Below are 72,089 nucleotides of genomic sequence, written 5' to 3'. Positions count from 1 at the left end.
TTTAAGTGATCCTAAATAAATACACTTACAAACTTAAAAAATGGCATAGTATATAGTAGACAAAAAATTAATATTACATACAGTATGACTAATTTTTGTTCAAAATTACCTATATATGCATACATACAAATACAGATTACAAACAAATATTAACAAAATATTACCAAATGTTCACTATGGTTATATCTGAATAAGGACATTATGGGTGATTTTTGTTCCTTTCTTTCCTTCATTGTCTGACTTGCTTGCAAGGAACATGCATTATGCGTCGACTTTTAAAAAATGAGTGAAAGCATCACAACGACACGATGAGCTCATGCGCCCAGCACCTCTCACCCTAGCTGGCATAATACACAGCTGCTCCTCAAATCTTTCCACTTCTGACTTCACGATTTTTCAATATAACTCTGAAAATGTCTTATAATGCAGGTCAAGTGGTATCCATCCTCTCCAACTTCAGTGGCGTCCCATTAGCTGTCAAAGGCAGTCCAGCTTGTCCATAGGTCATTCTAGCTTACCCATGATCTTTATTCAAGTGTGTTTCTCATTTTAACTCTTGGATCCATCCTTCTGCACCCTGGTGTCCTAAACCCATCAGAACACAGAATAGTTATAATGCTGGATGCCTTTCCTACTTTCTTGTGTTTTGTTTTAACTTTTCAATTATATTCACTCTTCAATGACTGCTGAGAAATTACTAGTTATGTCACGCCTTCTATGTACATCTCCAGAATCAATGTCCCCTTCCATTTCACCTGCGCTGCACGTTGGTTAAACTCCCAAGTACCACTTATTTTTAATCTTTCTTGTTCATCATTTACAGGTTTGCTTCCACTGGGGAATGAAGGCTCCTGGAACAGTCACCTTCCAGTCATTCTTGGATCTTTCCTAAGTTCCAGCTCAGTACACATTACACTCACTCAGTAAAAACGTATTATTGTGACACAAGAGCCTGAAATGTTGATAATACAAATAACAATGCACTTCTTGAAATCTACAGGTGTGGAGAGATTGTATCACCCCTACATTTCTGGTGGTAAAGTAAAATCATTTGGCCCCTCTGGAAGAGAGTTGGCAGTTTCATATAAACCAAAACATGCAACTATCTTATTATGATCCAGCAATTGCAGCTGGGGGCATTTAACCCAGAGAAACGAAAACTTAAGTTCACACAAAATCTATATTAACCAGATTTTCTATTGTCTCTGTGAGATGTTTTGACATCTGGGGCCTTTCTGACTAGGGATGGACTACCCATCCCAAGCTTGGAGAATGGTTTGTAGCTTGCTAGAGATAGCAAAGCAGTCTCCCAGGAGGCTCGCCTTTCATATGCCAATGACTCAATCCAAAACCCAAATCCCCCAATCGCCAGCCTGCTTTAAGGCTGCTTTTATACTTCTGACACGCTATTTTCTGCCCTAATTACCCTAAGGCCAGGCATCAGGTGGCCTCTGCACCCTGGACCCCATTGAATTTTCTCAAAGTAGTCAGTCCTAACCTGGTTTGCCTACTTCAACAATGTTGCCCATCCCTTCCCTTGAAAATTACGATAAAGGCCTTCCTGCAGTTTCCCTGCTCTCCCTCTCTGCCTGCAACTGACCTGAGTGTTCTCTGGGGTGACCCTGCGTGGCCTTCATGGTGCAGTCTCCTCCTCTTGGGAACTGTGAGTGATAAGCTCTCTTTTCAATGCCGATGTCTCCTGACCTGTTTGGCCTCATCATCTCTGAATTAAACAAAATCCTGGGCACGCTTTAAAGCAAATTCGTACTTGAATGTTCAGAGCAGCTTTATTCGTAATAACTCAAAACTGGAAGTAACCCAGATACCTTTCAACAAGTGACTGGTTAAACAAACTGGACTGTGTCCATACCTTGAAATATTAGTCATTGATAAAAAGGAAAGAAGTATTGATATACACAATGACTTGGATAAATTTCCAGGTAATTATGCTCAGCAAAAAAGCCAATCCCAAAGGTTAAGTACTTTATGATTTTATTTCTATAACATTCTTGAAAGAATAAAATTATTTAAAAAAAGAACAAATTATAGTTCCCAGGGGTCAGGGCCTGGAAGGGAGGCAGGAGGGAGGTGAATGCGGACATAAATTCAGCAAGAGGGATCCTCCTGGTAATGAAACTGGTCTGTATCTGAACTGTATCAATATCAAGATCCTAGCTGTGATATTGAAATAGGGTGATATTGCGGTATTGAGAAATGTTACCATTGAGGGAAAATGGCCAAAGGGTACACAATTATATGTGAATTTATAATTATCCCAAAATTAAAATTTTAATATAAAACTATGTTACAGTATAAAACTTATATTTAATATAACACTGTAGTATTACATTTAGGAGCTAAGAGAAGAGATATGCTCAACACTATCAAGAAATAGACCATAAATGTGACCTATTACTATCTTGATCATCTACCCTTAGTCATCAACCTGACAGGTAAATTTTGCTCCTCACTATAACACAAATTTCTAGACCAAATGATAGGTATGCAATTAAAATATACACACACATATGCACACAACTGCTGCTTATCATCAGTCATCACAGGGCAGGAGATAGAAATTATCCACAAATCATGTCATAACATCTGATATTGAGGAGAATGTAACAATTAAATAAAAGCGACTAAAAGTATCAAAGTGATTATTTTTTATATATTTACTTCAGAAAAATCATTGATAATGAGATTAATATATCCAACCAAAGATTTTAATTGCAAAGGGATGTAATTACCATACCTGTATAATCAAGAGAACAAGTAAGGCCATAATGCAAAAGGAGTTACAAATAATGATTAGAGGCAAAATTGCGTACAAGGAGACTGTGTTTGTACTTCCAATACACCATCAAAGTCAAGCTCATGGCAAAATGAGTGCTTCTAGGTAGCAAACAAAATGAATCCAAATAAACATCAGATGATTAAAAATATGAAAGAGCAACTAAAGATAGTTGCAGGACGTAGAGATAAGGCCACCCAGCAGTCCTATCAAATGGAAGCCTGACGTATGTGAAGGGCAACAAGAATGGGAAGCCGACAAGGACCTGACTTTTGAAATAGAAAGGATGAAGGCCTTGTGGGCCAGTGAATTGCCTCTGAATGAGACAGAAACGGGGAAGTAGGTAGAGGGGAAATACCAGAAAGTAAGTTCAGTAACAGCTGTTCCAGTTGTTCCCACCCCTCTTCTGGGAGGGGGATTTCCCTGTTACTCTGGTACTCAGCCTCCGACGCACACCGCCGTAAGAAGTTTCCACCCCCTTCCAGATATTACCTACAGAGACATGCACCTGCACTGAGCATGAGAAAAGGGAAATTTGTGAACATTTGGGGCAGAAAATAGGTTTCTTGTTAGAAATTCAGCTGGTTCACTTGGCTGATGAGACTGCTGGGGTGTGTAATGCTGACTAAGGAACCCTTCCTACATTCTGTTGTGCCAATCTTAGATTCAGTCAGAGAAAAATAGCAAAAGGCCTCAAGAGTTATTTTGCAGTGGGTCTTGGTTACTGTAAGGGAGGTTTTTACCCTCTTGGGAAGATTTTCTGAAGAAAGTCAAATTCCCATGGTGTATTAGCCAATGGAGGGTTGTTATCACAAAGTACCACAAGCTGGGTGTCTTAAACAACAGAAACGTATTGTCTCGTGGTGTGGGAACTGGAAGTCCAAAATGAACATATTGGGGGTTAGAACTTTAGTGAATTTGGGGGGCATAACACATGGACAAACAGAAGCAAGGTGTTGACAATTATTTAGGCACTTTCTGTCCTACACTGGGTTTACAATGTTGATGAAGATGATCTACTAGAAAATAATAAATGATCCAAAAATTGGGGAGGGAAGGGGCTCAAGTCTTTTAACTCCATTGGAAACAGGCATCCAGGTTACTGTCCTACTAGACCCTGGAAGTAAAAGCCATCCAGATTCAGCTAATGGGGTTTGGGCAGGATTCACAGTGGGGAAAAGAAGCTAAAGTAGCTTTGTGAGTGGGGCCTTTTAAACATTTTAACACACCGTTGGTTCTTTTGCTTCTATATTTGAATGTAGAGGAATTAATGTTATGTGTCTTATTATCCCGTACGTTCCAGAAGGAAGCTTCCACTTCAGAAGAGTGATGTGTAGAGAAGTACTAGCATGACATATGCATTGCTTTCTAACCCACCATTCATGGCAAGGCACTCCTCCAGAGGTATCTAAACTCTCCTGCCTTTTGCCACCAGTAAGTAGGCCAGGATTTAGCGCAAGTGACTCTACACAAAGCTTTCGTTAAGAGAATGGCCCATTAGTTAGAGAATCAAAGTTGCTGTCACAAAAGCCCTGACTTCCACCAGCAGGTGGGAGAAGAGGGGCAAAGAAGGAGAGGGAGGCCAGAAGTAACAAAACAGTATTTGAGGGCACGTTCAATTTCTCTGGGAGTCAAAGGAAAAGTGCTCTTTCTTTAAACCTCCACCATCCAAAAAAAAAAAAAAAAAGCCTAGACCCTATTGCTTTCTTTGGCTATTGGAGACAGTGCCTGCCTCATCTGGGCATTCTCTTTGGGCTTTCATGTCAGCTAGCCTACAAATCAATATTTTCTAAAGAAGGGCTCCATGAAAGAAGCTCTGCGGGAAGCTGCCCAGCAAGCTGTGGCACACTTTTCACCTTTGGGACCCCCACAGCCTGACAACCCCATGAGCAAAATGTCTGTGTGACCGATGAATTCACCAGCTGGACAGCAGCCTATACCTGAAGGTTTCTCCCTGACATGGCCACCACAGACTCCTTTTGTGAAGCAGCAATTGGCCTGCTTCTGGGCTTTTCTGGACAACTGGCATCTGAACTTCTGACAAATGGAGGCTGTATGACCCCAGCCTCATAGTCCCATTTTGTGTGTGTGTGGAGGAGGGTGGACTCAGACTCAGTAACAAACAAGGTGGGAAAGACCCAACAACTTCCTGGCCAAATGGAAAGGGTACCAGCAATATTGTGGCTTTACATGAAAAAGTGGCAGCTATCTTTGGGGGAACAATTTTTTCTAAAATCTTCAGCCTGCTGACTCATGGTTCAGCTAAGCTAAAAGTTGACGGCACCCACTGGCTATTCTGACTCTTCAGCCTCAGTACTAGCTATGGAGAGTTACACATAGAAGTGAGCAGAAGGGATTATGGGCAGAACCCAAGGTCATTCTCAGAATTCTAGACAATTGCCCCCTTGAGGAAAGTGATTATAATTTTACTGACTCTTGTTTTCTTGCCAGTAACCTAACTAGTTCATTTGCCACTTGGAAAATTAAGACTGGCAGGTTAAAGATACCATATTGGGAGTGCTGAGGACTGTGGAAATTAATCACAGCTTCTGATCAAGTACCTGGGCCACTCAAGTAAACACTTGTTCGCTGATGAGACTGACGGGAATCAAGCTGCTGGTCTCGCCTGTACCACTCCAGCTGCTACAACCTGAACATCATCAGACCGGACATGGATAGACAGCCCTCACCACAGACCGTGCCCACATGGAAGGGCTCTGTGTTTCTGATTCAGAGGCTGCCACTGCGAGCCTGAAGGGACACCTTCCAAAATTGACCCATTTGCCTGGGGGTTAGGGAGTCCACATTACATGAATATTGTCCTTGTCTGCTCCTGGTAGGTTGACCATCTGAGACATTTGACTATGTTTCAAGGCTATCAGTGGTGCTGTACTACAGTTAACACTTTGGCTCAATCTGTTGCTTGTCTTTCATACTCATAATGACATTTTTAGATGAGCAGAGGTATTTACATTTGATGAAGTCCATTTTATTAATGTTTCATGATTAGAACTTTTTGTGTATTGTTTATTCAACAGTTTTTGATCACAACATATCAATTTTGTTCTCAACCTGGTTCTCAATTTAGTTGAACCATATTAATTAGGTCCCATATATTAATTTATTTAATTTTCACAATAAATAAATAGGATAGATATCTCCATTTTCTAGATGAGGAAAATAAAAAAAGGAGGGTTAAGTAACTTTCTTATAAGGTCATACAATTAATTATTGACAGAGTGAGATTCAAACACAAGAAGTCTGGTTCTAAAGTCTGTGCTTAATGACCATGCTTACTGCACATTCCATCAAACACTGAGGTATAAATTTATATATCTCCCTTCCTAGGGTGTCCATCCTGCAGCCCTTGGGCCACATGCACCCCAGGAAAGCTATGTATGAAGCCCAACACAAAATCATAAATTTTCTTAAAACATTGTGAGATTTTTTGTGTGTGTGATTATGTGTCGCAATGTATTTAATGTGTGGCCCAAGACAACTCTTCTTCCTGTGTGGCCCAAAGACACTAAAAAGGTTGGACACCCCTGCTCCTCTTTGAAGGGAAAACTGCTTACTTGTCTTTGTAACACTTGTACCAAACGCAGTGCTTTGCGTATGGTAGATGTCAATAATATGGGGGAATGAATAGATAATGAAATGGACAAGTCTCTACCAAGGCTACCACCAAAGACTGCTGGATGGACATCGCAGGATCAATAGCCATGTTCTTTCAGCCTTGATTCATTTGCATAGTGCAGCTGCTGACCTTTGAACATACATCAAGTTTTTTAGAACTCTCCCCTTTCAGATCCTCCCTTTTTAATTAAAGAATTGAATATCATAATATAGATTCTCATGAGCAATATGTCACCTGCACACAGAGTTCTCTGACCTACATGGTTGCAGAAAACCCTATTGCAAAAGATTCTAGCTACTAAGAAAAAATTATCTCAAGGCAAAAAAAATGGTCTATATAAAAAATTACAAAAATTATATATTATTTTCCCAGTTCTACTGGAGAGCAATTTCTACATCTCAAAAATCTACTATTATATCCTTATATAACTATTGCAACCACATATGGCTATGTAGGTAGTCTTACATTTTTTATTTACATAATACTGTTTGTATATACATACATAGAATGCAGTCTGGACACAAAGGAATTACTTACTGGAATATTTGAAATGTTGTTATTATTATCAAATTCATTGTATGATTTGTAAGAACCTTACCATCTCCCTTTATAATTTAACAACATGATTATTTGAAAAAAAAAATGACCTTTTTCACTCTCGGTATTGATGCATGCTACATTAGCATACTAATTTAGGTGAGAGATTTTATGTGAGTTTCTCTAGACCAGTGACAATGCAGATGAGCTATGTTATATTTTTTGCTAGTTAGCATTTATAGAAACACAAACCTCAGTTACATATAGTCAAGGTATAACACTCTTTCTCGTATTTAAAACCCCTGAATGTATCACTTCTAATATGTGTCTTATAGTCAATGGCCATTGTGATTTATCAATTCTAACTCATGTCAGCTTTGGTGCAAAGAACATTTTGCAGATATTTTAGCTTTATTATGGAACTTAAATATCAATATGAGTGGGAGGTTGCTGAAGCCAGATCTGATTGCTTGGCAATCAAATAACTTCATTTGTTTTTAATAGTGCTTATAAAGGTATTTTATAACTATTTGATCTTATATGAAATAAAGCCCTATCCTAACTTTTTAATTTGTATTCAACTTTGACAAAACAATTTTTTAACCACATAGGTATCATGTAGGTACATATATATTTCTTACAACTAAGTAACTAGAAAAACACCTAAGAATTTTTTTTTAAATCTAAAGTATTCTTTTTCATCACATTTGAGCCTTTCACAGAAAAGGTGCCTTGAAAATTCCAGATGTTGCTATTATTTTTATAGCCATGTAAATTATTATTACAGTAGTAATATATCATATTAATTGCTCTCAATAGAGATAATAAGTAATTACAATAATAATAATAATAATTAATTGCTCTTCATAGAGTGAGTTGCATTGTGCAATATTCCTGAATGGGTATTGTTAGTTACATGATTTATTTTTCCCAGAATGTAATACAAAACATATTTTTTTACTAGAGTATCAGAATGTCCTGGAACTAAAAATTGTATATGCACAATATACTCCCAGCCAAATTTAGGGTGATATGAATGTCTCTGCTAAATAAGAAATGTACTTTTACTATGCTTTACCACACTTTCACCCAGAAGTCAGAATGATGATGATAATTAAAATGACCAGAAACATAAACTCCAGAGAGACATGTAGAATTCCAGGATTTCTAGGTAAAGAATCTGTGAGAGTCTCCAAATGAAGTCTTGCCTGTCGGGGGTTGGATTATGAGCCTGCACCCAGATCCATTGAGTTTGAATCTCTAGGGCTGGAGATTTATTTTTAAATACACTTTTTAGAGTCCAACCCCAGAGATTCTGGATGCAAGCTCATAATCTGTATTTTTTATAGGTATCTCAGAAGACACTGGTGAAGGATTTCCCATAACACACTTTGAAAAGTGTGATCTGGAAAGACTGAAGTATCAGACAGGTGGCCAAGGTAGACACTCTGACATGCAGAGTAAGCCTGAAACCTGGTTATCAGAGTCAGATCACAATATCAGGGTCTGGCTGGAAGTGATGTCCCTGAGGTTGGATTAAAACTCCATCTTTGCTCATTTCCAAAATCAAATTAGTCTTAAGAAGTGGGGGAGGGCTGAGGCGACAGGCAGGAGTGCAAGTGGGACCAGCCCAAGAGGTTGGAGGACAGGTAGCCCCTGCGCTCAGTGCTCCTCTCACTTCTACCTCCTGATGCTCTGCAGCCAAGCAGAGAATGGCTGCCCCCTCTCAAATCTTCCCCGACTTTGGATGTGGAGAGAAACCATTCTCTTTCTTCTCAGGCTTCCCGGGATAGGCCCTGACTCTAGGAAGACATTCTGAAAAAGTTTCAAGTGGAAACAGAAGAATGAGGAGGGCAGACCCACCTGGGGCTGGGACTGCTGGGATTCACCGATGAGTAACTCTGTGGGCTGGGTCAATGAGGTTGACTTCTGCTCTGCCAATGGCACATCTACGAGTAAAGTGACTTCCTGGCCTTCACTTAAGAACTGATTTTCAGGTTAGCTGACCATCAAGATTTAAGAGCATTAAAATCACTCCCCCAAAGATTCTCAGTCAGTAGGTCACAGGGAGAGTTTAAGAATCTCTGTTTTTAAAGTGTCCCCGTTATTTCTTATAGGCAGCTAGAATTGGGAACCACTGTACTAGAACATCAGAAAGTTAACATATGCCTGAACAAAGCCTTTGGTTTATCAAGAGTTTATAGCTTGAAAATTCTAATAATTAACCTATACTTATTAATTACTATGACCTTGAGTTTCTGAAATGCCTCTAATCATAATTCAAGTTAAGGTGTTTTAACTAGAGCCCATCACCTATCATTAAGTTAGTCTTTTGTGGCTGTTTCTATTTCTGTGGAAGACAAATAGAGAGGGACTATCATTTTATCATCACACAACAGTTTTCAGAAAGGGAAAGGGCAAGGTCTACTGAAGAATACAAGATCAAAAGGAAGGACCCCTGGTATGACTAAGGCCCAGGAGAAGGGTAATCTTCAGCAAAATGCCAAATTGCAAGGTGTAGATTTCATCTAATATTGTATATTCTCTTTGGGATAATGAAACATTCATTAGAAGGAGGAAAACGAGCAGTGGGATAGACAAGGTATAATTGTAATCGGCTGTGACCCTTGTTTCAGGAGACAGTGGCAAGGCTGATACCAGTAACGACCCCCAGGTTTATTTAGCATTTTTTCTCAATTAAGAGGAGATATTCAAGCAGAGAGAGAGAGACAGCCAGGAAATTAAATTTTGTTTTTCTGTCTAAAAGGTAGAAATGCTAAATGAGATAATTGTGAAAGCTAAAGACAGAAAAAGAAAATTTCACTTCAAAAGACAAAATAGATGTTAAAAATCTTACTTAGCTAAGATTTAAAGCAAAGTAGCATCAAACCATTTAAATTATGTTCACTTTTAGCACAAACTAGAAAGACCAATGATCCTTGGTAACAGTTGGAAAATTATGTAACAGTTGAGAGAAATTGTGGTATAGAAGGCTACTGTATGGGGCACAGAATCTCCCCTGGGAACCGCCTCATTTTCTTTCTGGAAACTACTAATTATCCCTTGTAAAAAATAATATAAACGGAGCCAATTTAAGATGGAGTCAGAGCTGTCATTCCAGAGGTCTTACCTTTCGTGTCTTATGCCTCAAATCTTTGGAATGTTAAAATAGTGCAAAATAAACTTTGGACTGGGCCTAAAACAATGGTGTGTTCCAAAGAACAGTTTACAAAGATAACAAGAAAGCAGATATTATAACTACTGGAGAGATGGCTACAGCACTGAAAATTTTAAAACATTATTAAAAATTAACATCGCTATGTTATGTTATCTGCACCAATAGAAATGCCTTCCTTCATTGATGTAATTGTTCCCCTTCCCTTTCTCATAAGTATCCCCTGCCTTTCTCACAAGCTTCCTGAATAACTGTAATATATCTATAATATATAAATATTTTAAAATCTCAAATGAATGCTTGTTACCCCCAACCCATTAAACCCATCTATATCTACATAGTTATATATGACTTTCCCTGGTTATATTTGATTGGCTCTGGGGTGGGCATTTTTTTTAATTTTATTTTATTTTATTTTTTTAATTTATTTTTTCAAATACATTTGTCTCTGCCTCCCCCCCACCACTTTCCCTTGCCCCCTCCCTCCTTCCCTCCCTCAGCTCCTCACCTTTGGTCCTGTCCATGAGTCCTTGCTATATGTTCCTTGACTTTCTTTTCCCCGCCCCCCGCTCCTTCCCTCTTGTCTCTGTTGATTTCTTTTCCTTTCAGTGTTGCTGGTCTTATTTTCCTTGCATCTTTGTATTGTTGGTTAGGTTCCACTTATAGGTGAGATCATATGGTATTTGTCTTTCGCCCCCTGGCTTATTTCGCTTAGCATAATGCTCTCCAGTTCCATCCATGCTGTCGCAAAGTTTAGTAGCTCTTTTTTTCTTTCTGCTGTGTAGTATTCCATTGTGTATATGTACCATCACTTTTTGATCCAATCATCTGCTGATGGGCATTTAGGTTGCTTCCAACATTTGGCTATTGTAAATTGTGCTGCTATGAACATTGGGGTGCATAGGTTCTTTTGTATTGGCATTTTGGTATTCTCAGGGTATAGTCCCAGCAGGGGAATCACTGGATCAAAAGACAATTCCATTTTCAGCTTTTTGAGGAAATTCCACACTGCTTTCCACAGTGGCTGCACCAGTCTGCATTCCCACCAACAGTGGACTAGGGTTCCCTTTTCTCCACAGCCTCGCCAGCACCTGTTGTTTGTGGATCTGTTTATGATGGCCATTCTGACCGAGTGAGGTCATACCTCATGGTGGTTTTGATCTGCATTTCTCTGATGGCTAGTGATGCTGAGCATCCTTTCAAATGCCTCTGGGCCCTCTGTACCTCCTCCTTGGAAAAGCGTCTGCTCAGGTCCTTTGCCCATTTTTTGATTGGATCGTTTGTCTTCTTGGAGTGGAGTCGAGTGAGTTCTTTATATATCTTGGAGATCAAACCTCCATCTGATGTATCATTAACGAATATATTTTCCCATACGGTTGGCTCCCTTTTCATTTTGCTGATGTTTTCTTTTGCTGTGCAGAAGCTTCTTATTTTGATGAGGTCCCACTTGTTTATTCTTTCCTTTATGTCCCTTGCATTAGGAGACATATCACTGACAAAATTGCTGTGTGGGATATCTGAGAGTTTCCTGCCAATGTTCTCCTCGAGGACTTTGATGGTGTTGCCACTTATATTTAAGTCTTTTATCCATCTTGAGTTTATTTTTGTGTACGGTGTCAGCTGATGATCCAATTTCAATTTTTTGCATGTAGCCGTCCAGCTCTCCCAACACCATTTGTTGAAGAGGCTATTATTGCCCCATTTTATGCTTCTGCCCCCTTTGTCAAATATTAGATGCCCATAGAGACCTGGGCTTATTTCTGGGCTTTCTATTCTGTTCCACTGGTCTATGGGTCTGTTCTTGTGCCAGTACCAGATTGTTTTGAGTATAGTGGCTTTGAAGTATAGTTTGATGTCCGGTATTGTGATCCCTCCTACTTTGTGTTTCTTTCTCAAAATTGCTGCGGCTATTCAGGGTCATTTATGGTTCCATATAAATTTTTGAAATGTCTGTTCTATTTCTGTGAAATATGTCATTGGTATCTTAATAGGGATTGCGTTGAATCTATAAATTGCTTTGGGTAGTATGGACATTTTGATGATACTAATTCTTCCTAATCCATGAGCACCGTCTATGCTTCCATTTATTTGTGTCTTCCTTAATTTCTTTCTTCAGTGTTGTATAGTTTTCTGTGTACAGGTCTTTTACCTCTTTGGTTAAATTTATTCCTAGGTACTTTATTTTTCTTCTTGCTATATCGAATGGTATTTTTTTTTCTGATTTCTTCTTCTTCTATTTCATTGCTGGTGTACAAAAACGCCTTTGATTTCTGAATGTTGACTTTGTATCCTGCTGTTTTGCCAAATTCACTTATTAGGTTGAGGAGTTTTTTGGTAGAGTCTACAGGGTTTTCTATGTACACTATCATGTCATCTGCAAACAATGATAGCTTTACTTCCTCCTTTCCTATTTGGATGCCTTTTATTTCTTGTTCTTGTCTGACCACTGTGGCTAGGACTTCCAATACGATGTTGAAAAGAAGCGGTGAAAGTGGACATCCTTGTCGTGTTCCCGATCTTAGTGGGAAAGCTTTCAGATTTTGCCTGTTGAGTATGATACTGGCTGTAGGTTTTTCATATATGGCCTTTATTACGTTGAGGAATGCCCCATTTATTCCCATTTTGCTGAGTGTTTTGATCATAAATGGGTGCTGTACCTTATCGAATGCTTTTTCTGCGTCTATCGAGATGATCATGTGGTTTTTGTCTTTTCTTTAATTTATGTGATGTATCACATTTACTGATTTGCGTATGTTGAACCATCCCTGCATGCCTGGGATGAATCCCACTTGATCATGGTGGATAATCTTTTGAATGTATTGCTGGATGCGGTTTGCCAATATTTTGTTGAGGATTTTGGCATCTATGTTCATCAGCGAAATTGGCCTGTAGTTTTTTCTTTGTAGGGTCTTTATCTGCTTTGGGGATCAGGGTGATGCTGGCCTCATAGAAAGAGTCTGGGAGTCTTCCCTCCTCTTGGATTCTTTGGAATAGTCTGAGAAGGACAGGGGTTAGCTCTTCCTTAAATGTTTTGTAAAATTCTCCTGTGAAACCATCCGGCCCAGGGCTTTTGTGTGTTGTGAGTTTCTTGATTACTGCTTCAATTTCTCCAGCTGTTATTGGTCTGTTCAAGCTTCCTGTTTCTTCCTCCTTCAGTGTTGGAAGACTATACTTTTCTAAAAGTTTGTCCATTTCATCAAGATTTTCAAATTTCTTGGCATATAATTGTTCATAGTAGTTTCTGACGATCCTTTGTATTTCTGTGGTATCAGTTGTTATTTCTCCTCTTTCGTGTCTGATATTATTAATTTGGGTCCTCTCCCTTTTTTTCTTGATGAGTCTGCTTAAAGGCTTGTCAATTTTATTTATCTTTTCAAAGAACCAGCTTCTGGATTGGTTGATCCTCTGAATTGTTCTTTTTGTCTCTATGTCATTCAGTTCTGCTCAAATCTTGACTATTTCCTTCCTTCTACTTGCTCTGGGATTTATTTGTTGTTGTTTCTCCAGTTCTTGAAGTTGTAGTGTTAGGTCTTTTATTTGAAATGTTTCTGTCTTTTTTTAGGTAGGCCTGTATTGCTATGAACTTCTCTCTCAGGACCGCCTTTGCTGTGTCCCATAGGTTTTGGACTGTTTGTTCATTTTCATTTGTTTCCAGAAATTTTTGATTTCTTCTCTTATCTCATTATTGACCCATTCATTGTTTAATAGTCTACTGTTCAGTCTCCATGAGTTTGCAACTTTTTGAAGTTTCTCTTTGAGGTTGATTTCGAGTTTCAAGCCCTTGTGGTCCAAGAAAAAATTTGGTATTATTTCAATTTTCCTGAATTTGCTGAGGCTTGCTTTGTGTCCTATCATGTGGTCTATCTTTGAAAAACTGCCATGAGCATTTGAAAAGAATGTGTATTTTTCTTCTTTGGGATGTAAGGTTCTATATATGTCAGCTAAGTCTCTTTGATTCAGTGTGTCATTCAGCGCCACAATATGTTTATTAATGTTTTGTTTGGAAGATCTGTCCATTTTTGACAATGGGGTGTTGAGATCCCCTATTTTCAGTGTGTTGCTGTCTATATCTTTTTTGAAGTCATCCAACAATTTCCTTATGTACTTGGGGGCTCCTATATTGGGAGCATATAAGTTTACAATGTTTATGTCTTCTTGATAGATTCTTGCTTTAAGTATTATAAAGTGCCCCTCTGGGTGTCTTTTTATGGCCTTTGTTTTGAAATCTACTTTGTCTGATACAAGTATGGCAACCCCGGCCTTTTTCTCATGCCCATTTGCTTGGAATATTTTTTTCCATCCCTTAACTTTCAATCTGTGTAGGTCTCTTGCTCTGAGGTGGGTCTCTTGTAGGCAGCATATGTATGGGTCATGTTTTCTTATCCATTCAGCTACCCTGTGTCTTTTGATTGGGGCATTGAGTCCATTCACATTGAGAGATATTACTGATAGAAACTTACTCATCTTTTCTCTTTGTACCTGTGGTCCTCTCTCTCTCATTCTTTTCCTTCGTCTGCTTAAACCAGTCCCCTTAGCATATCTTGGAGTGCTGGTTTGGTAGAGATGTATTCTTTTAGTCTTCTCTTGTCTGGGAAACTCCGTATTTCCCCTTCTATTTTAATTGAGAGCCTTGCTGGGTAGAGCAGCCTTGGCTGCAGGCCCTTGCTTTTCATGGCTTGGAATATTTGTTGCCTTTCCCTTCTGGCTTGTAGTGTTTCTGTTGAGAAGTCAGCTCCTAGGCGTATCGGGGCCCCCTTGTATGTTACTTTCTCCTTCTCCCTTGCTGCCTTGAGGATTCTCTCTTTGTCTTTGACATTTGCCATTTTAATGATGATGTGTCTTGGAGTGGACCTCTTTGAGTCCCTCTTGAGTGGGGTCCTCTGTGCCTCCTGGATCCATGAGAGCCTTTCTCTCCTCAAATTGGGGAAATTTTCCATCATTACTTCTTCGAGGAGGTTCTCTATCCCTTGCTCCTCTTCTTCTCATTCTGGTATCCCTATTATGCAGATATTATTGCGTTTCAGGTTGTCCTGCATTTCCCTAAATGCCTCTTCATTCTTTTTGAGTCGTTTTTCCATTTCTTGTTCTTTCTGGGAGCTTTTTTGTACCTTATCCTGCATCTCACTGATTCAATCCTCGGCTTCATCCAGCCTGCTTTGGATTCCTTCTACTGTGTTCTTCAATTCAGAAATGGTATTCTTCATATCCTCTTGTGTCTTCTTGATAGTTTCTATGTCCTTTTCTAGTTTTATATAGTTTGTTGGAAGATCCTGATAGTTTCTCTGCAGTTTCTCATAGTTATCTTTGAGCTGGCTGAGCTCATTGAGCTTCCTTAGAACCATTGTTTTGAATTCAGTATCTGATAGTTCCCTTGCCTCTATTTCATTTAGCTCTCTCTGTGGGGAGTCCTCTTTTCCACTCATTTGGGGGGAACTTCCTTTTCTTCCCATTTTTGTGAGAGTCTGTTTAGTAATTTACTTATATTTTTATTTATTTTTACTTCTGCTTCAGTTGGGCTGTCTAGATTTCCTGACTTTGTGCATTAAACTTCTGTGGTTGTAGGTGGGTCTTTTTATTTATTTATTTATTTATTTATTTATTTATTTATTTATTTATTTATTTATTTATTTTTCCCTTTACTTTTCTTTCTGGGCCTGCCTCTGATGATGTCAGTTGTTGACCCTATATGACCTTGGATTGTTTGTTTGAGCCTTCCTGGAGTCTACTGTCTGCGTCTGACTCCTGCTTGGGGCAGCTCTGTGACCCCTTCGGTCAGGGCTGGACTATTTTTGGGATCGCTCTGCACTCTCACGCTGGTTCTTTGATCAGACTCCTGGCCGGGCATGATACCCCACCCGCCTGGGCTCTCGCCTGCTTGCCCCAGCCCAGGGGGCTTATTCGCGACCTCGTGTACTTGTCTGGCCCCCCTGGCTGCGAGCTCCCCTGGCACTGGTCAGTTTAGGGTTTTCTATTGTGTGTTTTTCCCACTTTTGGCTCTTTGGGTGCGTTGCTTGCCCTCGCCAAATGGGGACTATGGAAATGGGAGGAAGTCAGCTCCAGGACTCTCCGGTTAATCCTGTCTCCGGTCTCTCCTCCAGGGACTCTGGGCAGCTCTGTGACCCCTTCGGCCCCAGATCTACTAATTCTGTGAGCCGCTCCACAATCGCGGCCGGGCGAGTCAATTTATGCCTGCCCTTGCCGCTCTGTGCACTCCCTCGCAGGCCAGACTAGTGCCAATCTGTGGGAGGCCCTGCCAGCCGGTGCAAGCTATCGCCAGCCCGCGCGGGTCACACACACATTTGCCAACTCTCGCCGGTCACTCGGCACAAGTGTGAGCACCCGTACTGGGTGGTCTTGGGGTGTCTATGTGTGCTTTTCGGCTTTTGGCTCTTTGGGGCTGTGGCCTCTTCCTGCACAATGGAGACTACGGCAAGGAGAAGGAGTCGGGACTCCCCAGTTCCTCCTCCTGTTCTTTTCCCAACACATCCATTTCTAGTCTCTCCTCAGTGGTGTCTGGGCAGTCCTGTGACCCCTTTGGCCAAGGATCCACCACCTGTGCAGACTGCGTTTCAATCTTGGGCAGTCTGGTTCGTGTGCGCCCCGCTTCTGCCTCTTTGGGGGCGTGTCTTTCCAGCCCTGGGATGGGCATTTGATCCAAGCCAAGCACGTCACTCTTCTCTGAGATTCTGACATCAGTCGAAGAGATCCCTGCTTATTTTAGAAGTGATGAATTTCTGGGAAATGAATACAGAAACCACTTTCTGTATGACAACTAAGAAATATCAAGGCTGCAACATAAGAAAGAAATAGATGTGAAAAGAGAAGCGGAGACAAGAGAAAAAGTGTTGGTAGCAATTGACAAGCCTGTACTTATTATTCTTCAGGCTTGGATGCTCTGTTCTAATTCATGCTAGTTTAAATCAGGCTTCTGTTAATGTAATTGAGAGATTTCTAAATAATATAGAGGGAGAATGACATAGAATTGGCTGGCCAGAAGGGACCAAAGTCAAAAGCCCAGAAAAGGAAGAGAAATTGGAAATTACTATTTTTGCACTCTAAGATGAAACTGACTGCTTAGGGATAAAATCAGCCTGTGAGTAAAGTTGTTACTAGAAAGCAAAATGGAATGATCAGGCTCAAGCCAGGATCCCAGATGTGAGGATTAGGGTGTCCAATAACTAAGAAGCTTGGTCACCCATGGATTAGCTTGTGGGAAAGGCTCAAGATAGAGATGTTGATTGAGTTCAGCAAAGTTCAGCGTCCACATCTGAACACCATTCTGAGACTTCTGGTGGGAACAGCAGAACAAGTGTTGTGTTCACCTCTTAGAAGATCTTGATTCCAGTAAATTAGAAAGTAGAGATTCCAATATGAGGCTTAGGTGCTAATCTTCACTCTAGCTGATATATTTTGGTTTATTTATCTATTTTAGATACTGTGAGGTTTTTCTATATACAAGTAAAGAATATTTGCTTGTGTTACATGTCTTAACCCCTTAATGATCTCCATTTTCTAAGATCAGGTTGTGTGTCTTTGAATACAGTGATACTAAACTTACAAGAATAATCAAAGTACAGCCCTCTGAGGATGGACCTTGAAAATTCAAGCTAGTCATTGATGACATGTCTCTGGAGGCATACGTAACACCTTGTCCAATTGACTATTGCCACATAAATGTGTCTGGTACTAAGCACCCCAAAATGTGGATTATGGCAAAATTTAATATGGACATAAATATAACGTTTGCTCCTATAGAATATTTTAATCACTCTGCTGATGTACTCAGAATAGCTAAAGAGATCAGTTGCATTAACGGATTATTTAGATTAATAAACTTAATCTTAGATAAATAAACCTTAGTCTGTTCATAGATATACACACCTCTGAGAGTTTAAGTGCAGTATGATCCACATAATAAAGTTTTGGACCAGGTCATTCCAAAGTGTCTAATACTGTGTACTTGACCACTCAGCTTATTAAGAATATATCCTAAGATGGTGAGATATGCTGTGTAAAGTTGTTATAGGATGAAAGAGTACTGAATTTGGAGGGGGAGAGTAGGGATAAATAGTCTGGTTTTTTAGTTTTATGAAATCCAGCGACTCAGCCTCTCTGAACTTCAATTTTTTTTAAAAAAATGAAATCATATTAATATTACCTTTCCTGAGACCTTAAAAGGGTGAGAGTTAGGAATCTAAATAACACTGGAGAAAGTTCTTGTGAAAAAGAGAAACAAATACAAATAAAAGAAACAGAAGAAGACTTGCCCTACCCCCACTCCCAAAAGGTCTCTATATTCCAAAACGGAAACTGTTGGAAAGTGAGAGTGGACTTAAAAAGTAAGGAATCCATAGATGGCTATAGAGGTAGTCAGATAGGGAAGTTTTTCTAAGGTGATTTTAGACGGGCCAGACAGCTCACCTGATAAGTACCAAAACAGGAAAAGAAGGCCTTGGCTTCTTACTTACTAATGCCCTAAGTCCCCGCGATGAAATCTATACCCATTTGTTAAAATGTATCACTAATGAAAGGATGACTTTTATTAGTCATTTATACTTAGATAAATTTAAAACTTTAGTTTAAATAAGTGAACACATGTTGAGTACCTACTGTGTGCATGAACATACACAGTAGAGCTACCAAGAAGAGTAAAACACAGTTTTTCCTTTCAAGGAGCTCACAGTCAAATGGGAGAATCAAATTCATGTGTGAAAATTTGCAGTATGCAATGTGGTCAGCTTCATAACAAAAGTGCAAACGTCAGTGAGAGCAAGCAGAGGGGCAGTGATTAGGAAAAGGCTTTTCTAAAAACAGGCTTTCTGGCCAAAGGTAAAGAATTGGTTGAAGAAATGGCATGAGGAGCTTAAATACCTCAGAAAGGAATCCATAAAATGTAATATAATCACAGAAAGGGAAAACAAAGAGTTTGAGGAGAAAACAAATACATTGCTTTGCCAATAGTAATAAGACTGGTAATTTGGGCATAAATTCTGAATATTTGGGTTATAACCCATTCAAGATTTTTTTTTTTTTGGTTCTGTTGTTGCCTAATCAGTTGCAAAATAAAATAATGGTAAAAGATGTTTCCAAAAGGAGAGTGGGGAAACTCTAAGTAACTCTATTTATGAAAGCGGGAAATTTTAGTTGGAATAAAAAAAGCCAACAGAAAATGAACACCCAGCTAGCCAGGAAGGGACTGCAGTCTAACCCCATCCAAATTTCTATGCGATGGAGGACCTCTGTGTCCTTCTAATGGTTTCTTAAGCCCAGATATCCTTTCGTTTGAAATTCTCCCAGGCACATTATTTTCCTGTCAGATCTTGGAAATAATAGTCAAATATTTAAAAATAATACGCTAATAAATACCTTTGTTTTATTTTTCTTGGTTACTTTGGAAGAATAACTATCATTTTTCCCCCCAGAATTACTTGTGGTTAATTTTAAAAGCAGGTAAAACTGTTGATGTATTTCCATTTGACAATTAGTCATATGTAAGCTTGTTGTTATTGCAAACTAGCTGAGAATTCATGGAACTTCTCCTTAGTGGTCCAAATGCAAGTGTCCTGATTTCGATTCTTTTTAAATAATTTCTTTGCTGAGTTGGCAGATTCTTATACCTCCTTGCCTTTCAATTTCATATATATGAGAAATTGAAATACACACACACACACACACACACACACACTCATATATATGGTTAAAAGAGGAAGGTCCTAGAGGATTTTCCTTGTTCTCTACTGCTTCAAGAAAATAGAATTTTAAAATAGCTATAGTTTGCCCAATGGAGAGAGCGATGAGTAATTTATGAACAGTTACAGCTCTTCTAAATATCCTAGCAGTATACTCATTATTTGCATTCAAATTAAAAAAAAAATTGCAGAGCAAATAGAACTTACATCCATCAGAGGTAAAACATTTCATTATATTTTATTATCCCTGAATCAATTCCTAAAGCAATGTGTGAATTAAAATGTTTTATCCAACATTTTCAAGAAAGCAATTTAAAATTACACAGCTTATAACAAATTGCCAGAAATATTGTAAGCAGTCATTAATTTACTCCAAACCAATTAAACTCTACATTAATACTCGCAATAATATACATGCACTTGTTCCTAATTTCCTTTTGTAATTAAGCCGGGTACAAGGCATTGCTTCACTTGACAAAGAATTTTAATCCTCTTGTTCGATCTTTCCCTTGTCTTCTTTGGCCCCTACTACCAAGTGGCAAAAGTCACTTTGTCCAGTATCATTCTTCTTTTTTCACTTAAAAGAGCAATTTCTTTTAAATACTCATATGCCATGAGTTACTGGATGTCCTGAAATTGCCTTGTATTTGGGAGACATTCCATCTTTAAATCCATGGGGAGAATCTTTCAGAAGGTTAATAGGAAATGCATAATAAATGTTCCAGAATTTAACATCAACAGTATGGGGGAAATGCATGCATATTGCACTAGTTCATAGTCAAGATCAGTTATATATTAGTCAAAATTCTCAAGGGAAACAAAACCAATAGATTGGATGATGCTCACCCAGACTCTCACAGACACACCCAGAAATAATGTTTAATCTGGGCACCGATGGCCAGTCAACTTGACATGTAAAGTTAACCATTACAAGTCTACCCCTTGTCAACTTGGCACCTATACACATCGTCTTAAACCATAGCTAATCTCCAAATAACGGCAATAAGGAGGTTATAATTCTGTCTAATATATCTGATACAACTGATCCTCATGTAACTGGCAATTCATTAACCTCTTCCCCCAAAGAGGAGGTAAAGTTCTTGAGTAATGTTTACTATTCTCCTTGATATCTTATGACTTAACTACTATGATGTAAAATTAGTAATATTTAATGTTATGATATACTAATACTTATGTAATACTTAAATGTTATGATATAAAGTCAATGCATGTTATGTTGCGTGTAACAGAGTAAGAGAAGAAAAAAATAGATATGTATATATGAAGGTCTATCCAGAAAAAGTCCAGCCATTGTTAATATAATGAGACAGGTTTTGCAAGGGCCTCTATGTAAACTGGTGGCCAAGGAGAGTGGACTGGAATGCACATGTGTGAATAATGATGACTTCATTGTACTAGTCAGTGGGGGCGGTAGACATTGTTTACTGAATGTGTATACTGTGTGGCTGTCACATTCAAAATGACTGAGCGAGTAGAGCAACGAGTCTGCATTAAATTTTTCATTAAGCTTAAACATTCCTCTGCAGAAACTATTTGGATGATTCAGAAGGCTTTCAGGGATGATGCAGTGAGTGCAGCACTAACAAAAGTTAACTTAAACTTAACTTAACTTAACTTAACAGTGTGGCATAAACTTAAAAGTGTGGCTTCAAAAATGGTTGAGAATCTGTTGAAAGTGGTCCATGTTCTGAAAAGCCTGCAATAAGTAGAACACCTGAGATTGTTGAATGTGTACAGGCTGCAATCAACAAATCAGAGAAATGTACACAATCCCAAGGTGCCTATTTTGAAGGAGACTGAGGTGTCATTGTCTTATGTACAATTTTCCTTGCATCTTGTATCTTCTTCAATAAACATGTGTATTTCACATAGTACATGGATGGATACTTTCTGGACAGACCTTGTATACATACAAACATGAGTATATTTATGGCAAAATAAGTAGAAATATTTATGAAAATTAGTCTTTGTTTCTGTAACTAATCACGTGATCATAGCTCATATTTATAAGTTCCTTCTTCCAGTGTCCACTCTGTATTCACTTTGCCTTCACAAAGAACCTCCACTGGTCATGGTTCTTTATGAAGTAGAGTTACTCAAACCTTCATTCCTAAGGGTCTGAGCCATTAGTAGTTCTATCTGGCCTGGGTTATTGTAGTTGTCCATTAACCTTAGTCATAAGGCATAGTACTACTGAGAGATACCCTAAAACTTCTCCTGTATTCCAGGCATACTTTTTCCTACTTCCAAGGTGGAGAAGCAGTCCAATTCCCCTTGATAGTCAGGATTAATCACCCCAGACAATACAGTGACTCTCTTCTTTGCCTTTGAATTCTGTCTTTAAATCCCTTCCTCTACATTGAACCAAGGCATGTGACTTTGCCTATTGATTCAGAACCATAAGAAGTCCTGAGTCCAGGTGGTAGTCTTAAATCACCCAAGTGATAGAGAAGCTTAAACAGAGGCTTGGACCTGCTGTAGAGCCTTATCTTGTTCTGAAACCCACTCAAAATTACTGGTTTTTCAGCTCACTTGATAAATGGGCTGGAGTACCACATCCAAGTAGGAATATGTTACCTCCAAAATTCAGAGGCCCGTTAAGCACTGCGCCTCCTTTTAGGCCAAGGAGGGGTCAGATGCAACAACTTATCGTTCACCTATAAGGGATTTCTCTACATGCCCCACACCAATGGATCCCTAAAAATTTCACCGGGGCAAAAAACCTGTAACTTTTAGTCTGATTTATTTCCCACCCTCTGACACACAAATGTCTTACAAATAAGCCTTGAGTAGTTGCTACTTGTTGCTCACTAGGTCCAATCAGCATAATGTTATAATGCAATGGACCAGAGTGGAAGGGAATGCTAGTTGGAAGCAAGATGCTCCTCATAGACTTTATGGATAGTGACGGAGAAAAGGCATTTCCCAGGTACCAGGGAAGTGTTACTTTGCTCAAACGTTGAACCACATCTGGTGTAGTAGCTGCAATAGGAATTACTACATGGTTAAATTTTCAGTAATCCACTGTAATTCTCCAAAATCCATCTGTTTTATGCACAGGCCAAATGGGAAAGTTGAATAGAAATGTGGTGGGACTCATCACCTCTGTATCCTTCAAGTCCTTGATTGTGACCCTAATTTCTGCCATATTCCTCCAGGAAAGTGATATTGCTTCTGATTTTCTATTTTTCTAGATAGGAGCAGTTCAAGTGGTTTCCACCTGGCCTTTCCCATCATAATAACCCTTATTTCATAGGCCAGGAGACCAATGTGGGAATTCTACCTGCTACTTAATAAGTTTATTTCAATTATACATTTTCGAACTGGCCAAGAAAATAACCACAGGGTGTGCTCAGGGACCCACTGGGCCCACTGAAACTCCATTTATTATCTGATCTCCAGAAGCTCCTACACTGACTGGTGGGCCCCAGTGACATTTTGGGTCTCACTAAACTAATGTCAGTTTAGAGCCTGTGTCCAACAGTCCCTGGAAGGTCTAATTATTTATTTTCCCATATGCAGTTAACCTGGTAATAAGCCATATATCCTTTTGGGGAAGGCTGGGAGAAAGATTAACAGTGTAAATTTTTGGTAGTATACCGGGGTCCTCCCATAAGGAGGTCCAGCTTCCCCATCATGCAGAGGGTTCTGGGTAGGTAAACTGACTCTGATTTTTTATACAGTTTGGACTTGTTCACTTGATCTAGAACTTTTCTGCTTATTCAGATCAAGTAAGAATTTAGTATACTTCCTGTATATTTCATCTCTAGGAACACCATGATCAATTAGCCAATGCCATAGGTCTGCTTGAGTCAGACTATTCTGACTGCTGCTTTGACTCTCTAGTCCTTTATAGTAACCATGCCAACATTTTCTTGGAAATTGGTGCAGCCACTTGGCCACTGCCACCCTGGGATCTAATTATCTCCATTGCATTTTTGTTTCTCAATTTAGTGACTTCAATTCCCACTGTGAAGTCTGGCCTACAAGAAGAGTGATCATAGAGTTTTTCAACGGTCCTGAGGCTCCCCCTCACAAGTTTATTTCTTAAATTATTGGTGAAGGGCATTTCTTCTGTGCACTTTCAGTGTGATAAGTAGGTCTTAAATGACAAATCCACTTTAACATCCCTAAGCCTTTGAATCCCTTTCTCTACATTAAATGGAGGCACGTCCAGCATTTTCAATTCACTCACAGTGGATCATTTTTTTATCTGTTTTAGTCAACCAATCAAAGAAACTATTAGAAGCCTTTCTAACAGCCTGAGCTACATACAACACTAAATGCGGATTTTTTGCTTAGTAAGCCCATAGTGATAAATTCAGCCCTGATCTAACTTTATATTCTTTCTACATTTATCTCACACCCTTAGTATCATTTACCAGAGATGTTCCTTGGGTTTCTGTGTCTGTAAATTAGAAAACACAAGTAGTTCTTGTGGAGTGTAAGACACCTAGTCATTGGACACACATTGTACTTCATCTTTGGGACCCGAGTCTAGTTATAGGTCTAGAAGCAAAGATGGGTGGTGGTGATTGGTCCTGAGGAGAATCGACATTGTCTTAAATAAAAACTACCTCAAGGAAGGCCATTAAAGTTTTCTTAGGCAATGTAGAGCCAATCCCTTCAGAGAAAAGTGGAGAGGCCAATACCACTAAAGGTGGGAATGCTACTGTTACTGGGGTTGGGGAAGACAATTCTACTGGGGGTGGGGAAACATCTTTCACGGGTAAAGAATACTCATCAGAATTTAGTGGTTCAATGTCCCCAGTTTTATTAGAGTCTTCACACAAGTCCCTATCCCAATGTATGATCCCATTCTTTCCCAAGAAATGCTCTCACTTGACCAGTGGGTGCTGTGAGAGCGCAACTTGCACTGTAATTCAGCAAGTGCTAGGATGAGGTTCTGCATTTGACTTGTGCAATTTCAGCCCTATAGCTAAAGGAGATAAGGGTCCTTTGGGGCACACATAGAAGCTCTTAGGTCATTTATGTAGCACACTTGAGCTGGGAATTTCAATCCCTGAGCTTATCTTTTTCTTTTGCCACTTTGTCAGCAATATTAAGAGCAATCACCCAATGTCATTATTTTTGTTAATCTTCAAATAATATTTGAAAGTAGAATATAAAGTATTAACTACCTCCTTGCTTCTTATGAGTAATTGATTAGGAGTATCCAATGCAGATATTTTGCATACCTCTATAAACAATTCACACTATAGATAGACTATCACTGCTCTCTTTACTATTGAAAATAGAGTCATTAGCATCTTTAAATCTAATTAGATTAAAGAAACAATTCCACAGTTTTGGCACCAAATTTATATTAGTCAGTGTTCAGAGACACAGAAGCTGTAGGAGATATGGATAGACAGATAGACAATAGATGATTGATAGATAGATAGATAGATAGATAGATAGATAGATAGATAGATAGATAGATAAGAAATTAGTTTATACAATTGTGGAGGCTGAGAATTTCTATGATATGCAATTTGGAAGCTAGAGACCCAAGAAAGCTGATGGTGTAATTCAGTCCAATTCCAAATGTCTGAAAACCATGGGAATCAATAGTATTAATCCCAGTTCAAGGGCCAGAGAAAATTTTCTGCCTCAGTATCTGAAGGGATGAAAAGGGATAAATTCTTCTGTTCTCCACCTTTTGCTCTTTTCAGGTGCTCAGTGGATTGAATGATGCCCACACACATTGAGAATAGAAACCCACCTTTACTGATTCCCTAACCCAAATACTAATCTTATCTAGATACATCCTCACAGCTCACAGTCACACCCACAAATAAGATTTAATCTGGGCACACTGTGATACACAAAATTATCACAAGTTAATATATCATTCTTAGCTCTATATTTTCAATTATATATAGAAATTGACCTCTAGTCCAGGATATTTAATATCTTTCTGAAATCCATTTGAATATGAAGATCATTGACCAATTACTGAAGAGTTATCATATTAATTATTAACTGCATATAGCCTACCAAAATATATTGGTCAAAAAGAGAAAAATTAAATTCCTATAAAAATCAATCAATTTGAGTAAAATTTCTCATTTTAAGAAAGTCTCAAGTATGCAGTAAAGAAGAATGGAAATAATAGCGCTGAGATCCTATACATTCTACCATTCTAGGCTCTTTAAATGGATTTGCTTGTTTAATTTTTACCAAAAAAACTTAGCGAATAAAAATATAGATATTCAGAGAAATTCCATATTTTGTCATTGTCACACAGCTTGTGGCAGAGTTGGAATTCAACCTTTGTTCTAATCTCAAGCCTGTGTTCTTTACATAATATAAACCTTCTACCTGGCAAAACAACTCTTTCCATTTGGGAAATGTTACTGTCATTTATATATAAACACCTCATGCACTGAATACAAACACTGCCTTCTGCTTATTTTTTTTTAATATGACTTTATGGCATAAATGTTTTTCCATGCATGTGTACAGGCTTTAAAATGCTAAATGTTAATATCTTTCTAATGTGTTTTCTTGCTAGTATAATATAATTTCTTTAAGCATTTCCCTAACATTGGGCATCTAAATTGTTTTTAATTGCACTTTTTATCATAGATAAGACACAAGTAACATATATCCATTCCCTTAGATTTTTTGCTTCTAGTAAGCTATTTCTTTAAAGAACAGCTTTAGTTGTGAAATTCATGAGAGCAGAGGGTAAAAACATCTGTATAGGTCTTTCAACACACTACCTCTTTTTCTTTGCAAACACATGCACTAATTTAAAATGAAATATTGCCACTTTTAAAAGGAGACGTCAACACTCACGTTCTACAACAGAAAGAACAACAAGCTTCAGGAATTTATTCCAGTCAAGGTGTTGCTGTGCATTGCCCTTGAGAAAGAAAGTGACAGACCTCCTCCCCTACCCTGAATTATGCCATATCCCAGAGGACTGAAATGGTCATTAATTTTTAATATCATCTCTTCTCAGTGAAGAATATAATGAATTTTCCTTAGATAATCTCATAGGATTGAAGTCCTAAAAATCCTGGGAAGGTTTCAGGGCTCATCTAGAGTGAGCCTATAAAATTTTAACCAGCTGCTGTATTCCTGGTAGAGAGTATGTACTGAAAATAAGGGTAATTGTTAAATTACTTATAACATCAATTAATACTGTAATCATAGCTCCTAATGTCTAAACAATGCTTTATGGTTTAGACAGTATTTTCTCATGTTTCATCATGGGAGAGTAGGTTACATTATGCTGGAGTTTGTAAGATACAGAGAACAATGTGTCAGGAACGAAGACTGTGTCTCTGTCCTTACTGAAGTTAACAGTCTTATTGGATTGAAAACATACCATCACATTCAAAGCTAAGTATATCCCAAAGAGGGTAATAAGTATCTAACAAGAAAATATGTCACAATTTTAAAGAAGGAAAGTTTAGTGATCAAGGTTTAATATTGCTGAGGTATGGAAACTCCTTTTCAGAAAAGTCGTATACGATGACTGTCCCAGGAAGTTAGGCCTTGGTTGCCTTCTCACCCCTCTCCTGCTTTTCTGTCATCATCTCAGTGTACCTGATCCAGGCTTTGGGAGCCTCCTGAGGGGTTTCCTTTGGGAAGGTCAGCCAAGTTCTAGAATCTCACACATCCTTGGACATCTCTAGACTTACACCCTTTTAGCAACTTGAGAGCAGAGATCTCTGCCCAAGGATTCTCTACCACTCTGTAGCAAAATATTTCTCCCACATCAAAACCATCCATACTTAAACATTTCACTCAAGTCAGAGTATGGAAAGTATCAAGAACGGACAGTGAAAGGAGATGTTCATCTACGCAGACAAAAGTGCATCCATTCATTCAACAAATACTGAGAACCTACAAGGTGTCTGGCACTGCATGTTTATAACACATTATTGAGATGAGAAGAAAAAAGTAGTAGTTGATTCTGAATATAAGATAAAAGAAATTCATATAATTTTTCTACAGTAAGAACAAAGAAAATCATTTATTCCAACATCCTTATTATGAATATCAAGTAAGCAACACCACTAAAAATGACTTACCCCTGGTCAGTAGGTGGTTAGTGTCAAAGCCAGATCTTCAACCTAGATTATCTTATTGTTGGACAGTATGTATTATCTAAGGGATCCACAAAGACACTTTTTATCACCTTTGCCTTATTGAAGTTTTTATCCTTCTTCTCTGAAAAAAAATGTGAAAAATGTCTCTCAATGCACAAGTAGTTTTATCTGTGTTCTTATTTGTGTGATATTCCAACATTGTAAGTTCTTTGCTATCATATTTATTCTTCAATGAAATGAACTTGAATAATGCGTAAGTATCTACAATGTGTCATGAACTATTACAATGGTTCAAATAATGGTAAACTATTAGAGCCATGTTAAGTCAGCTGCTGACCACATGTGGCTAATTGCTTTAAATTTAAATTACATAAAATTAATTATTCAGTTCCTCAATTGCACTAACTACATTTCACATGTCCAAAAGTCACAAGTTGCCAGTGGCTACCATATTGAAGAGCACAGATAATGAACATTTCCATCATTGCAAAAAGATCTGTTGCAAAGTATTATATCAAAGCAGTGAACCACTTCCCACCCAATCTTGTAAAGAATGAATTAACTTGCAAAATATGTATTTTTCAGCACATTTGGCCTTGAATAATAAGGTATTTACATAAAGATATGCAGGAAGAGAGATCTTACAGAGAAGCAGTACAAGAAAAATACAATCATCATGCCTTCTCCTTCTCCCCTACCGCAAAATTAAATGCTTAAATGGCATTCTTTAAATGCTTCAGATGCTTGAAACCTTTCTCTCCATATAACCAGTGTTTAAAAGGTGTTCCCTAAGTCCTGTGAAATGGTTCATATACAAATAGTAAGATTCGCTAGAGCACTCTTTCTCATGCACATATGGGGTCTGTCCATAAAGTATCCAGCCATGCACTATGAAAAGTAAAGACATTTATTGAAGAAGATATGAGAACCTTTGTACCTAGGACAATGACCTTTCAGTCCCCTTCAAAATAGACACCTTAGGACCTCATACAGTTTTCCCAGTTGCCATCAGCTGCCATCAGCTGCCCTGTCACATTTTCCTGAATCTTGTCAACAGTCTGAAATCTCTTCCCTTTCAAAGGTAATTTTAGTTTTGGGAAAAGTCAGAATCACAGGGTGCCAAATATGGGTTGTAGGGGGGCTGAGTCACCTAGGAGATATGATGTTTTGCCAAAAAACTCTGCATGAGATATGATGCATGAGCAGGCATGTTGTCAAGATAAAGCTGCCAATCACCAGTTGCCCTTAACTGGAGCCTTCTGAATCATCTGAATAGTTTCCATGAAGGAATGTTCAAGCTTAATGCAAAATTTGATGCAGATTTGTTGCTTTACTGGCTCAGTCATTTTGAATGTGACAGCCACAGAGTACACGTGCTCACTCAAGGCATCTACTGCCCCCACTGATTAGTACACTGAAGATGCCATTGTTCATCCATGTCCATTCCAGTCCACTCTCTTTGGCTGCCAGGTTACATCAATGTCACACAAACCATTCTCATTATATTAACAATGGCTGTTGGACTTTTTCTGGACAGACCTCATCTATTAAATATTAAACAAATAAACAGTGTGTACTAAAGAAAACACAAAAAAAATTGTTTTTAGAAAAAGAAGTCATATCCAAGTGGGTATTCAAGTGAAGAACCAGAAAAATAAAAGTACTTTGACTACAAATATTAAATTGGGCATATCCTTTTTTCAAAATTAGAGAATTTCAGAGAAAATCAAAGAAGTGTCAAATATTTTTATATAATAACATTTACAGCAATGAGAATTTAGAAAACCTAAATGGCCATCAATACAATACTAGCAAAATAAAATAATTACTTCTATAAAAAGTGATACTATAGTCATAAAAGAGAATGGTCAAAAAAAAAAAAAACACCCTGAAAATGCAGTCATCTCCCAAGTAGGAGCAGTATGATTTCATATAAGGAAAATAATAAGTGTGCTAATAGAAAGAAAGAAAGAAAGAAAGAAAGAAAGAAAGAAAGAAAGAAAGAAAGGGAGGAAGAAAGGAAGAAAGAGAGAGAGAGAGAAACAGGATAAATACTAAAGTATTAATATTGGTTACCCTAGTCAATAGTATTATAGCATATGCCATTCTTTCTCCTCTCTTTCTCTTTCTCTCTTATTCTCTCTCCTCACTTGTCTTTGCTATTTGGTTGGGGGTTTTTTTCCTACATTGAATAGGTACTATTGTTACAACAGAAACTATACATATACTTTTTAAATAAAAAAACAGAAAACATTTTCGCTCTCTGGATAGCATTATAGTAGAGTTCAAATAGCAAATATATGAATGTATAAGTGAATGAAAACATAGAAATACACAAACCTTCCCAATACACTTAAAATATAATTATATTTTTCTCATAGTTTTGGGATTCCTCTAGTAAATGAAATAGAGTTTACTTTTAAACTTATTACAACAAACATCTATAAGGAATTAAACTTTTTCTTAGTCACTAGCTTGGATTAATAGTACAAAAGGCCCAATGAAAAGAGCAAGGAGAGTTTAGGAACAAAAAGTAAAATGGAACAGAGGGTATATAGATTTATACTTTAGCAATACTTCCTGATGCTATAACGTTATTCCCAAAGTCTGAGTTTTAATTGATTTTTTTAAACCTTAAAAGGTGAAACAAATCAGTAATGATAAACAAAGCAGTTTATATTTCTATTAGTTTGGTTACCAGATTTTTGTATCTCTGTTTTTAACACTTACTGTGCAACTTGCAAGCAATCAGTTAATTTTCTAAAGGACACCTTTTTAAAGAAACTGAAAAATTGTAAATTTTTTCTCACTTTAAACCTTAATGAGATCAAGGTTCACATGTTACTACAAAATGGGGAGAAAAGAAAGAAAAATAGATGAAGGAACTGAAGGGAGGAAAAGTTCTAAACCATTTCAGTGAAGTAAAGATCAATTTCATTTTAATATAATTTTTAATGGTTGTTCAAACCCCTATAATGTACCCACACAAAAGGCTTCAGTTAATGTGTGTGTATTTTGAGCAGTTCCCCTCTTCCACCCTCCAGTTTAATTTCCGTCCTTCAAATGAGATGAATGGAGCGTGAAACAGGTCATATCTCAATGCTGACACATGGGTTGCAGATAGAACTCCCAGCCTGAAGAAGCAGCCAGTTTGGAGATTAAATCAAAGCAGCTCTGAATAGATGGGAGGTCAGCCAAGGCCAGCTTTGACATTTGATAGGACCTTGTGATCAATCAGGCCTTTCTTCACTCTTCCAGGCTTCCTTATAACAGTGGCCCTAAAAAACAGATGGGATATGTTACAAAGTGCAGGAGAAGTACCAGATTGTGAAAGGAGATAGGTGTCAATATTATCAAAGGGACAACAGTTATTTGAAGTAGCCAGCAAATCAGAAGGCCCGGCTTTGCTGGAATTGCTGTGCTAAACTTTGCTTTTCATGATGTGAAATCCAAGCCTCGAGAATGGGGAGATAATGTTTTAAGTTTCTTACTTCCTATGCATTAAACTGTATATTTTGAACAGTCCTGATACCATAAGATTAAATTTTAGTCAGCCTTTACTCTGTGAATAAGCTGTGTTTCCAGCACAGCCAAGCTTAATTTTTGCTCTATTTGTTTGTTTTTTTTTTTTATTTGTCTTTGGGGAACACACACACACACACACACACATACACACACACACACACAAAACCAAGACATGATAACCTTTGCAAGAAAGGAATCAAAGGGTATTTTTGCAGAGAACTCACTGGGCAGGGACCTGAGCAGGGTTTCAGGAAATCCCAGTCATGTCGCCAAGAGGGTCATGAAAAATGAATGGCCCCAGAACACCACTGTGACAGACTGTTTTAGTGAGTGGTAATGGGCCATCTCCAGGATGAAAGGCCATGTATTTATAACTGCGCAGGCTACTGGGTATCACATCATTCATTATGCCTGCTTGATTTAAGGGAGATGCCTTTTACCCGGGTGACATGGGAGCAAATTAATTCCAAGAATATCACAGCTCTCTTCCTTCCTCCACCTTCCTCTCCATCTTGCCCACCCTCATTCCAGACATATACACATGCTCTCATATTCACACAGCCACATTCTCTGAGTTTTTTCTGTCATAGAGCATTTCATATTTAGAGCTAACCTCTCCAAAATGTCTTACCCCAATCACATGGAGATGGGAAAGCTGGAATGTGGGAGCCTGGCTTAAGGAGGGCTTTGATAAGTAGGAATAGCACAGACTCACTCCATCGCCTGTCTTCCATGAAATGTTTGAATGGGAGCCAGAGAGCTGAGGTCAACTGGCTCATTTGCAAGATGAGTTTCTGCGAAGTTGGATTTTTGCATGACATGGACTCCATCTTCATAGAGGAGTTAGCATTTGAATTCCACTTTGTTCCTTGGTTGCAGTGGCCTGTCAGCAGTTAAATGTATAAAATCATTCAACTTAATCTGGACTATTTCTGATGAAAAATTAACCAATTGCACATAGTTCTAAGTTAATTTTCAACATTAATACTTTATAATGTCTTGAAATCCCAATAAGATAGAAACATAATACAGAAAAAAAAATTCAACCAGCAGATCAGATACTTTGGTAAAAATAATCTCAAGAATCTCATTGCTGTCACCAATTCACTTAATAGCAATGTACAAAATCCCATTTAAAAAGAGAGTATGTAAATCTATCAGAAGAGCTATCATGGGGTACGTTGTTTATATAATATATGATTTGGGCTCCTTAAAGTATTTTGAAAATATTATATTTCACACATGAATATGAAGGAAAAGATACATATAACATACTTGGATTTTAACTCAGTCAGTTCAGCGGCCACCGTCATATGGCTGTGAGACATCCATGGTTAGAGTAGAGCTTCTACAATGCTGCTCTCATGGTCTGTGTCACAGGTTTTTTTTGGCGAGACAGTACAGTTATGCTGATGATCCTTTCTAGAGAGGATTATAACACAACAAAGAGACATTTGGATCATGAAATGCATGTGTGTGTTTCTGTCTATGTAATCTATGCAAATTTGTGTCCTGATTCTGGCCCCCAAGAGCTCAGATGTTTCTGAGAACTTAGAGATTATTTACAAAGAGCATTTTTTTCCTGAATAATTTTATCATTGAAATGTGACACAAATCTTCCAAAATGGTAATTCTCTCTAGCAAACTAATCCTTCAAGAGGCTTTTATGTCTCAGGGAAAGCTTTGTGTAATCAAAGTCTCTACAAAATACGCGTTGGTTTGAGTCAGCCTCTGTAATTCCATTTAACTATTGCCAACTCCAGAAACAGCCACAATTTTCCTGTACTTTGTACATCAGATAAAGAATTCAGAAAGAATTGGCAGTTGGCAGTTGAGCTGTTGAAAGAGGAAGGAAATGGCTTTGCTGGTGTTTCCCAATTAATTTTCTTTTCAAGTGAAAGTTTGAAAAGAAAAAATTAGAAAACTGGAAATGACCTAAAAACTCTGGTCTGATAAGATAAAATTTGGCCTGACCATCACCCTGTGACTAAATGCATAGTCTCAGTATGAGACAGACAACTGAAAAAACATGGACTGCATTTCCCAACCATTATATTTTTAAATTATTCTGTAACTCAAAAGTGGGATATATAAAGTATTGAATTTTGAAGAAATTAAGTCTGCTGGAGAATTAGTGAGAGAAAAAAATCAAATAAAAATAAATATTTAGTTAAGAAGTTTCACCAGCATTCCATTTTTCAAAATTGCACTAATGCCAAATTTTTTAAATAGATCTGCTTTCTCAAATAGAACAAAGACACTTGTTAATATGATGGAATGCATTATATTTTATTTTTCAATTGTCTTTTAAAAATAACAAATAAATGAGTCAATGACATTTGTCAGAATGATCCTAGACCAAGTATAGTCACCCTTTTTCATCTCATGGCACACACAAACTAGTTATTAAAAAATAAATTTTTTGCCAATCTGACAAAAAATAGGTATAATTTTAATTCATTCACACAGGATGGCTATTGTTGTGTTGGCTGCTGTCATTGTTTTATAGGACAATCTAAGTAAGGGAAAAGAGGTCAGTGCCCCTGACTAAATAGTCAGGTATTACATATTTTAAAAATCTTGTGGCTCATGGGTTGAATATCACTATCCTAGATGTTCAGACATCTAGTAAATGCTCTGGCATATGACAGTTCACCATACAAGCTCCATTTACTTCCCTTACTGAGAGACAAAGAGACTGTAGTCTTGGTTACAGGCATAAGCAAGGAGTTTTTGTTCTATTCAGCCAAATGTCTCTGTAAACCCTGAGATTGATGCCTTAGGATCATATACTTCTGATCCTGAAAATCAATATAACTGGCTAGTTCAAATATCTTTCACATTCTGAACAGCATTCAAAATCCACTAAAGTTTTCCTAGGGGCAGAGGCTATAATCTGGTGACAGAGTTTATTTCAGCTTGGGCATTGACCCCTCTCTCAAAAACATCATGGGCTCAGAATTGGCAAAGAGGCCTGTTTGGATTCAAAACTCTCTCAGGCTGCATCCATGAGGGCATGGAAAGGCTTACCCTGGTTCTATTTTGTAAGTATTGGGCCATGAAGAGAATCCACTCATTACAGTTCATTAGCAATAGCCTGTTTATGCCAAGAAACACAGATCTTTCAAGCATGGAGTGATTAAGAGCTGAGGCAGTACATCAGGCAGGCATGGCTCAAATTTCAGATCCACCTCTTACCAATGTGTGACATTGGGCAAGTCTTTTTAAAGTAGGAATAGTAATGATATTTACTCCAAGTGGTTGGTATGAGAATTATCTAAAATGATTATATAAAAGCTATTTTCACACTTCCTCATACAGATAAAGCATGCCATAAAGGTTAACCACTGTTATATATTAATTCAACCCATTTTATCTTTGCGCATTCTAACCTAAGAGAATTTAAAGGACACAGGAAAACATCATGTCTCAATGCCCTTTTTAGCAATCATTTTATAATTAAAAGAAGTAACTAATCAGAAGATCAAGTGAGACAATGAAGAGGTAGGAGACCAAACTTGAGGTTGGCCCTCTTCAGAAGGGGATGAAAGAATTCATTGGCAATATCATCTTATTAAACAGGTTGGAATGGCCTCTTCATAAAGTATTGCATAATAATGATTAAAAATTTTAGCCTAGTCTATCTTCTAGAATATAAATGTATTTTTATCCATAAAAATTATCCTAAAACGTAGAGACTAGAAATTGCAAGGAATTGATTATCCAACAGTTTTTATAGATCAGGAATCCAGGAGCAGCTTGCCTGGCTAGTTTTGGCTCAGGTGTTCTTAAGAGCTACAGTCAGTTTTGTCTGGGGCTATACTCATCTCAAGGATTGACTGGGGAGGATCTGCTTCCAAGCTTATTCACATGGCTGCTGGCAGGCCTCAGAAGGTCCACTTTCAGGCTAACTCCCATGATACTCACCACAGGGCTGCCTCATGACATGGCAGCTGGCTTCCTCCAGAGTGAGCCATTCAAAAGAGAATGAGAGAGCCTCCCAGATGGAAGCCATAGTCTTTTATGGCCTAGTCGCAAAACAGACATCCTATTCCTTCTGCTGTACCCCACTTGTTAGAATTGGGTCAACAAGCCAAGGCCATACACAACAGGAAAGATTATATAAGAATGTGAATCTCAGGAGGCAAAGATCATTGGGGGTCACCTTAAAAACTAACCACAGTCCATCCTCTGGTTCTCAATATGTCACGTTCCTTTCAAATGCAAAATATATTCGCTGCCTCCAAAGACCTCAAAATTTGTATCCCACTACAATATCAGCTCAAAGTCTAGAATCTCATCATCTAAATCAGTGTGCATGAGCTTTCTCAAGCATAAACCCTGTAGTGCAACTCCTCAAGTACACTGTCTTGCTATTTGTAGACTTGTGAAACAAAGGATACAAACTATCTGTTGCCCACATCCTCAAACCTTACAATAGTGGGATAGACATAGACAGTACTGTTCAGAGTCAGGGCTAGGAGACACCGGGAGACACTGGTCCACAGCAATTTTAAAATTCAGCTATGCAAATGTTGGAAGGTCCTGCCTGGATTGGAATCATAAATAATTCTCCGTGTTTCCCTACTCTGTCTTCTGGGCTACTGAATCTACCATCTACATCATCCTTCCATTTGCACAAAAGATAGAAAGTATTAAAATTCTGGGGATTCAAAGGCCAGCCTTTCCTTGTTCTGTGCAATTACTGTCCCACTTAGTCCATGCTGGTGAATATTTCTGAATATATCTCTTTTGAGAACTTCATGAGTTCCTTATGAAATTACTTGGGGTCAAATTCAATAGAAAAAAAAGACAAAATTACAAACTTCTTCTGGATAAACCTTGGGTTTCTGTTGAGATGACTAAGGGACAATGTCCTGAAACTTCCTTGAAGGTCTATTGTTTGATTGAGATCCTCTCTGTGGCACACTCATAATCCTTTTATAGGACCTGTAGTTTGAAGGGAGGTTCTCTGAGGCAACAATTTAGGTCTTTTTTAGATCTTAATAAAAGATTTTATGGCCATACCCTGGACTGTATATTCCTTCACATATTTTCCTAACATGGTCCTAAATTTGATCCGTTCTCAGAGGTAGTTTGTTTGTTTAGTCTTTAGTATTCTGGACCATCTGAGGGACCTCAGAGCTTCTAAACCATTATGTCATAATATTCTGACCTCTTTGTGTTTAACAGTCCTTCCCGAGTTTCTGTGTCTCTCTCTCTCTTATCTCACATTTTACTTAAGAAGCAAAGGAGCCATGTGGTAACTAAATACTTTGCTTGGAAATCTGCTAAGCTAGATCCCCAGGTCATTGGGCACATTTTCTATTTTCCATATTACTCCAGGCAAGTTGCTAAATTTCTGTCCTTTACTTCAGTTGGTAATAAGAGTTTTCTCCAATTTCTTTCAACCTTTACTGCCAGCCTCCAGAAAATTCAAAATTCTATGAATAGTCATTCAAAGTACTTGAAGTTTTCATCTATGCTCTCCTCAAAATTTTTACAGTGTTTTCCACTTCTACACACTGCCTGATTCCAAAGCCACTCCCACATTTTAGATTTTGTTATGGTAGCATCTTACTTCCAGATATCAAATCTCTATCAGTCAGAGATTAGAGTTCATTTGGCCTTCAGAGAAGCAGAACCACTAGGAGAGATAGATGATAGAAAGATGATAGATAGATAGATAGATAGATAGATAGATAGATAGACAGATAGATTATAGATAATAGAGATTTTTAAACTTTATTTTAATAGGATGTGACTTTATTCAATTCTGGGGGGTAGCTATTCAGTCTCTGTAATGCTATTGTCTTTAGTTTGACACTGCAATTTGAAGTCCAAGGCAAGTGGTTGGAAGGAAAGACTGACATATACTGGATCACATCAAAGACAAGCTAAAATTCACAAGCATGACTTGAACCCATGAGAACAGAAACTGTGTGTTCTTTTTGCCTCTGAATTGGATGGTATGTGTGTCCTGAAGAAGCCAAGTCCTTGGGCATGTAGCTAAAATACATGCCTAGCCTAGGACTTGGTAAAGCTAAAAAAAAGTCTATAAGAAGATAGAACAATTGCAGGCCTGGCTGCCACTTCACACCAATAAGTGAGGCAGCAGATAAGCAAGCCAGGCCCTAGCTGTAAAACAGCTGCTGCTTCACTTCCACCCTGCAGATCTCCCACACTAGTGTCTATGTTGTGGCCCATCCTCATTCAAAGAGGAATGGAGTTCAGTCTAGACAAGCGGACACATTAGATAACAACCATAAGCTCCTTTAGCAGAGTGTGCATACTTGTAAAGAAACTTTAATCCATTTTATTTACTTAATAAATGCTATAAACTATTCTGGGGGATGGCAATAAGAAAATGAACAAAGCAGACAAAAAAAAAAATCCCATCTTCTTGGAGGTGATTCCTACTTCAGGAAGATTGATAATAACCAAAACATATGGTAAATAAGTAATTTATATGGTACCTGAGAAGATAAAAAGTGCTATAAAAAATCAAGATAAGGGTATTGTGGAATGTAGACTGAGGAAGGAAGCCAAAGACCTCATTGCGAAGGTGAATTTAAGTAAAGATTTAAGGAAGGTGAGGGGGTTTTCATGCAGATATATGAAGGGAATATCCTTAGTGTCTAGAAAATGGTAGATAGTTAACAAATGAAGGGATAAAAGCATATGTAAATGAATAAATAAATGAATAAAAAAAAACTGAGCCAAATGTAACTGGAAGAAATAAGTCAATGCAAGAGTTTCTGAAAGAAGGAGCACTATCCCCTTAAAATTTTTCACCCAGGTATCTTTTCAAAAGATGAGTCATATAATGGAAACTTTTTGCATGATGCAATTAGGATTTTTTGGTTGCAAACATTTTGGCTAATTTAAAAATCAGATTTATTGTAATGATGTGAGGTAGCTAATGGAATCCAATAAATTGATTAGACAGGCCTTGGAAAGAAGAAATCAGGCCAATTCACACTACCTAGGTAAAAGGACTAATAGATCAGTGAGAACTCTCTCCAGGGTACCACTAGCAAAATGAATCTGTGACCATGTCCCCCTCTTTGTGTCATTCTACTTAAGTCTCAAAGTCATGAAAGAGCATCTCACTGTTCAAGCTTGCGTCATATGCTCATTGACTAGAGGGAAGAAATGCATGATAGCTAGACTGATGGTACCACCAAGATCACATGGGACACAGGTGCTGAGTGAGTTCTTCCAAAGATAAAGCATGTGTTATTACCAAAGGAGCAGGAAGGGATACTGGATAGATAAAAGCAATTGGTGCCCACCACCTCTGTAAAACTCATTGTAACTGGTTGATGGTCTGCTCTATTTAAATAATGGGTAAAGAGACTCTGTGGAATATATAAATCCCAAAGATGTCAGTGAAACTTAAAAATTTAAAGACAAAGCCAAATATGAGGTTATTCTACTTCTGTTCTTAGCACTAGGTCCATCTTCTACATCCAGGGTAGCTCACACTTTGCCTAGCTAGCAGTCTTGCTCCAGGTAAGCAGGGAAGAAATGTTTTGAACTAAACAGGGTGATTAGAACTCCTATCTTCTAGAGGCCTGGCCTCAGGTGATAAATTACTATTCTAAGACCACACAAAAAGTTGGTGGCATTACAAACAGGATAAACATTCAGATTTTGGGGCTGCCTGAACTGTAGATAAGATTACTTGATCTTCTCAGTCTATTTATGTCAATTTCTTCATGTTCTATTGCTAACATTCCACTGCTGTATATTTTTTAAAATATTAATTCAGAACATGAATCTTTCCTTTCTTCTCTAAAATGTCTTTGGTTATGTGATATTGTCATACAAAGGAGCTACTTTTGGCATTCAAAAATTGCTCTTCTTTCTGCTGGCAAGAAGAATTCACTCACAACCTACTAGTGCAAAAGACTTATTTTGTTTAAGAAAAGAAAAAACAAGCCTCCTCCAAATGACACAGGGAAAAAAGATTAAATTTTAAATTAAACAAAATGACTCCTCCTCTTTGACCATTTTCCAGAACAACACATTGCTGCCTGTCTATTGTTTCAGAACCTAATAGTTATATAAATACCTCTTTAACAGCTTCTATTCCATAGCATCATTGTCTTTGCTACAAAAGGAGTAGGCAATAGGATAATGACTCACTTTTAATCACACCCTCACTTACTTCCAGAGCTCATCCAGGAAGAGATTACAGCATTCTTTTTATTTAAAAAAAAAAATCTTTTTACTTGTTTCCTTCTTATTTTTTCTTTTATCATCTCTAGTAAATTCTGCTTCAATGGGTATATGGGACCCTATGTTGATCCTGACAATGTAAGGAGAAAATTAAGCCAAGAATTAAAAGGTTGGAATTTTTTTTAGGTCTAGTAACCTTCTGGGTACTCTGAGGCCAATATTTTCTCTAAAGGCAGAGAAAAAAAAAAGTGGGGCCTTTGTAAAAAATGATGTGCTTAATTTGCTGCTCAAATGGATATAATAGGGGTTAGACTAAAAGGTCATTTTATTTAATCTCTTTCTTTAAATTTGTGGTTGCATGGTAATTTAAATCTTACCACTCTTTGTTAGGAAACTATAAACTTAAGTATCTGGTGAGAAATAAACTTGATTAAATATCTGTCACTGAGCGGAGTCATTAAATGGCATCTCATTTTTTATCAGATTTTTTGCTGAATTTTTGTGGGACCTAATTAGAAAATTCTGCAGACCATCTTAGTATTAAAAAAGTTAGGAGGGTACCAATTTGAGCACTTAGTCTCTTGGGACACTGATTAGTGAACAACTAGTCTGAAAAATTAAAGATGCCTTCCAGAAACGGTTATCAGAATAAAAGTTTAAACAATCAAACAAACAAACAAAAGCCTTCATCTGGAGAGAACTAGATTCAACAAATGAGCAGTTGAAAGGATAAATTATTATTCTATGGGATTATATGTTTATAATAGGAAATAAAAAGCATGCTAAAACAGATGGCATCACAATGCAATAAAACAGAATCCTGCAGGAATCGGTAGGAATCGGTAGTCCCCAGTTGCCTGATGCTGTTCACTGACAAGATGGGATTATCTGGAATTACACCAAAACATTGGGAAGGGCCTGGGGAGACCTATAGTCTGGAGAGGACCATGCCTTGTCCTATGTCCTTCCAGGATCTGTTTTCTTCTGTATTAAATAAGGAATTTAGAAGCCATATGGCTTTTCCAAGGCCACAGGTTCATACCAATACTTTCATATCACTCTGGAATTTCATTTCAAATTCCACTTTCCTTCTTTCACCCACTGGTTACTTACTATGTGTCAAAAACTCTTTTTCTCATCCCCATTCTTAATACCTCATCCTATATTGTTACTTTAGACTGTTGAAGATGAGGCTCTGTTAGGTCAAAACCCATGTCTTATCTACTCCATATTTCTAACACTAACATCTAGCCAAAAGCCTAGTATTATATGTGGTAGAAACTAAATGTTTAATGAATTAATGATGTAGGAAGGAAGGAAGGAAGGAAGGAAGGAAGGAAGGAAGGAAGGAAGGAAGGAAGGAAGGAAGGAAGGAAGGAAGGAAGGAAGGGAGGAAGGAAGGGAGGAAGGGAGGGAGGGAAGGGATGTTAAAGGAATGAATTATAATTGGTCTGGGATTAAAGATTCACCCTTCATATCACTGAAAAAGTGGAAAAGAGGCTTTTGATGATGATTCTATTTTCCCATGTAAACACAGTACCATAGAGAGCCACCATATTATTAAATAACTTAGTGCTCTACTTCATGAGCATCATGGATAAAACAGGCTCTTCGTAGGCCTGTTTGCTCCTAGGGAGACTTTAACATCTTATAAATTTGGAGTTGTGCTTTCAGCTCCAAAGCCTGGCTAATGCATAGCTCGTATGTTTGTAAGTTGGAAAATATCAGATGATAAAGAAGAATATAACTCTCAGCACTCCAAGTTTAACTCGACTTGTAATGTTTTATGAAGGCCTTAAATGCTGATAACCATGGACTGACACAGAGTATAGCTCTCCACCCTTATCTAGGTGCTGAGCATATATGATCAAGATTTCAATACAACTTAAAGAAGACCAAGCTTTCTGGGAGTGGAGTTGGGGCTATTCCTACAGCAACCAGCTCAACCACCTTTAGCCTTATTTAAGAAACAGAAATAACTAGTGTTTGTACAAATGTTTAAAACATACAAAAAATTTACATGTCAAACTTAAAGAATTCTGAGCTACCCTGAGGCCTCCTCTTGCTGATGAAGGCAAAGAAGACATAGTTTGCCTTCTCTCTACCCCTTTATTTCCCAAAGACACTAAGGTCACAGCACTCAAGACGTTCCCTTTTCCCAGTGTTCTCCTTCCCTCCTGCTGCTCAGACATGATTGACCTGACACAGGACCTTCCCCTGCACACACTGTAGGATGTGTGTACAATATTCTACAGTCTTACCACTTTCTTTGATTTCCTTCCTTTCCATGAGACAAACTCCTTAGAATTCTGGGGAATGAAGTTTCTCCTCTTGTTACTCACATTTACCATCATGTGAGGAAGGCAACGTTAGTATTAATATCCCCATTTTGGAGATGAGGAAACTGAGGCTCAGAGGAGTCCTGTTACTGGCCTAAACTCACATAGGTAAAGTGGCAGAACCATCGACTAAACTTGAACCCTCTGGCTCCGAGCTTAGTGCTCTTTCCACCACCACAAGTAGGACGAGGTGTTGAAGATTTAAATGGGAAATTCCTTCTTTAGGCTAGAAGTCTCTTTCTGTTTTCTGTACATATGATTACATTTTTATGTGTTATTTATCTTTAGATAAAATTAATATGGGGATCAATAAATGTTCCTAATGCCTATCTCTTTTTATAGAGCACATTGCAGCAGCTATAAACTCAGGGTACTCTTATTTAAGTTAGTTAAGATACTTAAAGATTATATTACAAAGAGGCCAATTTTATCTCACTATTATTGCTATTGTGTCATTTTAACTCAGACAGGTTAATTTTAGAAAAGAAAGTAATTTCAAAGGCAAGCCACAGTGGTATAGAAAAACCTTTGCCAGCTGACTATAAAGCTCTGAAAATTAATAAAATCATCACCCTTTAAAATTTTTCTCTCAAGCTGCATTGTCAGAAATTTATGCTTTCTGAATTTGGCTGTTGGCAAACAGTCACTCTTAAATCTAATAAAATTTAGTAATATTTTCCATATGTCTAAAGTGTGTCTTTTTATTCAATAAAATTATAATCTAAACAACTGTTACATTGTGGCGTAAATGAATCAAAATGCACAGTGCTAGTGAATTAGAAAAGAAATTCCACAGAGAAAGCCTCCAAAGGTTTGAAGTGATAATTTAGCCTGGGTTGGAGGAAAATGAGGGTCTTATTTCTACCCTCTACTCACGTACTACACGTCTTTGAGTTTCCAAGTAGGATGATGATAAATGTCACAAAAATCCAGGCAGAAGGAAGCTGCATAGATCATCAGTCCTCAGTAGGATCTTGCTGAAGGCCAACTTTTGGTGAATAAAATAGTTATGATCACCATAAGTTTGAGGGCATAAACTGTGTTAGATTTGCATAAAATTTACATAAACCCACCTAAATGATTCCAGCTTCCAAAGAAAAATATATGGGCATCTTTTAAGGTTATCTTAAATTTCATATACCTTAAAAACTGAAGGAAGGCTTAGGAAAATTTACTTGCAAAAGTGTCTGAAGAATGTTGTTATAAAGTTTGTTAATAAAAGCTTAATTTAATAATAATTGTGTTAAAGGGAATCTATTAGGTTAATTTTATTTCAAGCAAAACTAATTTTTAAAATCCTTATTGTTAAAAATGTATCTAAAATATGTTCTTACCTCCTCCCCCCCTTAAATTAGTTCAGTATATGGTATGGAATAGTGTTAGGGCAGACAGTCTTTTAGGGGAAAGCTCAGGAGGACTCATCCTAAGCCTGATATCTGTAGGCCTAGAGATATGAGGCAAATGCTTGAAACTTTCATTTTCTATTTTCTCATCTGTAAAACACAAGATGGTGGGTGGGGCGGGGAGTCTCCACCCTGACTGTACAGAAGATCACCTAAGGGCTTAGGTAAAAATGACAATTCCAAAACCTACCCTGAATGATTTTAACATGAAGGTGAAGAGAGAATCCAGGAATCTGCGTTTCTGATCAGCACCATACATGATTCCAGCATAGTTGGCCAGGGTGCTAGAGTTAGAAATTGTTGGACTAGAAAAACTCCAAAGGTCCCTGACAACTATAACAGTTTATATCTGCTTAACTCTTTGATATTTAAGCATCCTGCAACTCCCTGAAACCTCTGGGAGAAGATCAAGTACTTGAAGAATTTAAGGTCTTAAAATTAGCACTGAATCAGGATTCAAGGGTTGGAATATTGATGTCTTTCACTCACTGGATGCATTCATTACATTTGCCATTCATTGTAAGCTTGCCATATATCTATGAAGTGAAGACTAATTCATTTCAAAGGCCTGTCTTAAGTTTAAAGCTCTACAAAGACCTTGATATAAATCTAAGCTATGTGTCTCAGATACGCTGGGAAAGTTAGTGAGGAAAGCATGCTTTCTTGTAAAAAGTCTCCTCTTAAAAGACATTTCACAGAGACAATCTTTGTCTAATTGACATGGAACCTTGTCAATGGAGATTTCAACACGTATTAAATCTGATTCAACCCTACTTCTAGCCCTTCCCTATTGAGAACTTCCCAAAACATCTCATATTTCTATTTTAAAATATAATCTTGGGGCAAAAATAAAAGGAAGGAAGCAAATGTGTTTAAAAGTTTTAATCCAAAACCTTATTATTATGGAACATCTCTATTCAAGCCCTCAGTCAAATGTTGTGCAAAATATTTGCAGTAAGGCAGAAATCTGGACTAACATTTTCTACTGTGGGGCTTGCAGAAAGAACTGTCTGCAGTATATGTGAAACCCCTGTAAATACGTTTGCAGTGGTCAATGTTCTAGAGGCAGTAGAAAAATAGGTCTTCTGATAAGGCATCAATTTTGCAATGAACACAATGAAATATGTCACTTTCAACTTGAGTCCATTTTTGAAATTTCAGGGAAAGCCATCACAGCCCCTGCCATGGAGACTGGATAATTGGGATTCGTCTCACAACCTACGTTCTCTAAAAGGTGATTGACGTCCCTGCAGTGTGTGCTGTGTGAAACTGGCCATATTGTAAAAACCTGAGCAAATGCCATCTTCTCTAAAGATTACTTGACATTTAGTTGAACACAAAGATATGGCAGAGTTTAAAATACATATTTTAATGCATAATTTTTAGAGTTATGATTAGAATGAAATAATATATGGGGCTGGGTAAAAGTGACAAGATTAAGCAAAATAAGTGAGTAAAACTCATTGACACAGGCAACAGCATGGTGATTACCAGAGGGAAAGGGGAGTGGGGGGAGGCAGACGAGGTAAAAAGGGGAATAAATGGCGATGGAAGGAGACTTGACTTGGGTTGGTGAACATACAATAAAATATACAGGTGATATGTTATAGAATTATACACCTTAAACCTATATAGTTTTATTAACCAATGTCACCTCAATGAATTCAACAATAAACAAATAAATTAAATTTAAAAAGGTCCTGGTCAAAAAAATAATAAAATAATTTATCTAGGTTTTCATTGTCCAGTATGGTAGCAATTAGTGTCATGTGGCTATTGAACACTTGAAATGTGATTAATCCAAATGGAGGTATGTTGTAAGTATAAAATGTGTACTAGGCTTCTAAGACTCAGTTGAAAAAAAAAAAAAGAATGCAAAATATCTCATCAAATTTTTTATGTTGATTACATGTTGAAAAAATAAATTTTATATATATCAGACTAAAAATATAGCAGCAAAATTAATCTCAGCTCTGTTTTTTTCTTTTACTTTTTAAATGTGACTACTGCTAGAACATTTAAATTACATATATGGCTCACATTATATTTTTATTAGACAGCACTATTTTCAACTAAAGATGAGAAGGTATGTCTTTCAAAATATTTTACATTGATACTACCTCAGGCTCATTATAGCATGTATTCATACCTATAGCATGTGAATTCAAGATAGTAACATCATTCCATACCAGTTTATTCGCTATTAGGCTATACTGATGCCTCTAAAATAGGAAATTATAATTTCAGAAGATTTTGATGTATATGTAAAAGGACTTTGATATTTGATAGTTCCTTACAAAGTCTTAGAATTGCTAAATATCCTTAAAAAGTTATTTAGTTCAATCCTACTTTTCTAGTATCAGAGAGTTGAAATGATCTCCTTGATACTACTTAAGGGCAAAGCCACAGCTGATTTCTGAATCCCGCACCACAGAATTTCCATTATATCACTGCTATTTAAATTTGACTGTGTTTCAAAGTAAAGGTGAATTTATTCCTTGTTCGCCTCCCCCGACTGCCACAATAAATAGTCTTATTTTTGCCCCAAAAATAGAACCTTTAATTCAAAAGCTACATTTAAAAAAAAATTGCCATAATTCAGTCCACACTCATTAAGACAGTTGCTTTGATTAAAGTGATTAATAATATCTTATTATTGGTCTCTTTCCCCAGTAAACATAGCTTGACCTTAAAGGATTTTGTAAAACAAAATAATTAAAACATAAAACTCACAAATTCACATCCTCACCAAGAAGGCAGTCAGTATTTAAAATAAGACCTATCAGAATAGTAATAGGGATGAGAAATAAACCAGCTTGACCCAAAGAGAAACAAGCCTTGGTGCAAAGATGGACCTCTGCAAACTGGCCAAGCAGGTGGGCTTCCTGCATAAACAAAAGACAATATCCCTGGAGGGATCGAGTCAGTTAAACAGAGGGTAGGGGGACATTGACCAAAGCTGGTGAAGATATTTTTTAATACCTCCTTAATTTAATATATTTGACATAAAGGAAGGGTAAAGAAAACCTTACCTCTTTATTTGACAGGGGAAGAAGACTGTCCCTTTTCTGAGGCCCTCAAGATACTGACTTGGGCTCTTTGGAGAGCACTTAAGCTCTTCAGGGCATAGCCCATTGAGAAGCCACACCAGTCTTCCCCCTGTAAGGTTGTAGGATCCAGTCAGAGCTTTCACTGTATTTCCATTGTAAAAAATAGTAAAGTAAAATAAGTAATTCATTGATATTACATTTTGTGGAGGTAGCGAGAGAATGGGGAATAAAATTAATTAGTTTTTGAGGTCATTGAAAAGTCTCAAGATGAAAAAAAAAATAGTCCTTCTAAATACTGCTTTCATTAAATTGACCAGTTTTTGATCAAATGAATATCATGAAATGTAATGCACACAGTGCCTGCCACAGTACCTGCAAGTGATAGATACCAAATGTTAATCACATCTGAATCACTCAAAGAGATGCCAGTATAAATATAAGGTTAGGAGGATTAAGAACTATAAATGATATATATATCATTTATATATATATATATATATAATGATCAAGCATGATATTCCATTCTTTTTATTTTAATATCCTGATTTTATTATTTTGACATTCCAATTACAATCTATTTTTATTGTATGTAGCATGGAAAATATAAAATATATTAAAAATACAAAAAATATAAAGTGCAACAAAATCCTTTTTTCCTAATTTATTTGATATTTTTATCTCACAATCTCTTTTCCCTTTGGATTTGATTTTTCTCAAACACTGTTTTACGGCACCCTAGTCTTTCTCTTACTCTTTTCTCTTGACTAGGAAGCCACTTCACTGAGCTAGAGGACACATGGTGCTTAGGGCAAGACGAAATAGTATTAACATCATGGAAGCCTCCAGCAGTTTTACTTCAAAACGGAATGCTACCATTGCACCTATAAGTAATCTGGCTTGGAGAACCAACTCCCACGAATCAAATCATTAAGAACCAGCAAGTCAATTATCAATCTACAAGGAGAGAAAAACCTTTTAGGAAGACCAGGAAATTCACACCAACTAGTCAGACATTCTTCTCCTATAAGACATCATGGGAAGCTAAATTATAATCAATAACTCACTTTGAGGTAGATGGTCTTGATGAGTATCATCCAACTATAAAGGCCAGATCCATTTATTCCCATTCTAGAATATGCCTGCCAAAAGGTCTGGGGAATTTGCAGGACTGGCAAGTCCATTCTTTCCCCTAAGGAATCCTAGAGACAGTCTAACAAATGTTACTTCTTGACACTTCTTTCTAATTATTCCAGGCTAACCATCTTTCTTCTTTTAATACTGTCTTCCTATAAAAGTGTATCATAAAGTTGGTTAAATTCAGATTGCTACATCACAACCATTCCAGTTCTGTATCTCTAAGTCTCCTGGATTGAAGTTTTAACTGTCATTGAGACTTCACAGTCCTACATTTACAGGTGTCTCCTGCTTTACCCACAGTGAGTGCTAATCAAATCCATTATGTGTAGATTTTACCAGACTAACTCATTTAACATGATGTTATTTCCAAGTTTCTAGTGGACACCTTACTATTGCACCCTGTGATGGTTACATAAGGCTGCCTATATACTCTCTTTAGCAATAGAAGTGTTTAACCTCCTTCTAAATAATTTAGGATATGTTGAAAGCATTTTCCATGGGGAATTTTGACCTACATGACTCAGTCACTTCAGAGAACACAGTATCATATTCTAAAAATTTCAGATCTAGACAACTGAAAAAAAAATCCTTTTGAGGGGCAAATCCTTCTTTATTTTCATTTCTTTCCATCTTTCCAAGGCAAACGGGTCTCATAGTATTTTCCTACGCCAAATAAACATCATTAAGTAGGGCTTTGCTAAAGTTTGGATTCATTAAGGGATGTTTTCATTTGAAATAGCAAATATAAAAACAATCTTTATGTTTCATTTGCCTACTCTCTGTATAGATCTAGTTACTTCAAATTCTAGTGAAGATTCTGGATTATGGATACTGCTTTATGCTAAAGACACATTTAGACTCAGATAGTTATAAAGTTTCTATGAACAATTCAAAACAAATTATTCTAAAACAAAGTCATTACACAATATTCATTAACCATAGATCTTGGAAAGAGTACAGATTGTAATTTTTATAAATTTTCCATTTTGTTAGATCGCTAGGGATCTCTATTACATCAAACCAGCTGCTATTTCCCCCCCATGGTCCATATTTTACGATCTTTCAGTATACCTGTACTACAATTTTAACAGAAGAAAATCATACACAAAAACCTAACTAAAGCAGGAGGCAAAGAAGATTTAAAATACCCTTTCCCCATACCACCAAACTCGTTGCTTGGGGAATATCTTTTAATTTTGCCCATAACAGTTCAATTTTTAAAGAAGCTTCCAGAACTGCTGGGAGGACCCACCACCTCCCATCTGCCATCAAGTTATAAACCAAAAGCCAGTGATGCGCAAGGGCAGGCCTGGTGGTTGCAGTGGGGCTGTGAGACGCGGCAGGGTCAGGACATGGACTCTCCCGTCCTTTAAACCTCCGCGAAGGCCTAAGTAAGTTGTATTTGAAAACATGAGAGAAATTTCAAAAGTACATGAAATCAGCTAAGTAAATTATAAAACGTATGTTATCATTATTAATCCCGAGTAATTATTTTACAACAGATTTTTTTTTTATTGGCATAGAAAAAGAACTAAGAAAAACTACAAGCACATAGGCACACAGCATCAGCTGATGACTCAGTGATTCTGTTCCCTCACCGCCGTCACAATGTGATCGTTCATGTTTATACTTTCCTATTTTTACATCCCTTGGGTAACAAAACCTCATAATTTTTATTGTACTATTGAATAATTGATTGTGAAATTTTTGTTTTAGTAACTATGATTCTTGGAAAATGATGTCAGAACCAAGGTATTTTTCTCCCATTCCAGCCGTCTCGATCCATTTTCCATTCCTCTCCCACACATATCTTGCCTTCCTTCTCTCACACGTCAGCATTTTCCCTCAGCAAGTTTAGAATTTCCAGAAGAGGCTAGCAAAGATTATCTAAGTCCCGCATGAAAAACAACTCCGCCGTGATGCGGGGCAGATCCAGGCTGCGGTGACTGACACATCTGCTTGCTGCAGCCCCACGCAATGTCATGGGCTATCAACCAGGTCTCTGTGCAACTTTTCATACTGTACTATGAGACCATCCTTAGGAATTTCTCTGACTTACTCCTTGACTTGGCAATGTGCCTTAGCGGAGACACTGCAAACCTGTTTACAACACAGTTCTCCATCTGGCCCTGTATCGTGTGTAACACCAGGGAAGTTAAGCAAGCGAGCATGAGCTGTTACCACCCCAACCGGCACCCCGGCAATCACAGGCAATATCTAGGATACAGGAAGCCAAAGGAGGGGAAAGTACTGAATAGGGAAAAGAACATAAGAGAAAAACATAAGTACAATAAGTAAAATAACAATATTGGGTAGCAGCCTTGACCCCCTAACTGATGTATTCAAATGTGTCATTTCCAGTACTTGCACCCCATGCATGATTTGGCTTTCTTTTTCTCAGCCCCAGCAACAGCTAGGAATACTGTGCTGACAGCTTTTACTTCATAAATATAGTTCCCTGATCCATTTTTTTCCTCTACAAGGAAAAAAGAAAAATAAGTTAAAGATCTTCCCTCAAATGAAATTCACTTTCCTTCTGGCTTTTCATCGATTTATAATTGCCTTGATATTTTATATTTCTGCTAAAACACCATGTTCTAATGCTTAGTCTGGCAGAGACTTTCCTTTGCATTTGACAGGATGTCCACCAAATCTTCCTATAAGGAGAGAACTGTGGTCTGGGAAGATCAATAGGTGTCCAGCATCCAGGGCGACAGGGAAATGGAGAGAAGAAAACGGGTGGCCACTAGCAACTATTGGGTCAAGAATATCACTAAAATACCAAAATGAGGCCACAAGTCTGACAGGTGTGTAGTTTAAGTGGTTATATAACCACATTTGGGGTTAATTATTCAGTCTCTCCCTCTCTCTAGCCCACATTCCCTTTATGTTAGCTGCTCCTGGGAGCAGCTTCATTGACAATTGTTTTTTGTCCAGAAGCAAATGGTCTTTCAGAGAAACCGTATTTGTCAAAGTTTCTAAATAACAAATCCTTGGCTCCTATGATTCACATTGCTTTGCCATCACAAACAGTGGTCGATGATACATTGAGGCAAAGACAGGTCTCCTCTTTCAGGTATTCCCTGTCAAAATCCTGCCGCCCCACTATTTGCCGTGGGTGTTCCATTGTAATGATTCTGCTAGCTGCCTTTTGCCTCATTTCTGCCTGAAAATCATATCATCTGCTCAGAAGTCAATGAAAGGTCTCAAGCTGCTAAGGCAGCTAAACAAATCTGCTAACTATGACAGCCTTGCTGGGGAGAAATGTAGAAGAAATGAACTCTGGATTCCTCAGAAGGCATTCTGGGAAACAGCACATTCCACCTAAGCCTAGCTCTAAAATTCGACCTAATGTGGGGCTGGACAGGTCATGTTTTGTGACTAGGGTCAATGGCTAAAGTGTAAACACTTGGCATTCTTCCCGCCAACACTCCAACCCCACAGCTCCTGAGGGTCTGGTCCTCCAATTAACTGCTTCGGAGAGGTTGGGGCTATTGTCTGACAAGTTTTCCATTCATTATGGAGGCTAGGTTCTGATCTCACTTGGAAAATGTTTTGTGATGAAGGCTTTCAGGCAGCAAACCTCACCATTAAGGCAAAAGAACAGCCTCCTCTGGGAAAAAGCCAAACTTAAAATAAAATTGACCAAGCAGAAAGTTATAAATAATATTATTTTAACAGAGTTTTGAGGTACAGCCAGATATTTTGGAATGCTCTCAGTCCAAACAAAGCCAGCGTACTTCTCATTCTTTTCCAGCCTCATGACTAAGACGAGTTAAATGGAAAGGGATAAAAAGGCCCGCAATTGCAAAATGTAAATTTAAAAGAAAAAATCAATCTGGGCAGTCATAAAAACCAGGTGGCAGGAGAAAATTGGGCTCATTTCTGAAGAAAGGCACAACATCCTCTAACAGGCAATAATTATGGTACAGTAGAAAGAGCAAAGAATTTGGAGGCAGAAAGAAGTTCAGATCCACACAAAATGGGCCTCATGTTTCCCACTGGAAAATGGAGATGATACTATTGCTTTCAGAGTTGATACAAGGATTTGAAAAGATCAGGAGTGGAGGCACCTAGCACAGCACTCAGTGCATACTGGACCATCCACTTTTTACACAACTTCCCAAGTCCCTTCACTCCCCAGCACCCAAGAATGACTATCTGAAGATTTGCCTTGGACTTACACATGTTAAGTAATTTGGGTTTAATTTGTTTGTTTTTAAGAGTGATAGTGTCATGCAAAAAAGAAAAAGTAAATAAACTAAAAATCTAGTGAACTGAGTTGGTTGCTAATTCTGCAACTTTCTAACAGTATTAGCTTCAAGAAGTGGCCTCACCTTTCTTCACTTCAGATTTTTGTCTTTCAAGCGAGGCCACCAGAGTAGATAACATAACAAGGAGCCTTCCAGTTTGGGCATTCAAGGAATTGTGCAAACCTATGCCTATTCAAACCAAGAGTTCTCTGTTTTGTTTTGATTTGAAAAACTCATTTCAGAATGAGTTTTGCTATAACTTGTATTGGGATTCGCCTTTTATATGTGGAGATCTTAACAAAGGCAGAGTCCTGCTTCCAGAAGTTGTTCAATATATGTTTGTAGTATGAGTAAGCTACACTAATTAAGATGAAACAGAATGCTTCTCTTAATATAAATCCCTAGTCCAGGGTTTTATTATAGCTTTCCTACCCACTACTTCAATTTCTATGGAAACGTGGAAAGCGCTGCACCTCAATATTGTCAAATCAAGTTAAGTTGCAGGTGGTTGAAAAACTTTTGTTTCTGAACTATGTTCACCTATAGTTCTTGAATACTGTGTTGTCGTTATGATCCTCAGGAGGTACAAAATATAATATAATTATCTCCCCTAAAATAAATAACAAAATAATTATAAACCATCATTTCCCAATAAGTCCCAAGGGAAAAAGAATAGCAGCCTAAACTTATGTATTCTGACTTCAATGACTTGTATTAAGCCCACAACAATCGCATTGCCTTCCTCTCAGACCTAAACAATCAGGGGCACCGGGAAAAATCCCTTCTCCGTCTCCAGGTCTTGGACACTGGGGGCAGGTAACACAATTTTCTGACCCTGTGAAGTTTCTGTCAGGCGTATGTTAGGCCTACAGAACATAAACATGTCGGATTAATTTATGAATCAAAGCACTTTTACTTGTAAACTTGGGAATATTTATTCAGTGAAAAGCAAAACTTAAAAATTATGTTTGCCTATGATAGAAGAATTCTTCTACTGTAAACATGGAACATTTTGGAGGGGAGATATGTTCCCTTCACTTTCATTACCCCCTGGACCATTCATAGGTCAAGACTGGAACTTAAATGGCTATGAAGAAGAAGAAACATTGGCTGGAATTTTCTTCTCTCCAGCCATAAGTTCCCTGCAGGCACCCATTGTTGCTGTCAATTCCCCACTCTTAGTACTTTATCATTTTCCATTTTCACAGATGTATTTTGAATTTTCTCAGGAGTTAGTTCTTCTCTGGCTAGGATGTAGTAAATCTAGAAAGGAGCTTTTGTCAAAGTAAAAAAAAATTTTAAAGGTCATGAAATATTTTACCAATGGGATTTCAGACATATTTGTTTGGTTTTCAAGCTTACACAAATATAACCATTGACTTAGACTACATCTGATGAGCTGTCAGTTTTAAATAGATTCTCTACTTCTTGAATATGTTCCAGTTATGATTCTCTCCATATTTAGTTACTCTTTCTTTTTTGCTGTCAGAAACTTAAGGAATTTCATGGTTATATAGATTTTGAGTGACTATGTAGAAACAATAGTGCTTGCCCCCCAAAATTTCTCTGCAGTATGAAAATGTCATGAATTTTTAAATTTAGAAAGAATATTGCAAGAAATGTTTTTCTTTTCTTATTTAGAAGTATTTGTTTGCAATCATATTAGAATTCTCTTGAAAAGCACAGGAAAATTTATTCAGAAACTTCTAGGCCATTGTTAAAAAGAAATTAGGAAATTCTCAGAATTATATAAACTCAGCTAAAATGTCAGCCAAATTTTAATAACTAGGCTGATTATACAGTAAATTTTTCTCAAAGTATTGTCATACACAATTATCCATATTAGTACTCAATGGCCATTAAGACTCTTCCCAATCTGCCAGACAATACTAATTAACTTAGTCGCCATTACTCTCTAACCTACTGTTTTATTCCAACTGGGCTGAGTAGCATGTATCTCTTCTCACCTTAATCCATGTCTGGAATTCTCTACTCCTTCCTCTTTCTACACTTGGCAATGATTTACCTTTTCAAGATATATATGCAAGTCTTATACCTTTTTATATCCTCAAAACCTGAAATAGTCCCAAACATAGAATACATTCGCCAAATGTATATGGGTAGCAATTGGAACATTTTCTTTTTACTAATGTGTGATTATTTGGCAGTTCCATCATATTATTCTTTATTTATTTTAAAAAGTTAACATACATTTTATCTGGTCTACCATGCATTCTACCTTAAAATAGGTACAATAGTTTAAAATTAGGCATCCTAAAAGTCTCAGTGAACATTCCAAACTGTCTCATTCTTATCCAGAAATAGTTAATGTAGGTTGAATCTGGCATAGAATATTGAAGATCTAAAAAGCTTGAAATATCTATGGCACTTTGAAATTCATTGAGCTCTTTCATTACATTCTGTCAAAGTGTGTGAACCTGGGTAAGCCATAGACAGAAGCCCTGATTTCAGTATCTCTGACACAAAATCTAGGACTTTCTTGACAACATTACAGATATTAAAGGGCCCATGATGAGATGGACAGACTCTGAATGGCAGGGGGAAAAGCCCTAAAGGAATATCAGAAACACCCTCCCAAGTAAATGAAATGGAACCAGTGAACAGCAAATTGCTCAACCATAAGAACTAGGAAAAAGGGAGATAATATATTTAATTTTAAAAAATCATTGTACATACCTAAAGTTATCTATAGCAATGCAGCATGTCAATATTTTCTATTTTAAAAAGACAAAAGGAAAGGTTTTATATTCAAACCTGGGATGATTTGAATACTCCTTTAAAGTTTCCTTCTATCATAGTAACCTTGGAGAATATTTTCCTGCAAAGCAGTTACTGTCACTTTCCAAATGACTCAAGTTTGTATAACACAATCATCACTATAGTCCTAACAAAAAGAATGGCAACTATACTTTGATTATTTGAATTAATTTTTTAACTATTAAAGCAATTTTACATTTATTGCCTCTTTTAATCCTAAAAAAACCTGTGAGAGGGAGAATTGGTTTTTTCCCTTCATCTACAAATTGAAGAAAAGAAGCCCAAATGAGTTAAGCATAAAGTCTCAAATCACGGAGAAGACTGTGATAAATACAATATATTTACAAGGGTTTGATTCCTAAACTTGGACATTCCAAGATAAGTTCCTGCCTCCATCCCCTTCTTATATGGTTAGGGTTCATTTCTTCCTGATTAACTGATATCCATTGGGAAGAAAAAACAGAAAACAGTTTAAAAATCAGTCGATCATTCAATTAAAAGCAAAATTAAAAAAAAAATAAAACACCTCATCTCTAGGACCAGGGCTTGGTTATCTTAGGGGTAACCAGACAGTGACATTAATCTAGCAATCAGATAGTTCATGGATTTTGATAATTTGTATCAAATTCTTCAAGAAAGTATTGAGGACATAAATCTTATAATAAAGTATTAGGGGAAAATTAATTAAACATAGTTAAATAGGTTTCATTATTGCAAGATCTTGCTATACTAACGAAAATGTGAATTTACAAGAAAGAACATAGTACGTAGCTTTCCTCAATTGATTTAGTTTATTTATCTGTGAAATTCTTTCCCAACTCTTTATTTTCCCATAGGGCATCTTAAGAGATGGGCATACCTTTTCTTCATTAACACAACTTTGAGGGGAAAATGCTCTATGTCTCTGCAATTTAGCAATCCATTGTATGAAGGCTGAGGAATATAATCAAATGGCTTAATGTTTTCAAATTGTATGTTTGTAATGTTAAAGATGTCTAGATTTATTTTACTGCCTTTTCAGGTATACTGATTACACAGAAAATCATGGGAATATACAGGGTGAGGCAAAAGTAGGTTTACAGTTGTTACTGTGGAAAAATAATATAGTAATTAATAAATAATAATACAAGAATAAACCCCATTTCATGTATTCACAACTGTAGGCCTACTTTTGCCCTACCCTGTATTTGTAGAATCATTAAGGGTAAACCCAATCCTTGAGCTTACTGGCTTATGATTATTTCATGCTGTTCTGATTTTTGTTATTTAACATAATATATAATGTATGAAGTAGAAGAAAGAATTTTTGTTTGGCCTTGAGCACATGATAAATCAGTTTCTAAATATGATAGGCCATGTGCACAAAGAAGTAAGACAGTATTATTGATGTTGGGAACTGATTCCATTACAGGACATGACAACAACTTGCTGGGCATTTGCATGATCTAGGCTCTGTTACGAGACCCTTCTTAAGTGTATTAATTCATTTAATGCCAGTGAAGGCCCTAAAAGGTAGGTATTGTTATTTTCTCCTTTTACAAACTGAGAACCAAAGTTAAGTAGTTTATCCAAAGTCACCAACTAATAAATTTATGTGGCAGAATTAGAGTCTATGCAGTCATATCAAGAGTTGGTCTATCTAACCATCACATTAAACTAGCTTGCAAGCTGTAGCAATAGAAATGCAAACTTTTTGGAATTTCTGTTCTTGCTACTTAAAAGTAAATATAATAACTGAAGTATATAAGTCTCTTCCATAACTAAAGATAGATTTGATCTCAGCTTAGTAATAGGGAAATAGTCAAACAATAAAGTTTAAATTATTTTTCTCCTTATATTTTAATCAACTTCTTTGATATCTAATTCTGGTTGAACCAATGGAAAATCACACAAGTGATGCCAGCTGGAGGCACCAATTTGATTTTAAAATAGATGTAATAGAAATGAAAATATTATTTAAGAAAAAAGATGTGTGACTGATTTTTTCCTCTTTGTTCAACATTACTGATATACCCTAAAGGAAACTTTTCACTGAGCACATTGATCTTCAGTCACAGATCTACACACTAAAAATGGAAAAAAAAACTTAGATAAAAAAGCAACAGTTAACCTGAAAACTATTGGTCTCCAAGATGCACATTTTTATCATTTCTGAGGAGAGAACTTGAAATGAGAAACATTTATTAGTGAATTATTTTTAGCTTTGAACTGATCCCTAATGGCTTTCAGAAAAGTCCTGGTTTAACCTTGGGATATATTTCATTATCATGGCTATGGTCAGAGCTCTCTCACAGTGCAGACTGAAACTACAATTTTGAAAGAGATATGCTTTTTAAATTAGATCAATCTTCTGTATACATTTAATTTCAACTTTGGGCACCATGAAGACTTAGTGATAAAAATAATACTAAGGGTACACAATCCAAGTTTAATAATATCCAAAATTTACATTTTTTCCCAAATATATGCAAAGATATTACCTAGTATTCTTCTTGACAATATCCTTGAAACCCCTGCAAGTGATAGGTCTTATAGAAAGGTATTTATAGAAAGATCTGAGTCATAATAAGATGACTTATTTAAGGTCAGATCAGACTGACAGTTCACGTTGATATCACATGCAGTAGGTTTTGTTTTGTTCATTAAACTCTTTTTCTTCAAGTGACAAAGAGATAAATGTGGAAGTATTTTGTGTGATTCTTTTTCCAAAATGTAACAATGATTTATTTATGTATACAACTTTTTATTTGCTTATGCTCCTCTGCCTTAGGTAAAGAAATTGAGGATGCTATTGCAACAATAATGTTTCTTCTATAGTCATATTATGAGGTTATAGAAATAGTAAGTGCTGTGGTTTCTCGAAAGGAAATCATTTGTATTGAATTGTTTACTTCAAGCACAATGACAAACCCTGATGTTCATGTAACAAAAAAATAACTAAAAATACTTTTAAATTGCTAGGATTGATTTAAAGAAATGAGTAAAGGGCCTCATTTCTTTGACACCTTTAATTGCTTTAAAATGTAATTTCTTAATCTAGTATTAATTACCCCTAAACTACTCCAGGTATTTTAAGCAGGAATTTATCCAATACATACAGAAAACTTACAAAATGGCCGGAAGGGCTAGAATTCATTATAAGTTAATCTTTCAAAAATTGCTGCTAAAACAACACAAAACTCACCTACCAAGGAACCTTTGATCCCACCAATAGAGCTACTGAGTCAGGAAAGCACACTGCAGGGCAGTCACCCAGACTAGGAAGCTGGGGTCAGGAACCCACTGACGCTGGTGCTCCTCCTTCCAAGGCTGCCTCTGGGACCCAGGAAGCGGGGCAAAGGCCACTGGAATGCTTCTGCAGTGGGACATGTTGTCTTCAAGACCTTGTTTACCAGAAGTGCACACTCAGAGGGAACCAGGAGAACCCTTTGTCTCATTTTCACTTTCCAGGATTTGTGTGTGAATCTATTTAGCAAAACCCAATTCTCAGCCACAACTCTAGCCACACTGAAGTCTGGGAAAATTTTAAGCATTGCAACTTATGCAATAAAAAGGAGAATGGGATGAGATTGAACCAGACACTACAAAGTTTCTGTCAAATGTGAATTATAAATTTTAGCTATGATATATTTAAATAACTTTTTGTCAATTCTAAGGTGCTATTGGTTGAACAACATGCCACTATTTTATACAATCTCAAGAAAGAAAAAATACTATATATTAAATCATGAAACAGCGCTAAGATGCCTTCAATTCTGTAGCCAATTTCAGAAATATTAACACGTAAAGACATGTGCATGTTAGAATCAATGAAATACAGTAAACATGTCATGATAGATTGTAAAGGTATTATGATGGTATCCATGGATATACAGAATTTACTGTTTTTAGAGAAATATTTAAAAGTTCAAATAAATTAACATTTCCATTTTAATTGCTATGTTAATGTGTAAAGAGAAAAGAGTGAAAGGATAATAGAATGCTAAAAGAGAGAAAGAGATATTTTATAATTTGCCAATACATGGATAATTTACCAAATTAAATAACTGAAAACGATTTATACCTCTCTAGGTCAAGAGTAGACTACACTACAAATTTCCCTATTAAGAAGCTCTGACCTTGTTGACAAGCAAAAAAAGACATTTTATAAGTGATGTTAAAATACATTAAATCAAGTCACCCAGAGTGACCGTATTCTATCGACCTCAACCACCCACGATGACTACACAAGGGTAGGCCAGCGCTCCCAAAGGAGGGTGGAGAGCAGTAGAGAGTTAGAACACATGCACAACTGTGCGTTGTCAGTTGTGAGCTGACTGGAAGTCTGTAGAAAACTGAGACCCTAGGCTAAGGCTAAATCCAGATAGATGCATCAGGATCTGCATGGAGTACAAGTGAAACTGCAAAAGGAGAATCAATCAGGCAACAAAGATGAGGAAACTAAAAGTAAATGGTTTAATACTGGAGCCTGAGGTGGACATTTGTTGAGTACCTACTATCTGCCAGGCACAATCTAGGTGCTGTTCGTAGAAGAAATTAGGTCACTTAAGATTAGTAAAGGACTACATTATTCAGGGATGAGAGTTCTCAGAATAAAGTGAGTTGGCTAGTACTGACAAAATTATTTCAATTAATGATCAATTATCCCACTTTTGTCTTAATTTGTCCAATGAGCCTACTGACCTGAGGTCAGAATTCTCAGAACTGTCCACTGACCTGCTGAGAGGGCTGGGTATGTTCCGCCATCACCAGCAAGCACAAGTGCTTTTCCTTAGTAAAAATCTGTTCCTGGGTACCAGTACCAAAATGTCTAGAAAATAAAAGTTGTTCTGAGATATTTATGGAGCATAATATATTTTGCTGTCAGCTCAAAGACTGCAGATGTCATTTGCCAACAACTTGCTTATTTGATTTATGGAATAATTAATTGTGTATAAGATAAGCCATACACTGAAAACCGGCAGCTATAATTAATCATCCCTCACAGCAAAGAAATCTTTATGCAATCATGAATGTAAGTTCATGGACCACAAAAACAGTGTCTTGAAAATTGCTTTACACTTTCTTGGTATCCCATCCTTCAGATGTGGGCCAAGGGCTGGGTGTATAACAACCCTTTATACACCATTTGATGATTTGTGATTTTCAAAGTGATTTCTGACATGAACTCTTTTGTTGGGTTGTCACCGCCCCCCAACAACGACCACAGAGAAGGCACTCTTAACTTTGTTGAGGACTGAGGAAACAAACCAGGAAAGGATAAGACACTTACTTAATGCCACACGTGAAGTGTCAGAGCTGAAGAAAACCCCAGGATAGCGACTCCCAAGTCTACTGTGGTTTGCACCATGCATTGTGGGATGCAAGGAAGGGTACTGCTTCAGAGTACTTGGATGTGAACCCTGCCTTGTGCCACGCATGGCCTTTGTAAACAGACCTCTAAATCTCCAGGAGAGTCTTGCTTCACATATAGCAGAGAATAGTACAATTTCCATCAAGCTTCTGGTGAGGATTATTGAAATGAAGTACAACATGAGAAAGCCCCTCTCTCCTGGTGCCTGCAACATAGAAGATACCTCATACCGCAGCTTCTGGCTGCTCCGCATGCTCCCGGCTCCCGGCCCGCCCTGACCACCGTTCTCGTCCACTCCCACAGCTGCCGCGTGCCCAGTTCACCAAAAGCTCCCCATAATTATGCTATGTCAAAAGGTGATCAGGCAGCCTTAAAGTGTGTCCTTTTCAACACTGCAGAAAAACTCTTTTGAAATACATTCATCCCGAAGGAGACTGTGCTTTAAGTAAAACAGTATTTAAGCCAGGTTCATATACTTTATTTTACTGTAAGAAATGCCCCAGTCTCTAGACAAAGCCACTTACATTGGGGACAGAATGCTGACCAGTGTCAGAGCAGTAGCTATAGATATTGCATTTTTATGTCTCTCTTTAAACAACCTAGAACCTAAAGAGAATAAGAGAGAGGACATATCGAATAATAAACATGAATCCTTATCTTTTCCTTAACTGAATGTGAGAGCATAGCTTCTTCACCTGCCAACTGTAACTCATTGTTAAAAATGACAATTTTATTTACTTACAAATGAAGCAACTGCTCTAATTATAATAATATATTGTGTTCAAAACACCAACCATGCTTTTCTTATTAATTAATGGTAGACTCACCCAATCAAACAGCAACAATTGTTTTTCCTTGTGTCAGTTTTTGTGCAAGTTGCTGGGCTTTTATTAAAATAAAATCTTTTTTCTCACTCTAACCATCTCTCCTGTCTGAGTTATTTCCTTCATAAGTATGGCTGGAGTGTGTGTGTGTGCGCGCGTGTGTATCCTGGAGAATGGGAAAAGATGGTGAACATATTGAAGAACATTTACTATGGAAACCTAACATGGATTGCAGTTCATGAAATGGGTCAAATAGCCCCTGATTTATTGCTCTCTCTGAGCATATTTTCATCACCATCAATAATACTTCCTGGAACATGATTTCCGGGTGTGTGATTTCTTCTCTAGGCTACAGGCTGTAACTGCAGACTCAGCTACAGAACAATTTTCCAAAACATTCTTAAGGTAACTTCAGGTCATACACTGAAGAATTTAGTCTATTCTTTATCAGAGACCCACAAGTACCAGTTTTTCTGATCACCATCCCATGGAAGGTTGTTTGCGCTAATCAGTTTCATGGAAAGTAACACTGAAATGAATTGATCAGAAGGTTCTGCTATTAAGCTCAGAGATATCTGCTGTGTATGAGAAAATGCACAAAGTCACCTAAACAGCAATTTGTTCTTAGTCTTGTGGCCTGCAGAAATATGGTGACCATATTCCTCCTGGATGGTTTTATTTAAAAAGAAAAAACCATTTTGTTTTGAATTAGGTACAGAAAGGAGGTAGTTTAAAAGAGGAATGGCCGGAGGAAGGGAAGGTGTTGTATAAAATATGTAAGTTACTTTTAAGTAATTTCGAATGGATCTTATTTTAACAAATACATAATCAATACTTCTCCAGTTAATGGTCCTGTCCGAGAGAATGCTGATAGAAAGGCAAAAAAAAAAGGCACAGCAAACGGTCCTCACAGAGCTCACGGCCTCATTGGGGACACAGGAACTGCCCTGACTATATGGGGGGGTAGAAGTGATGAGGGAGGAACACACGAGGCAGTGGGCACATGAGGAGGGGCGGGGAGGCACCTCCAAAGAGGTGATGAATGGCCTGAGGTGGAAAGGTTGAGTGGGAAACAGCCTGGAAACAAAGGGGGAGGACAAGAACATTTGGGAGAGGTCATAAAAGCCAAAGAGAGCATCGCAGGTTAGGGGGAACAGTACACAGTCACACATGACTATGTGCTGATGTCAGGGCAGCAAGAGGGACAATGGTGCGCACTAGGGCAGGGCCGAATCTTCACAGGCCTTGCATGGCCCATTAAAAAGAAAGCTTCAGAAGGATGTCAACAGATGATAGCATCCCATGTAGGTCTGAGACATCAGTGGCAGCAGAATGGAGGGTTGATCTGAGGAGAAGACGTTTGTGGCAATAATTCTCACCATTCAAGGGCTCCGATCAAGGCAGTCAGGGGAGCGCTGGTGAGGAGGCAATACAGGTAAGAGTGGATACGGGCTCACGTGCTGGCGATTTAATATGTAAAATCTCCTTACAATTCAATCTTGATCTAGGGAGAACTCTTCATTTTCTCCTGGTCTTATCTGGCTGCTTCATACCTGGTCTTCTGCCCGAGAAACTTTCCATTTTTATAGTGAGTTCCGTGTTTAGTTTGGTTTTGTTTTTATCACAATGAAATGAATAAGCAAAGGCTGGAAAGGGGAATCTTGGACTTACTTGGAATAAATTAAAGGGACCCTCTTTGGCTCTTTCATTATTTACTACAGAAGATAATAGAAATGGCATTTTTAGTTGTTACCATTACTCATCAAAGACACTTAACATTTACTAGGCCTCTCACTAAAAGCAACAAAGCCAACAATGGCAATGTTCTTGTCGAGGAGAAGCTTCCAGATGAGCCATGTCACTCAATCGGAGGAGTGTTTCCGAGAGTTAAGCACCAGCAATTACAGGGGGATGTAGTGATTGAGTTGCAGCCCTGGGAAAGGAAGGATAAAATACTCTGTCCAACATAAAACACTCATTTGCTCTTTTGTCCCTAAAAGTTGCTCCTTGGATCCATCTCAAGAATGTGTCACAAAAGACATTCTTTTTCCTGCTTACTCTTTTTGTCCAGATGTCACTAAATGTTAAAATGTTCATAGATTTGCTGCATATAGAAGAGAAGCAGTTCAAGCTTTCTCTCTCTCTGTCCAGATTACTTTTTATTTCTAATGTTTTATTTACTTTTTATTGAATACTCTTTTTATCTAAATAATGCTAGGCTTTTTTTGCCCATCTCAGTATAATCATAGTGAACTATTCTTGCTTATCCTTAGTGATAAACAAAAGTCCCCTCCCTCCCCGTGTGTGTGTGTGTGTGTGTGTGTGTGTGTGTGTGTGTGTGTTCATGAGTGTGTATATGGGAGAGGAAAAAGATGGCTGGTATAAGGAAGAAAAATAGAGGAAGTTTAGAGATTAAAATTATAGGGACAAAAGCCCTTTAAATATTAGGTAGATAATTCCCGTACATCCCCATTAGGTCTCCTTTTTAATATTTCAGATACGAGAGAATACATCTCATTTCTCTCATCCTAATCTTTCATGATACTTCAGTGAAACTTGCCTCAAATATATACTTTTCTTGTGTTCAGTTCGTAGTATTAGAAACTCAGGACCCTTATCATCCAGGAAACAGTGCAAGGTGATGACAGATATTTATAAAACAAGCCAGATTAAGGGACCTGAGAGAAACACAAAGACAGTGTAGTGAAGACATAGAGAAAGGGAGGAGTCATGGTCATTTGCGGGAATTGGGGAATGCTTCATGCGCAAAGTGATCCGAATACTTGAGGATGGGAAAATGTTCTTGGTGGGAATGCAGACAGCTCCTACAAAAGAAATAACAAAGACAAAGCCAAAGGGACAAGAAGGACTGTGCTGTGTGGAAAGTATTACAACTAGGCACATTTTGCTGAGTGCCATGTAGGAGAGGTGAGTAGGCTGAGTCTGGAAGGGAAAGTTGGGCCCGAGTGTGAGGTCCCTCCCTGTAAATGAATATCTAAGTCAGATGGACATAGGTGAGTTATACTAGAGAGAAACTAAAAAGTTTTGAGTAAGAAGATGACTGTCACAACTGTTTAAAAAAAAGTCTCTAGCATTTATATATTTTAAGGAAATGGAGAGAGAAGACACAATAAATTGGGAAGTAGAACAATTAAGAAGTTATCTCTTTAGAAAAGAGGTATTAAGTAGGGCCTGGAGAAAAATAGGATAGAAAAGAGAAACCAGGTGTGTACTCATTCTTCCTGTGTCAGGTTAATGTATTATTTTATTGTGACTGTCAAAGCTACTTCTTTAAGTAAGTAAGATGGTCCACTTGAGTGAAAAGGATCATTCCATCATGGAATGTTTCATAGGTAGACCAATTAGTTGATATTAATATAATTACTACAAGGGCCAGCTCATTCATCAGAGCTCAGGGATTTACCACACAAAAAAATTTTTTTTAACTAAATCCTTTTTTGATTTTGGGAACCAGAATGAAGTAGAAGGATATAATGGAATGTGGAAAGGCAGAAAATTTAAAAAATAAGTATTAAAGCCCTGGCCATTGTGGCTCAATTAGTTGAAGTGTCATCTTAGAAACTGAAAGATCGTGGGTTCAGTTCCCAATCAGTGCAGGTGCCTAAAATGCAGGTTGATTCCCCAGTTAGAGTGCATGTGAAAGGCAACCAATCTATGTTTCTCTCCTTCTCTTTCTCCCTCTCTACCCCTCTCTCTCTAAAACAAACAAATAAATAAAAATTTTTAAAAATAACAAAAATTTCTATGGAAACAAGATCCTGAGGCCCAGATGTTAAAGTGTTACTCAGAGTTCACTTGTTGAAAAAATGGGAAGAAGGGGAAACAAAATGGGAACTCGGTGCTGGGAAATATGTAAATTTTTCAATTAACATTTAATGAATATATGTCTGGCACTGAGCTAGGTACTGAGAATAAAACCAAAATGATCATGTAGACCATTACAGAGTTCAAAGTCAAGTGTGATGAACTGTAACTGTGGCGGGGAAAGGGCTGTGGCCTGAGTTGATGGATTTGAAGCATGTTTGAGCAGCTAGAACAGTCAAGAAAGTTTAAAAATACTGGCTGGGAAGAATTCATCTTTTAAGAGAAGAAGATTCTCCTTCGAGCACTTTTATTTATCCAGCTTTCTGATAAGGAGGTTTCATTTTGTTTCTTAAAGAAGGCCATTATCTGACAATGTGGGAGCTCCTGTGAGGCCCAGTTAATAGGACTTGTTGGTGAGGAGGCAGAGCTTGTTCAAGATGCCAGGAAACCTGGAGCCTGGGAGAGTAATGGAGTGAGAAAGAACATGGGAGGGGCCGTGTCCTTCCCCTCCATCCTCTCCGGAAAAAAAGCCCGTCCACCTCCTCCTCGTTTTGTGTGTGTGCCATTCCCTACACACATTCAGCATCTGATGGAAAGAAAGGGGCCAAGGCGGGGGGAGGCGGGAAGAGCAGTTTTAGGTGAAGTTCTCATACATCCAGAATTCAAGCTGGAAACAGCCATTAGAAAAACCAAAGTACCGACTCCTTTTTTCATTAACATTCCCTGGCTTCTTTAATCAAAACCCACTCTCCTTAACCTCAGACCCTGCTCTTCCTCATAGCGAGTTATTGTAGTTGCAAGCCTCCTTTGACTATCTCATTTTTTCACTCGTAACTATAAATTAGAATCCCTGACCCTTACTTTTCTCACATAGACTGAACAGATATATTCTTTTAAATTCTTTGTGCTCCTTTGCAAGAATTGCAGCACAAGGATATTTCAGCCCAAGAAAAATATGTTTTATTTTCATTTTTTTCTGCCTCCCAGCACTATGCTAAACATCTATGCTACAGCAGAGATTCTCAACATTGGTTGCACGTTAGAATAATTTGGGGACCTTTTAAAAATCTTGATGCATATGCCATACCAAAGGCCAGCTAAATCAGGGTCTCTGCGGGATGAGGTGGGACTCAGGCACCGGTACGTTTAAAGCTCCCCAGGTGATTACAACGTGCAGCCAGGATTGAGAAGCACTGATCAACAGCAACACCTAATTTCTTCGCAATTCCCAGAACCAGCATTTATTTTCATGATTCTTAGGCCCATCCTATTTTTCTAGCATCAAATACCTTTCCTTATTTTAGCTCCTAAAACAAGACAAACCACACCCGCACAGCCATCAAAACCCAACTCAGATTCCCCCTTCTTTATAAAGCCCTCTTTCTTCCCCATCGCTGGTCTCAGTTGTGCCTCCCTGCCCTCCCATCCAAGTGACATGCATCTATCCTTAACAAGAGAGACATTGGCTTTGAACTCTAGATAGTTGTGGACACATCTTTTTTCCAAATGGATTTTAAGCTCCTTAAAGATAGGAAGCTGGGCTTATCATTTGTACATAGTAAACATTTCATAAATATTATGAAATAAAATTAAAATTGCCAAAATAAATAATATAAATAAATCTATGCTCTTGCTATATATATTGCAGGTGATGATGTATGCCTTCTATTAAAAATGAGTTCTTTGGAAAAGCCATAATACTATTTCTTATAAAAACAGGGGATGTGATTTACTATTCCTGGCAACAGCTGCTGCTCGCCAATAATGACTTCAAAAGTCAGTTATAACATAATTCAGCAGACACGGTGAATCTCAACCTACACAGAATTCCATAGGGGTTTCAATACAGTGTTACTGCCTGCTCATATAAATACACTCCGGGTTTTGTTTTATAAAACTTAACTTAGATTAAGCGAGCATTGTCCAAAGCATTGAAGTCCTTCCATGATAAAAGCTACAGACTAACTGCTAGACAAAGAGAGAGACAGACAGACAGAGACAAGGAGAGGGACAAAGGTACAACAGATGCGCAAAGCCCAATCATTCTGGAAGAGTCATGTTAGCGTGACCAAGACATCTTTTCTGCCGTTCAGGTGTCCCTGTCTTTCCTCTCTGCTCCCACTGAAACCCAGGATTTAATTCTTTCTTAGTATGACTGACTGCCTTCCCTGTCAAATGGGAAGCAACTTGAAGGTAAATAAATACCATATTTCACTCATTTTTTCATACATAACAGTTAGTTATCCTAGTTCCTATCAGACAATAAGAGTGAAAAAATATTTCTTGAGTCAGTAATTGAACAAAAGAAAGAACCCTGAATTGATAAAAGTATTAGTATGAATAGCTCTGTCTCAGAAATGCCCCCTTGTTGCCCGCAGAGAGCAAGCACCGATTCCTGCCACACCCACAGGTACAGTGACTCAAAGAGATATCTAGTTAGATATGAACACCTAGAAGAAAATAATTGAATTCACCATTGATAAACAAATGCTATTTGATTAAACCATATTACTTGAAATGTACAAAATTTGTTATAAATATTATGTATCTGCCCCAAAATCTTAAGTTACACTTAACTCTACAGCCAGAACTAGGGTGAGACAAGTTAGGCATCCACTTTGGGTGCAAAGTTCAAGAGGGTACAAACAACATTCATAATCAAGATAAATAATGTGTAGTGCTATATTTTTTAAACTCAATAACAATGCAAAAATCTGAGATAAACAATTGAAAGGACACAATCCATATGGGGTAGATTTGCAAAATATTACCTGAGTTTTATTCTATCATGAGCAATATGATATGAGAATTATTATATGACACTATTAATAAAGTCCTGAGCAGAATAATAACAGCCCACAGGTTTTCTTGCACATAACTTTGAAACTTTTAACCAGCTATGCACAGACATGGCTGCTTTATAAAAGGAAATAGTTTAACACCAAATGCTGTTGTGGGAGATTTTCTATAAGCAGCAAATAATTTTTCACGTGTCTTTGAATTAGTGGTCAAAATAGCTAATATATTAGAAAAGAAATTGGCACTTCCCCACTCTAATGCCTTACTATGTATTTATATATTGAAAGACATATGCTTTTATTTTACTCTTCACTGTTCTATCATTTCTGGAGTGTCTGACGCTGTGCTCAGCACTGAGGCTAATACATGGGCAGCTACAGGCAGACACCCTTGTCAGCAAACACCAGTAATAGAAAACTGAGAAAGATACAAGAGAAAGCAGTGGGGTTACCATGGAGACAGGAACGATTTCTCCCTAGGGAAAGAATAAGGTGACAAGCTGAAAAAAAAATTCAGGTCAGTACTTTTGAAAATGCATTTTCCCTCTAACTGCTAGCTGACAATATGTATGAAGTGCCTTAAAATTCAGAATGATTTTGATGAAGCACTTTCATTTCAAGAAAATTACCTCAAAGAAATTTTCATGGATGTGTGTTAAAATTTCTCTCCATGAAAGTTCATCATAGTATCATCTATAATACAATAATAATAAAGGAATAAACCTAACTAGGCAATAACATGGTATTGTTGAGTTATGTACATGGTTAATGGAATTCTTGCAGAGATTAAAAATATGTAGTAAGGAATCAATAATGGCACAGAATGGTGTACGTACATGGTACTTTCTCCCAGTCCAACAACATGGTTGTTCCCTGGGAGGTTCTTAGACACGCAGATTCTCAGACCTACAAAATCAGTATCTGCATTTCAACAAAGTCCGCAAGTGATTCCCATGCACACTAAAGTTTGAGAAGCACTAGTGCATGCCATATTTTTAAGCAAAAGAAAAAGCGTGTACATTATGATTCTATTTTTGACTCCTCAAAGTTTTACTCAACGAATAGAAGAAAAAAGAGTGGATAGATAGACATCAAAATGTACACACAGTGATTATCTGTAGGACTACGTGTTTTTTCCTCATTTTATTCATATTTTCTAAATATTCAAGTACAAATATGCATTATTCTTGTTAAAATGAAAGAATAATTATTATAAGTGTGTTTTCTCTTTGTTGTTTTTCTCTTTAAAATGATTTGTTCCTGGTGAGTGAATTATTTTCTATATAGTAAAAATTCAGGTCAATTGTATATTGAGGTTTGCAAAGTTGGAAGTATAATTTCACATCAGTGAGTTCTAGGACCATGTATCTAGGACAATTGTGATTTTACTATTCTTCACATCATTTCCCTAAGAATATTCGTCTCTTGCTATTCATGTACCTTGCTTTTCTGCCTGGTAAAAGTATGACTACATTTGTAGAACGCCTCCTCCGTCAGCAGGTTATGTAATCTCCCAAACAGTCCTTGGTTTCCTTTGACTCTCACTCTCTCCCCAGATGCCATCCTAAAACTTCTAAGATATACAAAATTTCTGCTTTTTTCTTTCATTTTGTTTAAGGACTTTAAAAGCCTCCTTTCAAAAGACAAATGTAATTGGCATACCTATTACTAGTACGATTGCCCTTTGGGGCTATTTTTAATCTGATTTTCCTCTAAGAGGAGGACTCTGAGGTAGGGGCACAGGTGGTGCCAGTTTCGGAGCTGGGCAAGGGGAAGACAAGGCCCCCACCCAGACAGCTGCTCAGATGGGCCCTGGTAGCCACAGAATGGATTGAAGACAGAGGGAATGAATGCATCAGGGGAAATAAGAAAGACCTACCTACAAAGCAGTTCTAGTTCATTCCAAGACATTTAAGGAATACAAGCAAAATCCATTTCAATGCAAACCTTTTTAATGTAACATTTTGTAATGAATCATGCACATGTCCTCGGAGAAGGGAGACAGTAATTGTGCTCTGCTCATCTCCTTCCATGGATCTTATAGAACATGTAGAGTAACAAGGCCTGTCCATGTAGCTGCCTGATTAAGGCAAACCCTGCCCCGTTGGACATCTGTGCTCTTTCCTGTACCAGGGACTTGAAGCAATAGCAAAGGGAAGATAAAGGAGACCTAGAGACTGCTTTTCAGAGAAGTCGCAGGTGGAGGAGATGGGGCAGATTATTGAAAAAATACTAGAAGATATAGAAAGCAAGTAACATTTATGGAGGATCTGAAGGGCAGGCTTTTTTCATCTCATTTAATCATCTCATTTCATATCATCTCATTTAATCCTCATATCATCTCATTTAATCCTCATAACCAGATTGTGCTGTACGTGAGATGGCTGAGAGTCAGTGAGGTCATAACTCCTGTCAGTTCAGCCAGCTAATGAATGAAGGTCAACTAGGTACCCTGTTAAAGTGCAGATTCCTGTTAATGAAGGTCAACTAGGTACCCTGTTAAAGTGCAGATTCCTGATTTTGTTTCCTTAGAGTCAATAAGTCTGAGTAGGGCACAGGAATTTGTACTTTAACATTTCCCAGGTAGTTCTGATGCACAGAGCACACACAGGTATGCAAAAGGACATAATCTACACACTGAAGGGAGAACCCTTGTCACTCCCATAGCAAATAACGTCTTTTTCCACCAACATGCCATTAATAACACGGCTCCCTCCTCTCTGTTTGCACTCCATGCTTCACTGTCTGTTTCCATGCTCGCAAAGATGGAGAAGAAGGATCTAAAGTGAGAAAAATGGAAGCTGAATCTTAAACCTTGCCATTAACTAGTGATGCTAGGTAAGGAAGTAACAACCTCTCCGACACTTAGCTCACCTTTCTATTAAATGGAGGAAACAATTCCTGCCTCAACTATCTCACATGAGGATTGTGAGGAACTAATAGGAGGATTTAACTAAAATTGACTCATAGACTGTTACTGCTTTTTTATACAGATGTTAGTAATTCGGTGAGGAGTAGGGGCTGGGCAAATGGAAAGGTCTGGACTCGAAGTCAGACGTGAGTCAGAGTTCTGGCTCTGCCTCTCACCAGCTCTCACCTTAAACATTTAAGCTCCTGGGACCTGTTTCCTTTTGTATAACAAGAGAATAACAAGGCTTATGCCCAATAGCAGGAATGGAAGTAACCTAAACATCCATCACTAGGGGAGCAGCTTAATTAAGTGTGCTTTGTCCATGCTGTAAGAGAGAAGTGTCTTCTCTCCACTCCTGGTTTCCACGGAAAAGGGTATCTTAGAACCCCAATGGCCTCTCCTCTGGAACATGGCAAAACATTTCTGGGCGGTGGGTCTTGGCTCAGCTTTAGACTTTCATTCTGTGAAGTGTGTTATGCTACACAGATGGGCTCTACATGTGCAGGTTCAGGATTTACACGGCTGCCTAACTAGTTACATAAAACCCCAGCCTCTGATCTGGCCTATGTCTGCAATAAAGCTAAATTTGTGGCCTCCATATGCCATCCATTCATTTCATTCTCAAATTGTTCAGAACCTGGGGGCAGGAGGCAGGGGAAGAAAAGTACTATTTATTGAATCCTCTCAAAACTCCAACATTTATATTGAAAACTGTACAGTCATTTAAAAAAAGAGGTAAAACCATATGTACCTAGTGTCATGAAAATTACCTTGGGATATGTTGTTAAGTGAAAACTGTCAGGTTCATAACAGTGTATTTAGTACGCTCCCATTTGTTTAAAAATAAAGGATGTATTCATAGAGAAATACCATATATTTAATTATCAGAAAAATATGGTTGCTCTTAAGGTGGAAACTGAGAATATGAGGTAAGATGTATATGTTCTAACATGACTTTAACTTTGTTGTACATGTATTGTTTTTAAACATATATATATATAACACATCCATCACAATGCTATACTGAGAAGTAAACAATATTGCATAGGTAAATAGAACCTGCTTAGTAGAGTCAATAATTTAAGCTTCTTCTCTTCATTTTTCTACCTGGAAGTCAGCTTTCCCTTGCTAATAATGTTCCTTTGGAGTTGTTACAGGTCACTTTCTTACAGCACTGTACTCTGACTTCTCTTAGCTGTGCCCTAGTCATCAGAGGGTGTCCCTGCCCCGCCCACGCAGAAAACAAGCTATGGAAGAGCAAGGGACCAAGAACATAGCCCTCCCAGCACCCCACTCAGTCACTTAACATGGTAGATAGCCAACACATATTTGTAACACTGAGAAGCACAAAAGGCTCTTAGTGTCCAAGCCAACCATCCACTCTAATTGCCATGGAGTTGGAGTCAGGATAAAGAAAGCCCTTGCATGACCTTGCTGAGCAGGAAGCACAGCTTCTAAGAGTAGCTGAGGTTCCCCCTGAGAATACAGACTCAGTCTGTGACATTTCATGCAAAATCATCACCTATAGGCTGCTCGCAACCACTATCATCTCCTAATATGGAAATTGTAAGAGAAACAGATGATTAACACAAAACAAATCTGACCTTTTCCCCTCTGTGTTTGGTAATTATTTATCAGAGTTTAAGAAAATGTAAAAAAAATAATAATAATACCAAAGCAAGAGAAAATAAGCTGCAAGCTTCTTTGAAGTTTTTTTTTGTTTGCTTGTTTTTTACCTTGGGCATGGTTTATAAAGTTAAACATTGGTGTTGCAGGCTGAAAAACTTGCT

Source organism: Pteronotus mesoamericanus, unplaced genomic scaffold (genome assembly GCF_021234165.1).
Source record: "Pteronotus mesoamericanus isolate MK-2021 breed Mesoamerican mustached bat unplaced genomic scaffold, CSHL_Meso_final contig_116, whole genome shotgun sequence".
Lineage (NCBI taxonomy): Eukaryota > Metazoa > Chordata > Mammalia > Chiroptera > Mormoopidae > Pteronotus > Pteronotus mesoamericanus.
This window is presented reverse-complemented; position numbering follows the sequence as displayed.